The 72,089-nt window shown below is 40.4% G+C and overlaps 2 protein-coding genes and 2 pseudogenes across 5 annotated transcripts; 2 read left to right on the top strand and 2 right to left on the bottom strand.

Annotated features, from left to right (window-relative positions):
• Positions 1-1,315: 1,315 nt before the first annotated feature.
• Positions 1,316-2,747, bottom strand: LOC149018884 (uncharacterized). The gene is made up of 3 exons (XM_089154003.1): positions 2,732-2,747; positions 2,197-2,514; positions 1,316-1,968 (listed from the first exon to the last, which is right to left on the bottom strand). The coding sequence occupies exons 1-3, from the start codon at positions 2,745-2,747 to the stop codon at positions 1,316-1,318; spliced, it is 987 nt and encodes a 328-aa protein (XP_089010129.1).
• A 27,695-nt stretch (positions 2,748-30,442) lies between these two features.
• Positions 30,443-34,781, top strand: LOC149018883 (pentatricopeptide repeat-containing protein At3g14730 pseudogene; annotated as a pseudogene).
• Positions 34,782-34,813: 32 nt separating this feature from the next.
• On the top strand, positions 34,814-67,461 carry LOC149018881 (putative DNA helicase MCM9). 4 transcript variants are annotated; one of them, XM_089153010.1, is made up of 11 exons: positions 34,814-35,493; positions 35,582-35,849; positions 35,963-36,108; positions 38,914-38,970; positions 62,894-62,993; positions 63,083-63,221; positions 63,911-63,977; positions 65,007-65,163; positions 65,283-65,381; positions 65,782-65,889; positions 66,124-67,461. In XM_089153010.1, the coding sequence occupies exons 4-8, from the start codon at positions 38,950-38,952 to the stop codon at positions 65,037-65,039; spliced, it is 360 nt and encodes a 119-aa protein (XP_089009136.1). In that variant the 5' UTR covers positions 34,814-35,493; positions 35,582-35,849; positions 35,963-36,108; positions 38,914-38,949; the 3' UTR covers positions 65,040-65,163; positions 65,283-65,381; positions 65,782-65,889; positions 66,124-67,461. The 4 variants fall into 4 exon arrangements, with proteins under 4 accessions (XP_089009136.1, XP_089009135.1, XP_089009133.1 ...); XM_089153009.1 differs by lacking the exon at positions 63,911-63,977; XM_089153007.1 differs by lacking the exons at positions 34,814-35,493; positions 35,582-35,849; positions 65,007-65,163; ... (1 more) ...; positions 65,782-65,889; positions 66,124-67,461 and having other exon boundaries at positions 35,858-36,108; positions 63,911-64,974.
• Positions 49,512-51,430, bottom strand: LOC149018882 (pentatricopeptide repeat-containing protein At3g14730 pseudogene; annotated as a pseudogene).
• Positions 67,462-72,089: the final 4,628 nt, after the last annotated feature.

Raw genomic sequence — 72,089 nt, 5'->3', positions numbered from 1 at the left:
TTTTAAACTACAAAGTAAAACTACAGTCTCATTTGGTAGTAATATAATACTTCACATAATAGTTGTTGTATTCAAAATGTATTTAAAAAGTTATATAAAGTGACCCCTTAATGTAGTTGAGGTTTTGGCAAGAGAGAGAGAGTAGTATTAGTCGAGGTACAAATAAGTTGGCCTAAACGAATTTCAATTCCAAAAGAAAAAAAAATTGGCATGATAAACTTGACGAGTCATAAGCGATCCAAGTTATATTATAAGGATCATAATATCTAACAGAGATGACATATTGCAAAATTACATGATAAAGTTGATTACACATTAAAAACGTAATTCTCCAACTATGGGTTTCATAGTGTCAAATCACAAAGTTTATTTATTTTTTCTTAAACCAAGTAGATTGTTTTTTCATTAGGGGAAATTTTCTTGGGTGAATAGAGAATAACTATTGGGGAGAGATTAGGGGTAGGGTTAGGATTCAAACATTGGGAGGGCCAAGTATCATATTTGACAAAACACATTGAATTTTCTATCCATTATGCTTATGGTTAAAAAATTTATACAATTGGGACCCCAATTGTGAATATTTCACACATGGAAAAATGATCAAATGAAAATTTCAAAATTTCAAGAAGGGAATGGGGGTTTCCATTTTTTTTTTTTGGGTTGGGGGAGGGGGCGCATTGGCCTCTTGTCCCCAATGTAGCTCCGCCCATGGGAGATATGGAAATTTGCCTATTTCATTTCCATTTAAATAATAAACCTTGTTACACTCATGTACATACTAGAATTATTTAACACTACAATTAGGGGTGCAAGTTTGGCCTTGATGGTCAGAATCCACATTGACAAATTTATTTTATATTTATATGTTAAATGAATTATTTCTAGTAAAATATTATTTTTTGAGTACCTAGAGCTTGAAATTATTATTTTTAAAATGTAATACCAATAGCGTGAAAGAAATAATAATAAAGAAACAAAAAGTATTCACAAGGAAAAAGATAAAAAATAATAGGATTTCAAAAAATTAGGGGATATACCCACAAAAAAATAAAAGAGATAAACTTGGATTTTATGCAACCTTTTATTTTTTGTAGAATTCTGAAATCTACTTACGGTTTGTTGCGACTGAACTTTGTCTCGACCCATTCAAAGTTTGATCATGCAATCACAAAATTAATTGTGGCCGGCTAGTATGTTGGGAAGCCGCCTCCACAGGTCAAGTCAGCCTGGGAACAACTCCAAGAAATGCTCACTTAGAAAATATTGGGAAAAAGTAAGTGAAATCTTCTTTTTTATTTTTTGGTAATTCAGACCTTTATTGGATAGAGGAGCAGGGGTTACACAAGGCATCTTGATTACAAATATCAATAAGCCAAGATTCAGATAACTGCCAAATTGTCCTGCCTGCTAAGGACAGAGCATGCTGTGCTAGGGAGTGAGCTACTCTATTAGCATCCCTACTGGTGTGGCGAAAGTTGATAATTGTGAAATCCCTTGAGAGAAACTGTATCTCCTCAACTATCTGTTGAATTTCCAAGTGCGGGATACTCTGTGGGTCAGTGAGGAGATTGATCAGCTTAAGGCAATCTGACTCCACCTCACAATGCAGAAATCCCCGTTGAGCTGCAAAGGAAATTCCTTCCTTAATTGCCAAGGTCTCTCCCAACAAAGCAGATGTGAACGCCTCATTCTGGGAGAAAGCAAAGATTGGGATGCCACGATGATCACGTAGAATAACACCTAGACCTCCCATTTGAGACTTGACTGGCATGGCTGCATCCGTATTCAGTTTTGAGAATGGGGCTCGTGGTGGTATCCACATTTCAGAGACCTGAATCTGGTTAAGGGAATCGTGTCCTGGAAACAAACTTGGGTGAGCCGTAGCAAATTGATTATATGATCTCTGGGCTTGAGCAAGTATTTCCTCTGGGCTGGGCAGTCGGAAGCCAAAAGTAAGATCATTACGGGCTAACCAAATTGACCAACAAATGAATGAGAATAAGGACAACGTTGCTCTTTTGTCTGCTTATGAAGGGAATATATTCACATCCCATTTTGTGAGGAGCTAAGGCATTTTTGGGGAGGTAAGTGCTGCTGTTTCGGAGAGCCGATTGGAGCCAAACCAAATAGAGCGAGAGTATGGGCAATCAAACAGCAGATGGTCAATGGTTTCCACCGGAAATCCACACCGCATACAGCTAGGATCAATCCGTACATGCCTCTTCTTCAGATTTGCACTAGTAGCTATTCCCTGAGCACAACACTTCCATAAGAAAGTATTTATCTTAGGAAGAGATTTAATGTTCCATAACAGCTTCCAGTTTGCCGATGTGGTCAATTCCCATTCATGACTTCTTGAGGACAATGGCTGTTGTTTACGTTTGACATCTCTGCTGTTAGAAAGGAAATGGTAAGCACTCTTCACAGTAAACACACCATTCTTAGATCCACTCCATCTAAATGTATCTTCTCTGTCCCATGAACATAGCCGAATGTTAAGTATCTCTTTGGGTTCTGTGTCAGAGAATAACTGAGTAATAACATCCGTCTTCTAGCTGCGAGTAATAGGATCTATTAAGTCAGCGACTGTATTCAAACCACAGTTGCTTGGGCGCGGACTATATATTGAACAATTAGGAAGTGCTGGAAGCCACTTGGATTGCCAAATACTGATGGAGTGCCCATTCCCAATCTGCCAAATGAGTCCCTCCTTCAACACTTGTTGACCAACCAGAATGCTCTTCCATGCCCATGAAGCTTTGTTGACTTCAGTAGCCTCAAGGAAGGATGATCTAGGAAAGTAAATTGCCTTAATGAGATTGGCCCATAGAGAGGTGGGATCAGACCAAAGTCGCCATGCTACTTTAGCCAGTAGTGCTCTGCTTTGTAGAAAGGGGTTCCTAAAGCCCAAGCCGCCTTTCTCTTTTGAATGACACAACCGTGTCCAAAAGATCCATGGGATTTTTTCTTCTTCTGTGCATTACCACCCCAATAATAGTTGATCATCATAGATCGAATCCTATCATGGTGTGACACAGGAAGGGAGAAGTGTCTGCCTGCATATGAAGATTGGCTGTTGATCACGGATTTTAATAATGTTTCCCGTCCAGCTTGTGATAAATACTTGAACTTCCATCCCTCGATCCTCTTAGCCGCTTTGTCTCCTATTGCTCTGAATACCTCTTTCTTGGAAACCCCAAACTCCGTGGGGAGACCAAGATATTTGGAAGGTCCCTCTCCATATTTAATTTTCAGCACACGTGAGAACCACCTCTTAATCCGATGGTGAGTATTTGGACTAAAAGTGATACTGGATTTGGTATGATTAATTTCCTGTCCACTGGCCATGCAATAGAGGGAGAAGCAGTCCTTGAGACATGTAATATGAGTAAGGTTAGCTTCAGCAAAAAGAAGGCAATCATCCGCGAAAAATAGATGCGATATTGGAGGTGCGCGATTGCGAACCCGAATATCCTGTACCAGCTTTGCAGCTTCATCTATATCAATGATGGAAGAGAGAACCTGCGAGCATAGAATGAATATGAAGGGAGAAAGGGGATCTCCTTGCCGAATGCCCCGGCTTGGAGAAAAGGACCCACTCTCAACTCCATTAACCAACAAAGTATAGGAAACTGATTGAATCAGCTGCATGACCAAGAGGACCCATTTACTATAGAATCCCAATTTTAAGAGGGCTGCCTCTATGAAATGTCATTCAAGACGATCATACGCCTTTTTCATATTTAATTTCAGAGCTATCAGCTTCTTCTTCCCTTTCTTTTTTTGTTTGATATAGTGAAACAACTCATGTGCAATAAAGATATTATCGAAGATCAATCTATCAGGAATGAAAGCAGATTGAACAGGGGAGATAATACCTTGCAGATGAACCTTGAGTTGGTGAGCTAATATTGCCAATGCTACCTTGACCACCACATTACATAAACTGATCGGGCGAAATTGTTCCGGGAGTTCAGGGTTATCCACCTTTGGGATCAGAAAAATGTAGGTGTTGTTGAGCTCAGTCGGAAGAATTCCTGTGTGAAAGAAGTCAAGCACCATCTAACATCATCCTGTGTAATGTGCCAAGTTTTTTGAAAGAAAAGTGGGGGCAGTCCATCAGGGCCTGGAGCTTTCAAGGGGCCCATTGAGTTTAAAATCTGGGAGATCTCCTCTGAACTAGGAACAGCACATAGGAGGGAGTTTGTATCCTCAGTGACCACTGGATCGAGATCTGTTAATGCTTGCTGGATAGCTACAGTATTCGTTCCTTGGGTAGTCAGGGCCTCTGAGAAGTGATTTAACAAGACCTCTCATAGTTCTTTTTCTGACTTTGTCCATTGTCCATCACCTTGTTTCAGTTTCTCAATACGATTCCAATGTCGTTGGACTAAAGTTGAAGTATGAAAGAAGTGTGTGTTATGATCGCCACTTTGAAGCCAAGATACCCTTGATTTTTGTTGCCACAGGATTTCCTCTCTAAGTAATTCCTCCTCCAATTGGTGTTGTAAATCCCTTTCAGCTTCCACCGAGAACTTTGCTACTCCCTGTGATTGGATTGTCTCCAACTTGGCCTTCAGTTGTCAGATATTGTCTTGTATTTTGCCAAAAGATTCCTTATTCCATTTCAACAGAGCTTTCTTACATTGTAGACCTTTCTGGACCAAAACATGATCACCATTGCTAATTGGAGGAATGCACCACGAGTCCCTAATGACTAATAAACAGTCTGGATGCTTAAGCCATGCTGCCTCAAAGCGGAAAGGCCGACGACCTCTTGGAGTCTTTCCTGAAGTGTCAATAACCAGTGGATTATGGTCAGAGTACAGAGCTGGTTTGATCACAGCCATAGCAGTGTCAAATTTCGTCCGCCATTCCACATTAGCTAAGCCCCGGTCTAATTTGATGCGTATATTAGCTGAACCGGTTCTTCTGTTACTCCAAGTAAATGAGGGACCTTTAGCTTCAAGATCCAATAACTGACAATAAAATAGCATATCTTGAAATCCTTGAGTGTCACGATCCTACACCTCAGAACCCCCCACTTTTTCATACCAACCGAGATAAGAATTGAAATCTCTCATGCATAGCCATGGTGAATGACGACCATTGCTAATATGGAGTAGTTGATCCCAAATAGCTTGTCTCTTGTGCTTGACAGGATCCCCATAAACATAGGTTAAATAGAAGCTGGTGTTAAGATGTGATACTTCAACATCAATAAGGCGGTGGTTGGACAGAAGAATATTCACTTGGAGGTGCTTCTGCCATAAAATAGATAAGCCACCGGATGCGCCAGAAGAATTCACTGAAAAATTGTGATCAAAGCCTAGCTTCCTTTGTATTCGCTCCATTACATTCCCTTGTAGCTTTGTTTCAATGAGAAAAATGAAATCAAGATGTTTAGAGGTGGAAAAATGCTTGAGCGCACGAATTGCACGTGGATTCCCCAGGCCACGGCAATTCCAACTGAAGAGTTTCATTGCTCCCCGGGTCTGTACCCCAGATCCCACGGGTCCATACGCTAAAAAATGCGTCTTAGATGTAATCAGATCAACAAGTTCATTCACTGTTTCTGTATCCATATCTTTTTTGGAAATTCTTGCCTTCTTCCCTCTTGGTGATTTGCGCAATGGTTCAGCAATGCAGAGGGCAGACCTGCTCTTTGGAGTCTGACGAATACGCACAGGGCGAGAGACCTTTCCAGGAGTAGAGTTGGGATTGTAGTCTGCTTGTCCAGGCGAGAACATAAGAGGGAGGGGGTGTGTGGAGGGATCCGATGATTGGGAGTAATGAGATAGGAAGTTGCTGAAGCTTTGAGGGGTCGGATCCACTGGAGTAAGAGTGGGAGAAGGCGGGTCAGAATACAGGAGAGAGGGTGATGCCAAAAGTTGGGAAGGTGCAGGTATGAGGGCAGTTTGTTCGTGTGAAGAAGATGGAGTAGGATTAGGGTTATGGTGGGCCGGTGAGAGATGGCATTGTGCCAAGTGTTGAAGGAGAGCGTGGATGGCTGAGGAATGTTGGGGACTGTCTTTTAGAAATTCGTGAAGGACAGATGGAGAGGTAATAGTGTGAAGAGTCAGTTTAGGGATAACATTATGATGGTGGGGCCCTTGGGGATTTATGGGATTGATGCGTGAATGGGCTGGGGCAATAATGGGAGAAAGAGTTTGGAGATGATTCAAGAGTAGAGAGGGAATAACCGAATTGACAGAGATGTTGGGGGAAGCGTGACCCGACAGTTGGTTGGGAAGCAAATCATCAGTGACAGGGAAATCATCTGACATCGCTGTTGTCTCAGTCTGTTGCATAGTGTTGGTGCTGCTGCTCTGTCCCATGCCATGCTGTTGCGATGGGTCAGAAGATGCTGCCCTAGAGTCGTCTTCCCCTTCTCTGGTATGTTGCTCGGATTGAGGAGCCGGCATCATATTGATATCATATAGTACCACTGCCGTTGATAACAGTCAATCATCAGGGTGGGTACCACGAACTTCAGGTGGGCATTTGGGCGGAGGAACATCCTTACAACGCTTAGGATCAGGACACTGATGGGCCCGATGATGTTGAAGATGCATATCAAATCTAACGGTGCATTTTCTCCCCTCATGACCCAGCATACCACACAACAGAAGAGAGGAAGTCTTTCATATTTTACATCAACAATGGTGGGGATTCCCAACTGACTATGAACTTTAATCCGATCTCTTAAAGGCTTAGTAATATTTACCTGGATTCTGGCTCTGATATAGCAAAGACGCTTGCCGAATTGGTTGCCGTCGATGTATATGATCTTCAAAGGAGTTCCAACTTTCTTTACTACTTTCAAAATAATAGAGGAGTCCTATAGTTCCATAGGGAGATGGTGGAGTTGAATCCAGAACTCACATTTGGTGAAATCCCAGTTCTTCTCTAAGTTCCAGGGTTGAAGAATAAAAGATTTCCGGCAACCAACCAGGGGCCATCGTGAAGCACATTATCTCTATCCATCGGATGTTGAAAATGGAAACAGTATTTCCGATCTTCAAGAAAGGCAACCTCAACTCTGTGTGTAGGATTCCAGGCAGCTAAGAGACCATCTGTAACTGTTTGGCGGCGGAACGGTCTACCTTCCATGATCGAACCAACCAGAGTGTGTTGCCATAGTTGCTGAACACGTCCAATTTCTGCTTCATCCAGTTCAACCTCAGAATTCGAACTCTCTTCAGCATATTCTGCAGAGTTTGGAGCAGGAGGGGGGAGCGGTTCAGAATAGCCCTCAGAAGTGGAGGTGCTATGAACAGGAACGAGTTCCTTACTGGTAAGAGATGAATTAGACATAGGTGCTCTACAGTAGAGGGAAAAGAATGAAACACACAAAGGCAGGGAAGCAGAGAGGGAGAAAGAAGGAGGAGACACAGGTTAACGGTGCTGGAATGTATCGTGGGAAGGCCTGAGACCAAAAGGGAAAATAAGAAGAGCAACGATCATGACGACGAGAGGCAGAGAACACGCTCAAAGCGGAGGAAGAAACACGCTCAAAGCGGAGTATACGGGCTTTTTGACTATTGTTACTAAAGGAACTTAGGGCAAGGCAATCATGACAAAAGGCTGATGTGTTATTTTAAAAAACTTTTATAAATAGCTTTGGTATTAGAAATCAAGGCGCATGCAAAAACTCTCATTATTCTAGTGAATTCTTCTTGCTTGCGTTGGGAAGAGAACCCCCTATTTATGTTGCTTTACTTATCGTTTATATACCTGGGAAGATTTTGCGTGCCTCCCCATCCGATTCCTTTGATCAAGCCCCCCTATTGCGGTATTCTCCTTAGGATTATCTGGTTCCCTCGTTTGGGTTATAATAGATGTGCACTTCCATAAGTTCCTTTTGACTATTATGGAAACTTCCTAGCCAATTAGGTTAGTCTTGTTTGGTTTTCATCCCGGATGTAAACTCGTTCACTATCTCAAATAATTTTTTTACATAACACTAGCCCCCTAGACCGTGCTTTGGCACTTACAGTTACATGAGATGTTTTGCTACCCGACATCTAATTCGAGACCACCGTTGTCCAATCAATTGTCTGGACTCTTGGTATGCTAGCCACCTAACTACCCAAATTAAATGGAACTATGACTGTTGGGCTTCTCAAGCATAATCTCTAGTTATAACGCTACATGTCACCTGACAAGATGGCTCGTCATTATGGTTTCTCGAGCAACTCAATTGTCTCATGATCTCCATTGTTGATTTCTTTGAATTTGCTCTGTCCAGTCAAGATTGCTTATGCTTCTTCAGGAGGTATAAATATGGGTTAGTCAAGAAGTTAAAGACCTGCCCTCCCACGGGGAGGTCCTGGGTTCGCACCCACTTGGTGGCATATATTAGTAATTTAATTCCCACCCCATAGTAACAAGCTATCTTTCCCCCAAAAAAAAAATACACCCTATTTTCTTCTGTTACAAGTACATACACAATTCTTGTTTCATTGCTCGCGATCTTGCTCCCAGTCTATTATTGCATTATTTTCTTACGCATCTTCTTAACTACTAAGTTTCTTCTTTCATCATGGTTAAGAAATAGGGTCATGGTCCCAACCATAGGTTTATGTTTGAAGTTCCTAAGAACCTAAGGAAGAAAACAAAAACCCACCTGGGAGGGCTATGCTAGTGAAGGTGATAGTTGCCAAACCAGGGTTACTTGCCTGGAGGCAATCATCTGAAATATTTACATAAGAAATCTTCACTGGATTGACAGCAAGATTGACGATGACCTGGGCGAGTTTGTGGAGGTGGTTAGGTTAGCACACTCCAATGCCCAATTGGATCTTCATCTGTCCCGACTGAGGGGGATTGTGATCCTCAAGAAGAATTTGATTTTGGTTCCATCGATGAATCTGACCTCCCTTCCACTTCTCACACCCGCTCTATTGCACAATTTTTCAATGTCAACTTTTGCTCCACGTCCCCTGTTCCAACTCCAAAGGAGTTTCCACGATCCTTTCCCGCCCAAGCCTAATAGAAATAGGTTGAATGTTGCATCCCTAGCCTAAACCCAAGCAGAACCATGCACTCCTTAGCACATGGATTACGTGCAAGGTGTCTGGATTTTTATCCTTGTTCTCTCACCACTTTGGACCTGGATAGTTCCTAAGGTACTTAGACATTCCTAAGGGATATGAGAATACGACTTGCGACCAAGGAAGAGAGGTCCAACAATCCCGGCGAGAGATTTTTCACCATCTACTTCAACGCCTTTATCGGTGGCTTATGTCTCCCACTCCATTCTGTTTCTGTCAAATTCCTCAATCACTTCTTGATCTGCCTGACCAACCTTAGCCTAAATAGCTGGCTTAAAGTGATCAGTTTGTTAGCTTTTGTCACATTTGGGCATTTACCCAACCTTTTCCCTATTTCATCACTTTTTTATGCTTTGCCCTCATTCTTGACAAAGGTGGTATTACCTGGACAAATGGTTGTCTTGGAGGCTTGATTTCTTGGGCAACTTTTTTGAGCATGAAACCCTCTCGTTCACCACCAAGAAATGGAGGGAGTACCTTTTGTTTTGCCGCCCTCCTTCTGTTGTGCCTTTAATCACTGATTTTCAAGAAAGGATGAAAGAGGACCTTGATGAAATGAACAACCATTTCGAACTTAATCACAAGGAGATGGAAATCGTTTGAGAAAACAATCGGCTTGAGGGGGATTTTTCGTGTTGTCCATGGATACTCCATGGAATACCTTCCCATCTTGCAGCTATGGGGTTTTGCCCAAAGTATGCTCCTTGCTCTAGTTTTGTACTTACTTGTTTTTAACATATTTTCTCAATCTCCAACCCGAATGTTCATTTTTCTTGCAGTGACGAATGAGATTCCTATAGATGCCTTGACTGCGGCTAGAAATAGCATGATGCACCTGGATCGGGCTAGGAATCCCCCACCAAAGCCAAAGACAATTGGTCCCACTGTTGCTACTCCTACAGATCTAGTCAACCCCCCCCCCACCCTGGCCAAGGCTCCAAAGAAAAGGGTCGCGCCAGAGGTTCCCTCAAGAAGAACCATTGATCCTTCTTGGCAAGTTGCTTGGGTGGTTCCATAGAAGTGCCAAAAAGCTTTGTCGAATGATGCTCTCGTTCGGTACACCTTCCTAGAACACCCAAATGTTTTCATTCCCCAGTGGGGAATTTCACCCCGGGAATCAGTGTTCGAGAGTTTTGATATCTCTTGATCAAAGCTCTACCCTCCCATTCGACCAACAGTTTATGAAGAACTCTTCGGATGAGGAGCTCTTTCCCAATGCATACCAGTAAATACCTAACTGAGTCTTCTATTGCCTTGGATTTTTTGTTTGACATTTTGCACATTGGATCTTTTTGGTTTACAGGTACTTATTCATGGCAGCTCACTACTTTGCAGAGGTGGCCGATTGGACTATTCACCTATATGAGGAATTGAAGCTTTCGCAAAGGCTTTGCCAGCCGGGGAACCACAATTACCACTAGGCCAAGCATGATCTAGAAAATCATAAGGGGGTGGTGGAAACTTTAAAGGATGAGAAGGGAAAATTGAAGGCTAGTCGAGAGAAATACAAAGAGAAAGCCAAGTCTCTTGAGAAGAAACTCGGACTAAGCTGGACAAAGCTTCTACTGTCCTCACCAAATTGGAGGAGAAGAAGAAAGAAAAAGAAGAGTCGGTTGAGTCAATGAGAGGTGCTTCGGATTCTACAGCTTTGCCATCTGGGGAGTTGTCCACGGAGGTGAGAAGGAAGGTGTTGGAGGAATACTTCCAAGTCCCCCAGTTTGCAAACCTCAAGTTGGCCCTTTCGGTGTGTCAGGATCAAGCATTCACTTTTGCTCTGCAACAAACTTCTTTCCTAGACATTAATAAGTTGCACTGATTCCTTGATCCCAAGGTATTCAACACCCTTCAGATGCCACATTCAGAGGGTCTTCCTGAGCTTCCTCCCATTTCAACCCTCGATCCCTTAGACTTTATCAACCCTCCCCCAACTCCAGAAGAAGCAGCAAATGCAGCTGAGGACGACTCTACTCCAGAGCTCAAGATTGAAGGTGAAGGGACTGATGAAGCCCTTTCTCAAAAAGAAGTTATTGACTCCGCTAATGTTGCCCATCAATCACCAACTGTCACATCCTCCCAGCCAGTACCCTAACTGGCATACCCGAGAGTGTGATCCACAGCCCCGAAGATCAAGTATCAAGGAAATCATCCTCCCACATATACAATAACATAATCATAAATAGGAAATAATCAAGGTTTAATATTATAAACAAGGTTCAAAATTAGAAATGAATAAACAGTATAATCAGAGTGTGGAAAATGATACCAGATATCTGTAGATATCAAAAGAAGTAAAGTGAGGTGGAAACTCACTCCACAAAATACAACGGAACGCAATATGTAAGTCGTTAAAAGAAATAACAACTAAATCAAAGGAACTAAGAAAGATAACTAAACATCAGAGTTTTCTATTCTATAGATGACGTCTTCAAAATAGTGGACTTCATCAATCCATTTGAGACGTTCCACCTCCACGTTGTCTTTAATCGTAGTACGCAACTTGATCAACTGAGGGATCATCAGGGAAATCTTGATTGTTGCCAACACCTTGCGTGTAGTACGCTTCATCGGCTTGCGCTTCATCGTACTGTTCGCCATAGTAATCAATACCTGTAGAATAGTCTAACAAAACAATGTACAAAAGGAATGAGTTTCGAAGAAACTCAATAAGGTAGTTAATCCATAACAACATAAATAACATGGAAGCAAACCATAACAAGAATCAATGCAATATGAAACAGATAATGTATGTATGCATCTAAACTCTATGTATGCTGGTCTCTATGGCAGACATGCTTTAAGTCATAGCACCGTACTTCTTTGGGTAGGTCACGCATACGGCTCCTGTTGGTAGTGGGTCCGGCATCCCTCTCAGACATTCCATGGCAGGGGGTGAAGTCAACACTCTCTCTCACAACCATTTGGTATAAGTACCGGCGCATGTCAAGGTGAAGCCTAGCCCAATGCAAGTCATCTACTTAGTTACATCAAGTCAGGTCCAGATACTTTCATTCCTCCCCTCTCGGGATCCTTTCCAGTATCCTTTCCACTAGAGTTAGTGTATCCGACTCTCTCAAATACGGACTCATCAACCCTATTGATTATCCACATATGGTAAACGAGAAGCTCTCACGTCCTCTCACGGATATAACTCACCGGTCTTAAGCACCTATGAGCCCAAGTCTAACCATATGCAACCCTCCAATACATGGCCCCCACAATGTGATTCCCATCCTCTCACGGGTTGGTTACCGGTCTTGAGCGCCCGTGAATCCCCATTGCTGCCATGGGTCACTTGGTCTCAATACCCTTCCGAATCGGGTCTGATATAACGAGAACATCCTAGCCAAACACTGCTAGATAGCCCTAGGTATGACAATCAATAACTCGGGAAAGCATTGATGGACAACCCGGAAACATCCCATACTATTTTCGATAATGTCCAAGGACAGAAGTGTCAAAAGGACACCTCTCAATCCCAAATCATACCTAATCAGATACAATCTCAGATCAGTCATGACATACATAGTCAACACATCATCATATAAAAGAGAATATACAGTCATGATCTAATTATTAACAACATGATAATAACCAATTCATATAAGTATGAATAATGAAGAAGATTACATAAACAAGTGCTACTATTCTCACAATAGTAGATCAGAAGTAAAAGTATACAAACATTAATTAAACTCATAGTTTCATAAAGATAGAAACCAGAGAGTATGTGATCTATGTAGTTAAGGAGTTAACAGTCCTTACCTTCTAACTCGTAAAGGAACTTAGAGAATCAAGTAAGACCTTGACTAAACCTGAGAAAAGAGTCTTAAACAAGTGTATACAATGAGTTAGGAAAGATACATAGAAGGAAAGATCACAATTCAATCAAAACAGACCAAGAATGGGGTTGTTGTACCCATTGGTCAATTGATTGGTCTGCCCCATTCGACCAATGAGTCGACCAACGAGACAAGTAGCCATCAAGAATCAGAAATTTTAGAATATGAATCCGAATTTGGTGGTTCAAAAGGGTACAAAATAAGGGGGAAACTCTAATGGAAGCATCTAAGTCTATAGAGGACATCAAACCATTAGTCAATTCAAGTTTCCAAGTTACAACTTAGGAACCAGAAGGTTAACCTAATTAGGTTAAACATAGATCATGAAGGAAATATAGTATGATCAAGGGTAAGGAATTAAAGATTGATAGGTTACAATTCTAGTAAGGAAAACACATTGATTGGATGTTAACAAGATCAAACTAAGGGTTCTTGGTTTGATCCAAGAAGTTAGGGTTTCACACTTTTTGGCTCCCATGAAAAGGTTGAGAGCACCAGATGAAGGGAGGTAAATTGTTAGCCAAAAATAACAAGAAGAATCATTCAATGATCAAGTTTAGGTTCTCTTAAATTTTACCCAAGAGGTTTCCCTCACATGGGAGGTTACCAAAGGTTCTCCAGATGACCACACAAGGTTAGGGTTTCAAGGGTTAGGGTTTCCAGGATTCAACTGGCTAGGGTTGAGATCATGATGATGATCATAGATCTCAAAGAACATGATGAGATCATGGAATAGATGGTTGCAAGAATGCAGCATCATCTTCCTGATCTCAATCAAGATCAGATTAAAGAAAAGAAAATCAGAGATAGAGAGGAAAGAGATCATACACATACCTTTGATGCAGGAGGATGAAGATTACTTGAGTTCTTGCGAGATATCAACCAAGGATGCAAGGGAATTGATTAGAATGGAGTTCTAACTCGTTCTAGAGGCTTAGGAGGCAGACGAGGTGGAGTAATCCTAAGACTAAACTTAAATAGAGTAGCCACGACCTAAATTTCAAAAACAGACTCAATTGGTCGACTGGTCCAGTTGACCAATGAGTCGACCAATCAAAACAGCAGCTTCAAAACTGGGAATTGAAGGCTCAGATCAAGTCCAAACATCAAGGGGTTTTGCACACACCTAAAGTGACATACCTAGTAGGTAGAAATGCCTTCGAACCAATATAGAGAGCACTCCAAGTGCATCAACTAATCCAATCTTCATCAAGGTGCAATTTCCATAGAAGGAACACTGACATCAACACTCATGGATTCCAATCCAGCCATCAAGTCTTCTACAGAAATGGCCCAAAGATGACTTCTTGCCTTACTTCGGGTTGCTGGACCTACAAACAACAGGGTTTCTGGGTCAGGGTTAGGGCTGGGTTTCACACCAACTGCCAATGTTGTCGACCCATCACCAAAAAACTCTCCATAAGGCCTCTTTTCTTTTCTTTTCTTTTCTTTTTTCTCCAATCGTTTGGGTTATTTTGTTCCCCTCTAGCCACTTTTTGTACTTCCTGGGTTATAAGTTATAATTTTTAAAATGAAAAACAATTTACTTTTCACATGAGCATTGTCATACTAACTTCTAACTTCAAATGTTGTCAAGCTATATTTACTTTATTTAAGTTTCATATCAATACTCAGGTAAATACTCGGATCTTCCACTTTTCGACCCTCAGCATTAAACAAAGTTAACCTATACATCCATTCGGGACATTGCTTGTCATTTTCTGAAGTCATTTAGAAGACATCTACTACTATTAAGGAAGTGGATGCTTCCCTTTTAGCAATATCGTTTACCCTATAACTTGGTTCGGGTGTTGACTCGGGACCCCTAGGTTATGCTCTCCCCTTTTAAGTAGGTATGTTTCTCGCAAAGGTCCTCTAGGATCTTGAGCTTGTGAAGGCTTTCTATAATATCTCAGTCGGCAGGTCGATCGGGAGTTTATCTTTGCGTGATACTAAAGGTTCTAAGCTTGTTAAAGCTATGTAGTATCTCGATTGAGTTATTGTGTTCCTAACTTGGAATCACGAATGATTTAGTCCTCATTTAGAGGTTCCCACTTCCCGGTCGCCTTGCTAGGCTTTATATTTTTATTGAATGTTCGAGTTTATCACTGAGCCCTTGTTTGAGCAATTACTTGAACGTCCTCATATGAAGTGCTAAACCCACAATCTCTCGGGTCACAAATAATAGTTTTATTGTAGTGATAAGCTTACACCTTACTGGTAGAATTTTCTCAAGAATTCCAGGACCGATCAATAGGCTTCCTAGTCTCTGGATCCTTCAACCGGTACACTTCCGGCTTTGTTTCTTTGTCAACTATATAAGGCCCTTCCTATGTGGGACTTAATTTTGCAATGCAAGCTGAAAATAGATTGTTCCCATTGCTTTAAAATCCTCCAAAGAATGTACTTCCAACACATTCCAATCTCTAGTGTTATTCATAGAACTGCATTGAAGCCAGTTTCTTTCATTCTATGATTTCATTTGATAGCCAATTGTATTTTTTAGGAGGTTTACTCTTTGAAAAGGCATACAACCATAAAGGTTGAAGAGAATTCTCAATGTTCAGTCCTTCAAGCCTGCATATTTGAATAACTATGCAAGTCTTATTTGCATCTAAATTTTGGTCATCTTTAGTTGTTATGATGATCCTGTTTCCTTGACTAAACCAATTGAGTCCGTTGGGTACATCAAGTTGTTTGCAAGTTGAGATGTTTAATATCAACCACGATGGTGTTTTATGTAAAAATGATATCTAAATGAATCTGTGTAACTTAATTATGCTTGAGGAAAGGAACACGTGTCTTAAGCATACTATTACACGGTTGGAAGTATATGAGTTTGGATCCTCTGCTTGAAAGGATTATCCCAATGAACACACTAACGAGTTGAATTACATGTGACATTTTAATCCAAAGGTTTCAATTAATTTAATGGATGTCTTTAGATTAGAATGTTTCAGAAGGCTGAATCCTATAAGTCATTAGGCACTCATGAGGAGATTCTCTCCAAGGAGAGAAGCCAAATATAAAAATATGTATTCTTTTAATCTTTGCATGCCAAAAGTCAATTGTTTCAGATATCTTATGGGAATGAAGGAATTGAAGCTGAACGGCAATAGACAGGTTCACCGTTCATTGAACCTCAAGGTGTTGGTTCAATTGAGAAAGACTAATACCTCATAGTATGAAGTCAAGATTTAGAATCTCCTTCAGACCAGAGGATATAATTAAGGGCTGTATATATTACTACATGGTTATATGAGTATTGTAATTATGTGATTGTGAGTCCAAAAGTCAACTGTTTCAGATTTCTTATGGGAATGAAGGAATTGAAGCTGAACGGCAATAGACAGGTTCACCGTTCATTGAACCTCAAGGTGTAGGTTCAATTGAGAAAGACTAATACCTCATAATATGAAGTCAAGATTTAGAATCTCCTTCAGACCAGAGGTTGTAATTAAGGGCATTATATATTACTGCATGGTTATGTCAGTATTGTAATTCTGTGATTGTGAGTTATTCATTGATTTCTCAACGAATTTGGATTTACCCAAAAAAGTAAAAATTTAAGGTGCACATAAATTGGTTTGTACGAATCTCATTCCTAAAGAAATTAAAAGACAAGCCTATTTCTTTTTGAGTCATCATTAACAGTAATAGCAACTAAGGGCCCAGAAGTCCAAGGGGGAGGGGGAAGGTGTGGTAATGACGAAAGTTCAAATCCTTGACTTTCTTGAATTTACTACCTTTAGACAAGAATATGCCACTAGTGTGCTCAAAGTACATCAATGGCAGGTCTATTTCAACCTCTATCTCACATGCTGGTAAGGGTGTCAATTCGGTACGGTACCGTATCGAATTTCAAACCCTCATACCATAATCGTACTATACTGAATTTATACGGTATGGTATGAAAAAAAAAAATTTAAAACGGTTTCGGTATAAAATCGGTATGAGAAAAATGGTACGGTTCGGTATATGATACGGTATAATTTTGGTATAAACGAACCCATTCTTCTAAATTTCTTCACTTACACCCTAAGAATTTTTATAGTATTGGTTGTGTAATATGATGTTCTAGTTAATATTTTAACTGTTCAGATTCACAATATATGAATAAGAAGAAGAACAATAAACTAATATTCTTTATATAGAATACTTTAATCTAATCTTTCTAAACTTAAAGTCTATTTTTTCTCTTCTCTTAACAATTAGGCTCAATCCAGGAGTGATGTCAAGATGGACAAGGCTTTAAATTGGGTCCAACACATCCTAAATACAAGGTATTATAGCCGGTACATACCAACGGTATATGCTACCTAAAACCAAAACTATATCATATCAAATTTCAAAAAACAGTTTTGATATTGATGCGTCCAAAATCTGCTCAGCCCTTGGATCTCCACGTGATGTCCTGCAAAACGAAAGCGTCAGATGTGGCCCGACCGTTGGGGTCGGGAGTCCACCTCCGAAGGCTAAGTCAGTTGATGAACTTAATCACAAACGGCTCTGCTAGAAGCACAGAGCTAATGAATGAAGAACTGGGAAAGGTGATCTAGATAGCAGATCGCTGATAGTTTAGGTCTATCAGTGATAGGTCATTTAATTGCATTAATATTATATCAAATCCTTTTTTTTGATCGATTGATCCGTCAATGAGCCTAATTGGTTGTGTGGTTTGCATATGGATAGAGTGTAGCCTTCGGATATCAAATCTATAAAAAGAATGCAGTTAGAACCATATTGGGACATTTTTAGATCAAATCAAAGAGATCACACCCAAATTAAGGATGGAAGATTTGATTATGTCCAGAAGACTCAGAGGTTTAATCTTGCCCAAATGCGAAAGTGATCCCTTCGATAATGATTTATTCCGCAAGCAATACGTCGTTTGAGTCTGCCGTCATCGGGGTGATTACCCTAATCCATAAGTAAGATTAGGGCACGCTTGCAGCCGAATAAGCTTTCTTCTTCAGCAAGCCATCTTCCGGATCCGGTTCGCTCCGGAGCGATTCGGTTTTCTCTCGTCTCGACCGGGGTCGAGGGTCGGACCAGGTATGAACCCGGTCCGATCATAAACTCTCCATATCACGAGCCCCCGGACCAAGCGTTCGATCGATCCCGAGGGCTTGGTTTTTAACGTCGGGTTCGCCGGCGGGGATGATCTCTGCGTGCTTCATTAAATGTCATATCACATTTAATGCGGTGGTCACTTTTCTTCGAGCGTTGTGAGTGTAAGGCCACATGTCTCGTTGCAGTTGATCTGTCGTGGCTCACGTCATCCAAGCGACGGTTTTCGAACGCCTATTTCGGATTCGTGAGTTCAAACTTTCAAAACGTCTTTCAATCTTGATCGTTGATTTTGAATCAATCTCGATCGTTCAGATTCCCGAACACTCGTGCGGGAGTTTTAAAAAGCGGTTCGTTGTCTTCGTAGGTTTCATTCTTCCTGTCTGGAATTTGAACTTTTGTTGTCTCGTTCCGCGCCTTCCTGCTCTCAAGCTTCCGTCTCATTGAATCGGTAAGTTTCTTGGTCTTTTCTTTTTGTAGTTTACTGAAACGAGTAATGGCGGACGATAGGGCTTCTTTAGAACCCCATGTTGATAATAGCAGTGATGCTTTTGCTTCTCCTGCTCCCGAATAGTCGGATAGTGATAACAAAACCCTAACCGACCGTCCTCTGGCAGGAGTTCGCTGAAGTTTCTCAAAAAGGTTTTGAAAGAAAAACCGAAACTTCTCCTGTCCTTCTCGAGTCTGGATCTTCCAAGATTGTCGAGTCTTCTAGGCAGCCTCAAACCTCCAGGTCCAATGGTGGACCCGGCTCTGTTCCCTCCATTTACAATGAGGAAACCATCTTTCAGCTGTCCAAGATTTTGATCTTCCTTCCTCATATCAAGTTAGGGCTCCCCACCCTGATGAGAGGGTTGATTCATCCCTTTCGGGTGAATTTTCTCTGTATATAGATGCACTGGAAAGCGGGGTTCGCTTTCCCTTTTTTAATCCTTTGTTCTCCGCAATTTTGAATCACTGGAACATTTGTCCCGGAATGCTCCTCCCCAATAGCTGGCGACTCATCGTCGGCTTCTTGGGTTTGTGTTTAGAGCTTGGCATTACGCCATCTCTTTCTCTTTTTGTACATTTTCATGTTCTTTCTATCTCCCATCCTCCCGGATGGGTCTTTCTTTCCAAACGCAATAAGGCTGAACTTGATTGGAGGGGCAGCATCCTTGTCAAAGGAACTTGCCCTTCTAACCACAAAAGATGGCGCGAACGATACTTTTTACGTCGAGCGCCTCCATCAGATCTTAACTTCCCAACCACCTGGAGGAGGTTTACTTCTTCGTCCGAGAGTAACCGGGGCCTTCCCTTATCCGAGAGAAGACGAGGCGGCCATCGGGAAGATCAAATCCATTCCATGGTATCAAGAGATACATGGATATGAAGTGGAGTATAACTCCATCCTTCAAGATCTTGGGGCTTGGCTCATTGTGAGCTTCTAACCATCATCCTTTGATTTGACTGAAGTGATATGTTTTGAATTCCGATTCTTGTCCGTCTTCTTTGCGGTGCCTCCCCGGAACGAACCCCGAAAGCTGCGGGTGAAGGCCGCTAGGGCCGTTGTGACAGCCGAGCAACGATCGCCCGGGGTCTTGACCGTAGATCAAGAGGCTTCTCTTCCCTCTCCCGACCCCTCTTATAGGGGTATCGGGAATATCGGGCTGTAGTTGATGCTTCGGGTAAAGGGAAGAAACCAATGGTGGAGAGGGCTAATGTCTCTTCCTCCGCCCGAACCAAGAGGAGGCATGACACAATTGATGCTCCCTCCAATAAAAAATCCAAAGCTTCGACGGATGGTGAGGAGGTCTTCATCCCCCAATGGACCACGAAGATGACCGACAGGGTTACTCGGGATCCCGAGAAAGCTGCATAATGGAGCTCCCTCAGTCTTGCTCCTTCTGATCGCAAGGAGTTTGAAGCCCTGGATGACACTTCCCTTGTTAGTCAATCTACAAGGTACCGGTCTTCTTGCTTACTTATGTTTTCATAATTTCTTATGACTTCTTCGATATCTTCCGTCTTCCCGGGAATGCTTTGTGTTGAGCTTTTATCAACACATGGAAGCATTGAGCCGGGTTGGTCGCACCAGCTCCTTGCTTTGCAAACTTGTGAAAAGAAATTGGCCAAGGCCAATTCCGAAATAGACCAGCTGTTGCAGCTACCGTGGAGCTGCAGAAAAAGCATGAGGAAGAAGTGATCTCCCTCAAGGAAGCCCTTGAAGCTTCGAAAATTCGTGTCACTGCTGCCGAGCGCGAGGCCAGGAAGCAAAAGGCAGCTGCCACGTTGTTTGGTGACAGCCTTGAAATCAAAAGTAGGGAGCTCGAAGAACATCTGAAGTTGGCGATCCCTAGCAAGCCTGAGCATATAAAGCCAGAGCTTCGGAAGGAGTGCATTCGGAAATACCCGAACAGCGTACCTTTCTCCGAGTTGCTAGGTTTCTACAACATTCAAGCTTATCGCATGGGGGCGGAATGACGTTTGGGAGCAAATCCTTGGAACGATCCCTGACTTCGACACTGCTCCTTTTCTTGAGGTATGCCACCAAGAGGTCTTCGGGAAAGTTGGTATGGATCTCCCGAACTGGGCTCAGGGAGAAAATGATCCTTTTCCAGCTGACCCTCAATATGAGGCATACCTGAATGACGAGCCGGCACTTCCAGAGGAGAAATCACAAGTCGAGTCTCAAGTTGTTGCTGTAGAGGATTCAGCCGATGCCACTCTTGAGGAAGGCTCTTCTCATGGTCCTGAGAAAAGTCCTCCCGACCAGGGTCCCTCGGGCAACAATGAAGAAAAGGCTTAGGGAGTTGTTCTTTTGTAAAGATTTACCCTCAATTTAATGAATAGACATTTCTTTTTTCATGTTGGCCTCTAAATTTCCCCGTCTCCTGCCGAAATCTTGCCTTGAATATCAAAGTATTAATGATAAAACTTATCACTTAACTTTTCATTCCTTGCCGAATAATAATCTTGTAGAAATATTGTGAAGATGCGTTTCGGGAAGATGCATTAATCTTCCCCACTACTTCATTTATTGCAAAGTTCGCACGTTTCCCTTCTGCGAAGTTCAAACGTTTTCTGCTTTTGTATACCATTCATTGTTTCCAATGAATCGGAAATACATCCATTATTTTAATGGCACTGCGACGATTGGAGGTATCTCCTGCATCGGTGCTCGCTTCCACATGTTTCCATGTGGCATCCCTTCGACCGTTGATCTTGCTTTTTGCGGATTTCGAAGCGTCATTTCGATCTCGGGTCGTCGGTTGTCCTTAGCCTTCAACCGTCGTCTTATACCTTAGGCTATTTAAAGCCTTCGTGGGTACTCTCCATCTATCCTGTCTTCTGCAAGATAGATTTACTAAAGTGCCAAAGCGACCTTTCGTCCTTCGGCCTGCTTCCGTATTCCTCGTACTCCAACGACAGCTCTATCCGATTCCGAACAAGTGAGTTTTTTGATTACTCATCTCTTTCCCCACTTCCCCCCAGAGTAAACCGCACAGTAGTTATACTTGGGGTTTAGTTTGTTGGTTTGTCGAAGTTGTAGAAAACTAGGGTTTCCCCCTGTCTTTGTCGTTTATTTTCAGATCGATACGGCTGGTTTTTTTTGTTGTTTTGCATAGTGGCTCCCAAGATCAACTCTGAACTTTATCGAGCTAAATCTTGCAAGAAAAGCGTTCCGTCGGTGGTGGTTGGGGCCAGTGCGGTGGTTTCAGCTAGTGAATCCTCCAAGCGTAAGGCGATTCTTTGGCGGTGAATCTTCAAGTCGATTCCCCGCAGTTTCTATTGATGCCGTCCCTGCGCCTTCTTTGCCCGAAGTGATCGCTCGTCTTTCCCGGGAAGATCTTGATCACTCCGTTGCCGATGGTGCTGCTTGGCGCTCTGCTGGTGAGCCTGTTGGTGAGCTTTGTTGGTGCACTCCCGAAGGAGACTCTTCGGGCATCTGAGGCAACTATGTTGGCGTCTGATGAAGGTGTGATCCCAGCAGGTGCCGCTCCTATTTCTAACTCTAGTGCTTGTTTGGCATCCTCCTCCTCTCCTGAGTTGGAGGATTTTGCCACTAGGAAGCGCTGTCGGGTGACAAGTGATGAAGCTCATCCTTCTCTTGGTGTAGTTCATCCTTCTCATCCTTCGCTTGAATTAGTGTCAAACGAGTTTGATGAGAGCGTTGGAATGGTGTACTTGCTGCTCGAATGACTTCGAGAGCGCAGCTTCTTTCCAAACTTCCGGATGAAGTCTTTACGAAGTCACTGGTGATGTAAGTCTTTCTTCATTATCCTCTCGATTTTGAAAAATTACTTTTTCTGCTCCTCGCTAACTCGGAAGTTGTTTGCAGGAGTCTTCTTTGTAACTTCCACAACCAAGTGGAAGCAAGTTACTAGACTCGATAGGTTGAGCAATGAAGTTTCTAGGCTTCGGGAAATCTCTAAAGCTAAAGATGTTGAGATTGCTTGCCTTCGGAATCTAGCTTGGGAGGTGGCAGGAGAAAAAAATTCGATGATTGGTCGTCTTCGGTCGGACTTGGATGATGCCAGGGAGAAGATCCGGCGATTGGAGCGAACAGTTGGAAAGTCAAGAGCCAAAGGATCGAAACGTTACCGAAAGGCAAGCTGTCGTTCCTTTGCCCGAATCCCTTCCAACCGATGTTCGCAGAGCCTGTGTCTTCAAGTATTTACACAGTAAGCCCTTTGTTGATATGCTGAATGCTTATAACTTGCAGGCGTACCGGGATGGTGAGAACGAAGTATGGGAATCAATATTAAGGAAAGATCCTCATTTTGATACGACTCCCTACAGTGTTGTTTGCCATCCTGAAGTATTTACCGACCTGGGTATTCCTCCTCCCGACTGGACCAAGGATAAGATTGATCCTCCACCTTCCGATCCAGATATTATGCAATATCTGGAAGATTCTCCTGTTTATTCTCCGCTGGAAGAAGTCAATTATGACGAGCTTGTGCTGAATGCGAGTTTGGTCGAGGACCATTCTTCTCCTGGACAAGCTGGACAAAGAGTATGAAATTGCGGAGGATTTTATGCATACCGAAATATTTTTGTAATCCTCATTTCTTCTTTTCTTTTCCTTGTATCCCCACCAATGGTTGACTCATATTTTTGTTCTAGCAAAGTCGCGTCGATCTTGTATAACTTGTTAACAGTCACCTGTAATGACTTTCTTCTTTGATCGAAGATTGTATCCAGCTCTTGTAATTGTTTTGATATTGGCCTCTTTGGATCTTTTGAAGAAATAAGAAATTACTTTATCTTGAACTTTGCTAGCCACTTGAATCGCCATTGTATTAGGTCTTAGTTGTCTGAAACAATGCCTTTACTTAAGGATTTCCGGAGAAATACAATAAGTCTGAGAAGGAACTCACTCGGGTTTTAAACCGATGCCTTTACTTAAGGATTTCCGAAGAAATACAATAAGTCTGAGAAGGAACTCACTCGAGTTTTAAACCGATGCCTTTACTTAAGGATTTCTGGAGAAATACAATAAGTCTGAGAAGGAACTCACTCGGGTTTTAAACCGATGCCTTTACTTAAGGATTTCCGGAGAAATACAATAAGTCTGAGAAGGAACTCACTCGGGTTTTAAACCGATGCCTTTACTTAAGGATAATTCAAAAATTCAATAAGTCTCAAAGGAACTCACTCGGGTTTCAAACCGACGCCTTGCAAAAGGAACTCACTCGGATTTTCATCCGATGCCCCGACTTAAGAAAGTTCGAAAAATTTCCATAAGTGTTGAAGTGTTGAAGGACCCATACGAATTTTCATCCGATGCCTTATAGTTGGATCTTGTTCTTGAATGTGGTGTATGATGCCCCCCAATCAAAAGATAGTTTGTTGAAAGCCAAAAATTGCATTGATTGAGTTGAAAATGATTACATCGCGAACCAAATTGAAATCATCCTCAAGGATAAAACTTTTTGAGATGCCTAGCATTCCACGAACGATCCAACTCTTTCTGGGAATCGATGTTCTTCAGCCTGTAAGCTCCTGAACCGACCGGTTTCACAACCATATAAGGTCCTTCCCAGGAAGGGTCCAACTTTCTTTGGTGACGCGGGTCGGAAGCTAGGGTGTTTCTCAACACCAGATCTCCGGCTAAGTACCGACGATTCTTCACTCGAGTATTATAATGAGACGCTATCCTTCTTTGATAATTGATAATGTTGAGTTCGTGCTATTGCCTTTGCCCGAACTTCGTCCAACAAATCAAGACTATCAAGCAATCCTTGTTCATTTGCTTTTTCCTCGAACTCACGATCCCGTAATGTCCCCGCCATTATCTCCACTGGTGCCAATGCTTCGGATCCATATGCCAACCTGAATGGAGTTTCTCCCGTAGGTGTTCGAACCATAGTTCTATAAGCCCACAAGACATTATGTAGTTCTTCGACCCAAGAAGCTTTGTCGGCTTCGAGTCTTCTCTTTATTCCTTCCGAAGAGCGTTCGGTTAGTAACCTCTACCCGGCCATTGCTTTGGGGGTATGCCACCGAGGACATACGATGTTCGATCATATATGTTCCACGTAATTGCTCAAATTGTGGACAGTTGAACCGAGTACCATGGTCAGTGACAATAATCTTTGGAATCCCAAAGCGATATATGATTGATTCAAGCACAAATTTCTCCACTTTTTCTCAGTAATTGTCGCCAGGTAATCGGCTTCTACCCATTTTGTGAAGTAATCAATTGCTACTATCGAGATATTCCCGTCCGCTTTGATGCCTTGGTGAATTTGCCCATGATATCAATTCCCCACATTGCAAAGGGAATGGGATTTAGAATTGAAGTCATAGTTTCCACGGTCGCTTCGACATCTTGTTGCATGAATTTGACAGTTACTACATCGACGAACGTAGTCCATAGCAGCCTCTTGGACCTTAGGCCAGTATAACCCAAGTCTTAGAATTTTGTGGGCCAGGGCTCGGCCACCCATGTGAGCTCCACAAATTCCTTCATAAACTTCAGCCAAAGCTGATTTTGCTCCTTCGGGGCCTATACATCTCATAAGGGGTCCAGCATAAGATCTTTTGTATAGTCTCCCATTCTGAATGACAAATTTAGTTGATCGAATCTTGATCAACCTTGCCTCTACTGGATCCTCGGGTAATTTGTCATCCCTTAGATATTCGATTATTGGATCCATCCAAAGCAACGTTCGCTTCAATATAAGAAATTTCTTTCTCATGATAACTTGGAAAAGTTATCTCTTCAATGTAGACCGAAGGGTCTAGATTCTTTTCCTTGGCATTGGCTAGTCGGGATAGCTTATCTGCCACTGAATTTTCATTCATCGAAATCTGAGATATCTTCAAATTCCGGAATTAGTTCTGAAATGCCTGCACTATCTCCTGATATTTTTGCAAGCGTGGTTCCTTAATGCCATACTCCCCCCGGACTTGGTTGACTATAAGCTCGAGAGTCACTATAAATAGTAACATCTGCAATAGCTAATGCCTTTGACAACCAAAGTCCCGCTATCGGGGCCTCATATTCCGCTTCGTTATTACTTGCATCAAATGCGAATCTCAAAGCATATCGAATAATAAATCCTGCTGGACTTTTTAATAGAATTCCAGCGCCTGCTCCATCTTTATTACTCGAACCATCCACATATACCTCCCAAGTGGTTGGTATAATGGGATCCTCAATGGTGGGTTCCACTGGTGCAATAGTTTCTACTACAAAGTCGGCTAATGCCCGAGCCTTGATTGCGGTTCACGGGCTTAAAACTCACTTGGAACTCACTTAGCTCAACCGACCAGGACACCATCCTTCCGGACAAATCAAGTTTGTTAAGAACTTTACTAAGAGGAAAAGTTGTAAATACCTCAATTGGATGAGCCTGAAAATATGGCCTTAGCTTCCCGGCGGCCATCATGAGAGCCGAGAGCTCCTTCTCAATCTGCGAATATCTCGTCTCCGCATCTAGCAACACGTGGCTTACATAGTAAATCGGCCATTGTTTCTTATCTTTCTCCCGAACAAGTACCGCACCGACCGCCGAAAGGGATGTCGCTAGATATAGCTGTAATATTTCCCCCTTCTCTCGGCCTGGACGAGGATCGGTGGTTGTCCAAGTGCTTCTTTTAATTCCTCAAAAGCTTTCTCGACACTCTTCAGTCCACTTTGCTTCCTTATCGCCCTTCAAGTCTTTAAGTGCCTTAAAGAAAGGCAAATATTTTTCTCCAGACTTGGAGATAAATCGATTTAAGGCATCAACTCTCCCTGTCAAACATTGTACATCCCGAACGGTTTTGGGAGCCTCCATATCAATTAGAGCTAGTATTTTGGCAGGATTAGCCTCAATTCCCCTCTGTGATACCATGAAACCCAAAAATTTGCCCGAGGAGACTCCAAAGGCACATTTTTCTCGGGGTTTAACTTCATTTGATGCTTCCTCGATCATCGAGAAAACCTCGAGTCAAATCTGCAATGTGATTTGCTTTTGTAAAGCTTTTCACTAGCATATCGTCAACATACGCTTCAACATTCTTTCCTATCAACTCTTTGAAAATCTTGTTGACGGCCCTCTGATATGTTGCTCCTGCATTTTTCAGGCCAAAAGGCATGACCTTGTAATAATAGCTCTCACGATCAGTCATGAAAGCCGTATACTTCTCATCCTCCTTATTCATAAGGATCCGATTATACCCCGAGTAGGCATCCATGAAACTTAAAGTTTCATATCCTGCAATCGCATCTATCAAGAGGTCAATCCGAGGGCGGGTAGCAATCTTTCGAGCAAGCTTTGTTTAGATCTGTGTAGTCTGTACACATCCTCCACTTCCCATTCGCCTTTTTCACCATCACCACGTTGGCCAACCAAGTTGGGCACTTGATTGGTTCTATGAAACCAGAATTCTTAAGTTTTTCAACTTCGCTCCGAACGGCTTCATACTTTTCAATAGAGAAATTTCTTCTTTTTCGTATCACCGGTTTCGCCTTAGGGTCTATCCGAGTTTGTGCTCTGCAATGGTCCGATCGATCCAAGGCATGTCCTCAATGCAGACCATGCGAATACATCTTTATTCGTTGAAGAAATAACTTCAACTCATCTTTAAACTCTTCCAATTGCTCGAGACCCGATATAAGTAATCTTTTTCTCATCTTCGGTACACAGCTGGATTTGCTTCAGTTTCTCCACTGGTTCGGGCCTTTGCATCTCTGTCTCTTCCCGATCATCTCGAACTTCTATGGGGAGGGCAGTTACCTTCCTCGGACCCTCCTTGTCTTTTAAATAGGCAACATAACATTGCCGAGAGATCTTCTGGTCAGAGGAGACTTGACCAATTCCCATATCAGTCGGGAATTTTATCTTCGTGTGTTTTGTCGAAACAATAGCACCTATCTTGGATAAAGATGGTCGCCCGAGAATCATATTATAGGCTGGTAGTTCTCGAACCACCAAAAAATTGATTCGGACAGTTGTTTCTTTAGGAAAACTTCCAATGGATAAATCCAACTGAACCGATCCTTCCGCTACTGTAGATGACCCTGCAAAGCCATATAGGTGTGTAGATGAAGGTTTCATCAAGTCTTGATCCACCTTCAATTTTTGATACACTTCGTAGGAAATTAGGTCAGCTGCTGAGACCACCGTATCAATCAAAACTCTATGCACTTCCCGCCGTGCAATCTCTACCTTGATGATTATAGCATCATCATGAGGTAAACAAACGTCTCTTTCGTTTCTTCGCTAAAGGTGATAGAATCTTCACCATTCAGCTTCTTCCGCTTCTGCGCCTCTCCGGCTCCAACAAATTTGGATTTTGTTTTCAGACTCCGGAATGATTCGGGCTCTGGTCCCCCGAAGATGGTAAGGATCGGTGACCGAGTAGCAGCTTCAATCACCTCCTTGCCTTTTTTAGACTTCGAGGCCTCCCTCGATCGTTCTGAACTAACCGAACGATCCCTCTTTGGAGCAGCCGCACGTGGCCCACGTGGCTCCTCCCTTCTCCCCGCTAACAAACCGGACAGATGTCCCTGAGATATCAATCTCTCAATATACGCGCTTCGGATGACGGCAAGTCATTAGTATAATGACCATAGTCCTTGTGGAATCGGCAATACTTTTCCCGATCCCGTTGCTCTCCGGGTTTCAAAAGAATTTTAGGCGGCCACTTTAAAATATTTTTTCTTTTGAGGATATTCAAAATATCAGCCCGAGGAGCATTCAATGGAGTGTACTCACTTCTACCGGGGGATCTTTGGCGCCAAGGTTGGGATTTTCCAACCCGATCACGAACATTCTTCCTTGGCTTCTGCTTCTGCTCAGGAGTCTTTTGTTCCTTATTGGAGACTTTATTATCTCCTTGGCGCGCATCTAGAATCTCCATGACTTCAACCTCGCTTCGGCATCTCTCGTACCAACTCAAGCATAAGTCGTGGGTATATCCCGTAGTAATAACTCCAGGAGTTTCCAATTAGTGAGTCCTGTGAATAGAGCGGTTCTGGCTACTTGTTCATCCAAGTTTTCTATCTCCATCGTCACTTTGTTGAATCTTTTCAGAAACTCTCTAATCGATTCGTTCTTTCCTTGTTTGACAGTAAACAAGGTTTCTTCCGTTTTCTTGACTTGTATCCCACTCTGGAATCGCCCTATGAATTGGCACGCCAATTCGTCAAAGTTTACGATCCTTCCGAGAGGGAGGTTAGAAAACCACTTTTGTGCCGCTCCGATTAGAGATGAACCAAAAACCCCGCATAAAATTTCATCGAATTACCCGAAACCGCCATGGTCTCGTTGGTAATAGCCGATGTGAGCTGTTGGATCTCCGGAGCCATCGAATGTTGAGAAGGTAGGCAAACGGAAGTTATGGGGAAACCGATATCCCGCAATTGGCTCAACAAAAGGAGTCTTCCGAATGACTGAGTAAATATCCTCGATTATTCTTCCCTTAGCCAATCGCCCTAACTTCTCATTGATGTTGGCCAATTCTTGACCAATCTGGGTCGGGTGATCTTCAGCAATATGATCACGACCTCGATTAACACGATCATCCCATGCTACTCGATCATCACGAACAACCCGTCCTTCCCGAGCGTTCCTCTCGTCACGAACTGCTCGATCATCACGAACAATTCTTCTGACAGTGGGTGAGTGAGTTCTTACCCCTGTATCCAACCTTGTATTTGAATCAGTTGTACTTTCTTGCGGTCTGTCGAACCGATCGCCTCACCTCGGTTAATCATCGATCCTCCGAAGTCCTCGGTCTCCTTCACGGAAATTCTGATCAACATTCCGGTCTTCAGCCATTCTCTGGTCACGTGGCAATGCACGTCTCCCTGAATCGCGTTGATCGGGCTCTTGTGGTTAAAACCACTCGTCCGGTGAGCATGCGGAGTGCTTGGCTCACCTCCAAGAGTTGAATCTTTACCTGATCCAATTGATCTTGGATTGTATCAGGAGGAGGATTACGTCCTCCTTGGCCATCATCCACTTCGATAGGATTTTGGCTTTCCTGGGGAATATCTGGATTATTCACTCCAAGTATCTGAACACCGGAATTGCGTTGTGCAGCGGCTGCTGATCTAGTCACCATGGATTTTCAAGTCTTTCCCACAGACGGCGCCAAATGATGCGTCCAAAATCTGCTCAGCCCTTGGATCTCCACGTGATGTCCTGCAAAACGAAAGCGTTAGATGTGGCCCGACCGCCGGGGTCGGGAGTCCACCTCCGAAGGCTAAGTCGGTTGATGAACTTAATCACAAACGGCTCGCTAGAAGCACGAGCTAATGAATGAAGAAGCGGGAAAGGTGATCTAGATAGCGAGATCGCCAATAGTTTAGGTCTATCGGTATGTATCCGAACCTGAGTCTCAGATAGTATTCTTTTTGATCGATTGATCCGTCCCTCACCTTATATGGTAGTGAGGTTTATATAGAGTGTACCTTCGAATCTCCTTCGTTGGATGCACTTGAGCCTTCTTCGGGTAGTCGTTGGATCTCATCAGTGAGATCCGTTGAGCGATAGACTTCTACTAGTTTGGGCTAGTAGAGGACTCCTGAGATAACCTTTAGATTATGCGATGGTTATCCTTTCGATAATGATTATCCGTCAATTTGAGTCTGCCGTCATCAGGGTGATTACCCTAATCCATAAGTAAGATTAGGGCACGCTTGCAGCCGAATAAGCTTTCTTCTTCAGCAAGTCATCTTCCGGATCCGGTTCGCTCGGGAGCGATTCGGTTTTCTCCGTCTCGATCGGGGTCGAGGGTCGGACCAGGTATGAACCCGGTTTGATCATAAACTCTCCATATCAGATATATATGGTACCGAAATTGAAAACACTGCAGTTTACCTAATGCGTTTGAGTATGGTAAAACAGTACTTCAAACTTGATATTCATGATGTAATACTTTAAGCAATAAAAAAAAAAAAAAAAAAAAGACTTTGTGCTTAAAATGAGGAAGATGATATTATAACTTAAAGAGTGGAAACCGGCCATATTTTATTAATGAAATCCAATAGATTTTTTGGATGAATTGACTCAGCTTATCAGCGTCGGAAGACATTTGGGTATCGGGTTTCAAATTTTAAAACCCTAATTCTGTTTTTTTCGATATGAGTTTCATCCGGAGGCTTGTACATGTTAGAAGTTAGAAGTGGAGATGATAAAAATCTGATCGAACGTGGGATTCTTATGCACAGGTAGAAGCTTAACTCCGTTGGCCAGCTCTCTCCGGTTTTTCCCTCTTTCTGGGTAAAGCCGTAAAGGCCAATTCAATTCAATTCAGATGGATGTAAATTGAATACGAATTTGGTTCGAGCCGTAAAGGCCAATTCAATTCAATTCAGATGGATGTAAATTGAATACGAATTTGGGCCGAGAGACGGGTAAAATCTCAGCTTCTAATCCTCAATGCCGCTGGAATTCTACTGCTACAAAGCTGCAATTTTTCAATGCTTACCTGAGGAAGGATTTGATGTTCGTTGGAGTCGGAATTCATTGGAGGTTGAAAAGGCTTTTGGAAGATTCTTGCTGCAATCTCAGTCCCTATAACATGCCTAACGAAATCTGAGTTGGAAAATCTTCGGTTTTCAGGTGAGTTACACCTTGTAGGTACCTGGGCTTTGTGTTGATTAGCCTCTCCTGACTAGCTTGGAAATCTTAGGTCTGACATTTGTGTCTTCTGTGTTCCTTTTCCGTTTAGATTTCACCTTCATTTCATTTGGCATTCCATGAGTTTTTCATTTCGTTATCGGTCTAAATATTCTATAGCTAGAGCTTCTATAGTTAGAGCTTCTTTGCTCGATTGTTGTCCCACGATTCCAAGAAGATTCTGTTATTCAAACTTGAGCGAAAAATATCTTGATTCGAATGGGTTTATTCGATCCAGGATTTCTGAACTTGTGAGGAAACAACATTGGTGTGACTTAAGAAGCCTAGTTAGAGAGACAAATCCCAACAGATTTCTGCTTCTCTTGTTTGAATCAGAAGCAGAACCAGTGATCGTTCTTAGGTACATCATCAGGTGGTCAGAGAAAGAATTTGGACTTTCTTCAAGGGCCTATTTGAATTGGAGATCTGAAAAGGCACCCGTTTTCTTCCCCTGAAAGTGATTCAGTTTGGCATTATGCCAATAATGATCTTCATCCTCCTTCCCAGTAGGTTAGCTAAGAAAGCTCCTCGCCTACGTAACTTTTCTTTTTCAACAGCCATGTTAGCAGCAAAGGAATCTCTCTCAAATCTAAGCCGTTACGTTACCTACCTTCAATCCTGTGCCCTCAACAATAACCTTACTAAAGGAAAAGAAATCCATTCATGTTTAGTTGTAACCGGTTTGCTAAGCTCCCCCTTCTCTGTCACTAGCTTGATTAATATGTATTCCAAATGCAATCAACTGGATGATGCACTTTCCATCTTTAATGGGGCCCATGATCAGAATATCTTTGCTTGGAATGCCATCATTTCTGGGTTCGTTACTAATGGGCATTCTCGAAGTGCATTTGAATTTTACGAGAGAATGAGGCTGGAAGGTGTAGTCCCTGACAATTACACGTTCCCTTGTCTCATCAAGGCTTGTTCTGACCTCTCGGAGGTTGTGGAAGTAAAGAAGATTCATTGTGGCTTATTCAAGGTTGGACTAGAAAGCAATGATTTTGTTTGCAGTGCCCTGATCAATGTCTATTTGAAATTTAATTTCGTTCAGGAAGCCCAACAACTGTTCGAAGAATTGACTGAAAGAGATATTGTGTTATGGAATTCAATGTTAATTGGGTATTCTCAGATTGGGGAGGTCAACTTGGCTTTGCAAGTTTTTGAGAGGATGGGGAAAGAGGGGTTTATGCACAGTAATTTCACACTCACTGGGATATTATCAGTATTTGCCATGATTGGTGATCTTGCCAATGGGAGAGCTGTTCATGGATATGCAGTGAAAATTGGCTGTGAATCAGAGATTGTAGTGGAAAACTCATTGATTGACATGTATGGAAAATGTAAATGCATTTCAGAAGCACTTCTAGTTTTTGAGACGATGGTTGAGAGGGATGTATTCTCCTGGAACTCGATCATTTCAGTTCATGAGCTGTGTGGTGATCATGATAAGACCCTCTGGCTTTTTGATAAAATGCAAAAAGTTGGGGTTCGGCCCGATACCATCACAATCACTTCTGTCCTTCCTGCTTGCTCCAATTTGGCTGCATTGATGCGTGGTCGGGAGATTCATGGGTACATGATTGTAAATGGGCTGACAAAAGATAACTATGGGGAGGACATTTTTGATGTGTACATTGACAATGCAGTCCTAGACATGTACACGAAATGTGGGAGCTTGAGGGATGCCTGTGTTTTTTTTGACAAGATGAATAAGAAGGATGTTGCATCATGGAACATCATGATCATGGGTTATGGCTTGCATGGGTTTGGTGATGAAGCTTTAAATGTATTCTTGCACATGGGTGAGTCCAGTGTGAAGCCAGACGAAGTCTCCTTCGTTTCTGTCCTATCTGCATGCAGTCATGTAGGCCTAGTAGACGAAGGATGCAATATCCTATCTCACATGGAGGAGCATCATGGCGTAGTTCCTACCGTTGAACATTATGCCTGTGTGGTTGACATGCTGGGTCGAGCTGGGCGGCTCAATGAAGCTTATGAGTTGGCCTTGGGGATGCCAATTGAACCCAACCCAGTAGTCTGGAGGGCATTTCTAGCTTCATGTCGGCTCCATGGCAACAAAAAACTGGCTGAGTTTGCGTTGCAAAAGTTGTTAGAGCTGGAGCCAGAGCACTGCGGGAGCTATGTGCTGATGTCCAATATCTATGGAACCATAGGCTGGTATGAGGATGTATCAGACATTAGAGACAAGATGAGAGAAAGAAATGTCAGGAAGACACCAGGGTGCAGCTGGGTTGAGCTGAAGAGTGGTGTGCATGTGTTTGTGACAGCAGATCGAAACCATGCTGAATGTGATTGTATTTATGAGGAATTGGGAAGATTGTATGGGCATTTATATGAGTCTGGATATGTACCAGATGCTATGCATGCATAAATATTCCTCTAAACTATTTCATTCTTCAATATGAATATAGGTTCTAAATTAGTTGTTTTTAACTTCTCATCTTATGTGATCAACCAAAATTTCCTTGGAATTGATTTGACCAGTGAAATTAATGGTCAATGAGGCATGCATCTCATGCATAGGGCAGTTCAAAGTTCATGGTGTGCACCTCTGAACTTCAGGACTGGCTCAGCCCATCACTCAAGCACACTCCTCAATGTGTCTGGGGATTTAATCTTTTATTCATTCTTTTGATATTTGATGTTTCAAATTCTGAAGAATGTATCTTGAAATGCATCTCATATCGTGGGTGCAAAAGTGCACTCTTGAAGTCATCTAAAGTTCAATATTGTAGTTATGGTGCTAAATTTTATTGGTTCAAAAGTGCACTCTTGGAAGCCTTACTTATGGTGCTAAATTTTATTGGTTCTGAACTATTGTAGCTTTGGCATTAGAATTTAATTCCTCAGGACTGCTCTCTTTGTGACCGCTTATCATTCAGAAAGGTGAAAATTTTCACTTGATTCCTACTTGTGGTTCTAGCCAACCTAAACAATAATGTCCTATTTGAAATTTCTTGTCAATTTTTGGAAATAATAGATTAGATATTGTGTGTTATGCCTGAACTGCTTGCATATTCCTCGTTTTACGTTGTTAAGCTTAGGGTAATTGATGCCAACATCTAGTTTCTTTCTTGGATTGAGGGGTATTTAATATTACTTAACACTTATATGGTAATACTATTTTCTAGATTCTTCCCTCGTTGAGATTCCAACCATACCTTCTTCTGCAACTTCTGTCAATCACCTTGCAGTTCTTACCTCCTCCCACCCTGCAATGGTGGCCCAGTACCTCTCCAGCCTCCACCTCCTTGTGCTACTCACCAATGCACCCTGTTCTTTGCTGTGCCATACTGTGCACCATAGCCCCCATCTTCTTCTCAAACTCCTTCACTGCCCCTGCCCTCTGCTACTCGCTCCAAACTCAACCTCCCAAACCTTACCCCTCCATTCTCCCCCCCCCCCAGTATTTGTCACCCCCAATTGTACCCTTTTATGCGCGTGTGTGTTTGTTTTTATTCCTGTTGCTACCCACCCTCTTCCATCTGGATAATCTAAATATGGCTTCTTGTCCTCTGAACATCTTTCACTGCAACTCCACTTATCTACCCTCTACAAATTGCATAAAGATACATGCAGGTCCTCCAATCACCCAAATCATTCATTTTTATGATTTTATTGGTGTTTTACATAACTAAAGATTGTGGTGGGTCTGGGAAACTACCGAGTTGTCTTCCCTTTTCTTTTCTTTTTGTTTTTTTTGGGGGGGGGGGGGGGGGGAAGAGGTTGGAATGGTGGAGCTGGTTTGGGAAATTCTCAGGTTTTGGATTGGGGATGAGAAACTGCCAGAAGGTGGAATGGTGCTACTGCTGTACACACTGAAGAGAAGGAATGATATATTTCAGTGATTTTCTGATGCTCTTCCAAGTGCAAAAATAACTTGTAGTATCAGTTTCTCGTCCTTGAGAAAATCATGAGGAGAAAATAGATCTCTGGGTCAAAGTAAGTGATCGTTGTTAGAAAATTAAGAATAGAGGTTCAGTAGGACTGGCTTGTACTGAACCTTGCATTCGGGTCAAGCAGACTGTGAGAGTCAATGGGAATGCCACTTTGGTAGGCATTGAAGCTTGCTATGCTTTGGAGGGTTTCAGTTGGTGTGGAATTCAAAGAAGAGTGTAAGATGGTTCGAGGGAGTGGGCTAAATTACCCTCCTAAGAAATGATTTCACTTTTCTATTCATGTGTAAATGGTAGTCCATCCCATTTTGTTTGTCATAAATCCCCACTGTCTTCACTTTGTGATGGAAAAAAGACCATAATGTGGGCATCTAATGGAATTTTAACTGCAAGAATTCAGTCTTACATGTCTGGACAAGCATTAGCATATTTTTATGCAGAATGGCGAATCCTACAATGCTGGGAAATGAGAAGACCATGCTAGGAGCCAATGACAACTATCATTCTGGTAAAATGTCATTGAGTACTCTTTTCTTTTTGCTGTTAGTTATTTTTCAGTTGCAAACTGATCATTTATGTGTTGTTATATATTCCAGTGAATCAGGATATTCAGATGATGGACAGAGTAACGAGACTGTGTTTGTGTTATTCAGTGATTCTGCTTATACCTCATGCCACAGTCCTGTATTAGCTACAGAATGGGCAGGAGTACAGGAACTTGCATTTCCTTAGCTCCACGTTCGGGTCTTGAATGGTTTCTGTTGGGGTTTAATCCCTATAAGCACAGCTCAATGTTTATGTCAACCATTTAGCTGCAGGGTCAATCTTTCCAGCAAGTTCTACTTGTATGTGTCTCCCAACAAGGTTAAGCTTCCAATTCTGAACAAAACAACTAATTTAATTCCTTGTTTTGTTTATTACAGTTTCACTTTCTCAGCTTTTGTTTTTCTTTGTTTAATTTCTATCTTGTTTTTCAGATTCCTCTAAGTTACTCTTCTTACTATGGCATCACATTTTACGGGAATGATGTAGAGGGCTGCATGCATGGTTTATGGTGAAAGAAATAGTATTGCATCTAGTCAGATGTGAGTGAGGATGGATTTGGAAAGATGAAACTCCTGAGGTACTTATTTAATTTGGATTCCTTTTGGGAGTTGGTTACTTATTTCTGCAAGTAACCTTAGATTAGGAGATCTCTAGGAAACTCCTCCTAGTTTGTTTTAAGTTGTTGAGCTGTAAAGGAAACCCAATCCAAAGTGGATTCCCTAGTTTGAGTCCGGTTAAGTTTCCTAGGTCGATTCTTAGTTTGTTTGCCTCAGGTGTAAGGCTAAATAAAGCCCCCACCTCATTGTATGCAAATCTTGGAGAATTAATAAGAAATTAGAGACTTGAAGTTGTGGGAAGCTAGCCCATGACTTGTGTTTCAGAGATTGAGAAACTTTGATGTAATTCTAAAACAGCGTTGAAGCTTCATGAAGACCAGCAACAACACATCCAGCCCCTCCCACTCCAAGTTAGTTAAAACCTTACCCCATCCCTTTCCCTTCCCTACCCCCATTGCAACCTTAACTCCCTCTTCTTCCCTACGCACCAGTCCCTCCCTCCCCCTAGAAAACCCGTATCCTTGCTTCCTATCTCCTACCTCTAGGATCGCATCCCTCTTCCTTACCTTCTCTTACTTTAAACCCAATTACAGACCATCCTTTGAAGTTGCAGAATTTTCCTGCACTTCTTTATAAAAACCTAAAACCATATCTTTAAAAGCCATATATCTCCTCAATCCTTAGCCCAAAGCCTAAACTAGGCACATAACATAAACCCTTCTAGGAGACTAGGACTAGCAGCCTTCACACCCCCTCTAGCTTTGGCCGCCATCCCTACCCTAATCCTAACCCCTAGGATTTCAGAAACCCTAAAAGTACAAAAACCTAGTTTACAAAAATTCTACAATGACTGTCCTCTTGAAAACAGAAACTTTCATTTAGAATTCAGATCAATTCCTGAGCTGGCTGAAGCCTAATTCTTAACCCAATTAACTCTAGACCTACCCTATACTTAGGAGTTGAGATTCCATTCAGCTTTCCCGCAGGTGGTTTCCTACTGGTGTTTTGAATAAAGATTTTGCTGCTGTTCAATATTTACTAGGGCTGGACAGCAAATATTCAAACCCTAATTGACTTATAGTGAGGATACTTGAAGAGATTAATTGCGATCCACTAATTCCAGACCTAGACAGCTGGGTTACAAGCCTAGAATTGCTGATGTCCTTCGAGATTTGACCCCAAACAACAAGGAATTGAACCTACTTTGCCTTCTGCTTTCTTAGAAAAGATCCTGCTACTGGACCTGTAATCCAGGGTTATGTCACCCCCCCCTCCGAAAATAATAATAATAATAATAATAATAATAATAGAGAGGAACACACACAAGGGTGCCTGGTGGGGTGGTTGTGGGTGATTGGGGGCGGTTCCTAATCAGTTAAAATCCCAAGAGGGTCGCTCCATTTTGTAAAAGGTCCTTTAACTAGGATCCATTCCCTTTTAGTAATTGGACAGTCTGGTTTCTTTGTAGTTTCAAGTGCTCATGTTCTAAACAGCCAAATCTGTGTAGATTCCTATTATACAATTACTTACATATATGTTTCAAGCACAAAATAATCAAACTTCAGGTTTAAAATTTACAATTACCAATCAAGCCCAATTTGACATTTACAATTCATCTTATACCAAATCAGAATGCTTTTTAAGTATCAACCAACCCTTGAACCATCCAGTCCCATCCCATTTACCAAGCGATCTTGAAACCAGCGCTTGGAACCTTCTCATTTAATAATAGGATGGTTCTATTCCGGAGCCAAATTGACGCCTTTATACAATTTATGAAATTGGAGCTGGGCCAGGGATCACGACCTGAATTTCAGGTCACCAGGAACGAATTTTTACCCCACCTAAGTGACCACAGGTTCAAAATGAAAAGAGGGGGGGGGGGGTGGGGGAGATGGACTTCAAACAATAGATCCCTGGTCAGGTGCTTCAGGTCCACAGCTGAAGGTTCATCTGGTTATCTTTCTAGATGAAGCAAAGGATCTCCTTGCATCATTGTTTTCAAGGTGATCCTAGGTGATGGAGGGCAACGAAAACCAATGCGACACCAAGCAAGGCAACAAGGCAACACCAAATTGCCTTGACCCAAAAATGGGCCAAGGCGACAAGGAAACTTTGACAACCTTGCCTTGCATAACATACACTTCCATTTGCATTTCATCATCTTAATAGCCCCTTTTAAAAACCTCTGTTGTCTGGCTTTGAAAGCCATTTGGCTGTCCCGCAAATCAATCAAAATAATCTAAATCAAACGTATTAGAGGGGGAGTTGGGGGTTGCCCCGATCAATAATAGGCTTTGAAAGAGTTGTTTAAGGTTGCATGGATGTATTCTATGTCTCCTAGGGATGTCCCAATTCGGGGTGGTATATTTCTATTGAAGGACCTGAGAGAGCTAAGAGCAGGCCTAGAATGATTGTTGAAGAATGGTGAAGCAGGACATTCATACTCTAGATATTGTACCAAGTTACAACTTCGGATAGAGCCTATTGAAGGGCGAGGATCCATGTAGCAGAACCCATTTAGCTGAGATTATCTTCAGTTGCTGGGCTACGTTTCTTTCCTTTTACTATCTATCGTCTTCAATTTACTTCCATCTTTCATTTGTGATATTCTTTTATCATTTGTTAGAACTTAGTTTTCCCTAACTTGATTTATCTGATCCCATTAAGTTGGGGGAAAGGCTGAGTTTGTTGTTTTGTTCATGTTTGTGATAACATGTTGATGGTTAACTGTTCATATCTAATTGTTGAATACTCCATGCAAGGATATCGCATTTATGCATTTACTGTTTCTGTCATACTGATTAATAATTCATGATTTTCAGGTGTTTTTTAAGATAGTGGGAGCAACACTTTCAGGAATGTCGATTGATCCAAAATCGGTTAGTCATTGTCTATTAATGGTTTCATGCTTTTGCTGGTATAGTGCATTTGCATGGTCACCACACATTCTCAGCACTGTCTAATCATATACAGTAGGAATGACCTTTAACAAACTGTCCAATGCTGTTTCTTTTAATATTAAAAAGAGAAGACAGAAGAGGTAAACTTACCATTATTAAAACTTATGGTTCTCAAAGACATATACATTTTTCTTGGTCTCTGACTAATAACATTTCAGCTCCTACCCCATCTTCTATGTATCTGTTTCCAAAACCCAGTGATGCAGCCTCAAGTGAATGAGGGCCAAAAAACTAAGGTCAAATAGATGATCTGCATGATTACTAGGGTTGACACAACCTTTGGCCGAGGCTGTTAGGATTTGTAAGGCTTCTTGGATGGGAGTACCAGTTGTGGCTTAGGGTGTAGGTCTACGGTTTAAGAACTCTGAACTGAATTGTTCTTAATTTCAAATTTCAGGTTAGGATTAGGGTTTGGATGGTTTTGGGATCAAGGTTTTTGGGGTTTGGAGGGGGAAAACAGGGCTGGGGTTCGAGTGGTGAGGGGAATGGAGGGAATATGGATCTAGAAGGGGAAATTCTGATGGTGGGTCTGTGATATATAGAAATTAGGGTTTGGGGATACGGAAAATGGGGTTTGGGGGAAGAAAAGGAAGGCAGAAGGGATTAGAAAGTAAAAACAGGAGTGTAAGATGGTAGAAGATGATTGGGATGAAGTGAATGGTTACTTACCAAATATGGAGGGGATTACATGGAGATGGATGGATGGAGTGAAGGCAAACCAGCAGTCTGCCGAAGGATAATTCCTTCAGTGTGAAACCATTGATGCTCGACACCATGGAACAACATATCGCCGAAACGCCAGAAATCGGCGCTATTGAGAAACCAGGGGGCAAAACGACATATGCGAGATATCTCTGAGAAATCGGTGCTATCTCACCTGTTTATTGCCGAACTGGCAATATTTAATGATTTATCGCCGGAATATCGCTGGCAATCCTCAAAAAATGGTCGAACTTACGAATAATTGGCTATAATCACCGTCGAACAGAAAAATACTTCTCTTTTGATCTTGCCGTCGCACGTGTTGAGCTTGTTGTTGATCTGAAACTAAACTTTCTGCCTTTCCGGTGATGGCAAAGAACAACCTTCTGAAATTAAAAGTGACGAACAGAAGAAGATGGAGAAGAAGATGAATTATTAAATTTATTTTGATATTTTTTGAGTTACGTTTTTGGAATTTGAACCACATGTCCACACACGTGGCTCTTATATAACCATGGAATTGTTTTAAAAAAAAACAAAAAACAAAAAACCTAAACGTGAACATGAGTATAAATTTTGACTAATTGAGTTATCGAATATTATTTTATATATATATTTTAAACCTGATGCTTGACGTTTTGCAGAAACTGTCAGTTATTAAAACTTTACTTTAACCTGTCGGTTATTAAAACTCACATATATTTGTTTTGATAGCGAACTTGGGGCGAAATATCGCCAAAATCTCAGCAATATTTTGCCCTTTCGCCCGGTTCACTGGGTAGCGAACCGGGCAAACCGGGCGAAATTTCGTTCCTTGCTCAACACCTTGATCTGTCCTTGCAACAAAACTCTCAATAATTTTATTCATCAAATATGCTTTTGTTATAAGCACAGGCTGTGTATTTATAACATTTAATGACGACTCCAAATAGAATTCAAATAGGAGTTCTAACCTAAATAGGACTTGTACTTTAATTAGCACATCTACTTCTAACCTTAGAACACTTTTATCACAACCTAGATATACTTGAATAATAAGTTTAAAACATAATTGAACTCCTTACAGTACTTAACAGCAAAACAGACTATAAATAGGACTCTTACTTATCTCAACCTTGACTGATTCAAATAATAATTTAAGAACAGATTTGCACTCCTAATAAACTCCTAATTATAGTTATGCCCAGCTGGGCTTGAATAGGACTGCCAAAACTACTAAAGTACCCCTGATTTTGAGCTATGCTTCTTATGCTACTGGGCAGCAAGCCAGGACCTTCTTCCGGCCTTAGAACTCTTCTTGGGTTTGTTTTCTTGACCTGCATCAACTTTTCCCATCAAAAAATCGGTCAAACTTGGTAGTATTTTCTCTTTTTTGGTTGGGGGTGGGGGGGGGGGGGGGCATGTGTGTAGAGTGGCTTGGACTAGTCCTAGACAAAACTCAGGCAATGTACGAACAATAGGAATGAAGTCTTCAACTGTAGGAGCTTTCTCTTCAAAGAACCATGGTGGCATGACAAATTCAGTATGCTCATGCTCAAGATCAGCAGCCATGCTTCTGGGGCATTCTCCATAGCTTTTGTTGGTATGGTTATCTTGATCATGTTTCCATGGACAGCTGTTTACCATCTCTTGCCTTTTTTCCCTTTTGTTTCACTGGGTTAACCTGCCTTGGTTTGATCTTGCCTACTTTGATTCCTCCAAGAAGCTCTTCGAGATCAAGGGCATGGTGGGTGTCATACAGAGTAGGGTTGGGTGGTGGGTTCCTCCTGTGGTTTGGAACTTGGTTATTGTATCTCCTCTGGTCATATCCACCAACAAAGTAGGCCGTAATGTGCTCTTCTAAGGTGTGTGGTGTATGATGATGGGGGTTCTCTCTGTGGCCTTTCTTCCCCTTCATACCTGTCATATATTGGGTTCTCATGCCTGGATTCTCTAGTGTGATCATTTCTCTCTCTTTTTTCCTTGTAACTACCCATAGAAATTCCAGTGTAGGCATCTTAGCATCTTCCCTATGCCTGGGGTTTCCACTAGTCTCTCCACGAGGGGGAATGACTATTTGGGAATTCTTCTTTCGAGTGGCGTTGCTCTATCTAAAGATTCTGAAAAATCCTAGCTGTCAGACCTTGTACTTGTGTTGAAACATCTACTAGGGTCTTCTGCATGTTCTTTCAAGCTCTGGTTACTACTGACTCATCTATGGCTCTGATACCAGTATACCACTCTGATGACCCTCAAGTTATCGGCGCCAAGAAACCAAGATCAAATAAATGATTAGCGAGGTTACTAGGGTTCACAGAGCCTTCGGCCAAGACTGTTAGGATTTTTATGCTTTTTCGGATGGGAGTACCAGGTTTGGCTTAGGGTGTAGGACTAGGTTCTAAGAAATCTGAATTAAATTGTTCTTAATTCCATATTCCAGGTTAAGGTTAGGGTTAGGGTTTGGAGGGTTATGCGGATCAAGATTTATAGGGTTTGGAGGGAGAAAATAGGGCTTGGGTTGGGATCGAGTCGTGATGGGAGTGGACACAATGGAGGGAATGTCGATCTAGGAGGAGGGGAGAATTGAAAAATCGGAGCAAGTTTGGAGAGCCAGATGTCTTCATGCTTCTCTAGTCCTCTCCAGCTGTTCCTTCTTTGGCTGAATAGTCCCCCTCACTATGTTTCTCTACTTTTGTGTATTTTTTTCTTCTTAGTGCTGTCACTTTTCTTCATCTTTCATTTCTTTCCTTTTAATATACCAGGGTAAAAGCAAGATGAGGGATTTGACACTTGTCTTTGAAATTAATGGCAGAGTCCTTCGGGTAGTTAGCAAAAAGGGGTTGTACAATCAGCTGATCACTTTCAATGATATCATTTAATATGTGCCATGTCTGCCTGAATCAGCCAATTCTCCAGAAATTACACTGGACCAATGTTTGTAGCTTTGCTGCAGCAAACTTGATTTTTCTGACCTCTGCCTACTTCTCACATCTCTTGCCATTTCTTCTTCCAGCATATTGCTTCACTTCCTAAAAGGCCAAGGAAATCAAGATTGAACAATTCCATCAGTCAATTAAAGAAAACTTCCTAAAGAAACAAAGTAAAAGAACTGCGAAACTAAACTGAAGATACTAGCACCCACTATACCGCAATAAAGTAATAGCAGACACTAAAAAAATTTAGATAAATCACTAATAAATCAAGCTATGTAAAGGAGAAAAGCATTAAAAATAACTATATTTCCTAAAGTTATCAACTGGTTACATTCTAATGGTGGGAAGTGTGTTTCTTTGTCTTTGGGGGTTGGGCGAAAGTTAGGGTTTTTGCAAGAATCAAGGTTAATGGGGTTGGCTGAGGCTGAAAGGGGGATCAAGTGAAGGGACAATATAAGCTTTGATGTGGGATCTTGTTGAAAGGGAATTGTGGAGGTCAGTAGGGGCCTTTGATGTGGTTAAAATATTGTGGGAAACTGATGGTTGCTTGCACAGTTTTGTGGTGATTGTTCTCAAGGAATAAATTTCGGTCAAAACCAAAGTTTCAACCTGGGGAAAGTGCAAAATTTTCTGGCTTCAACCGAAATTTTGGTTGAAATATTTGCTTTATTTCCTGTAGTTTTGAACTTCAGTTTCAAGCCTCATATAGACTCAAAATGATTTGGATTCGTGCATACTACCTATTTCAAGCATAGCAAACACAATGGAACTACTAATTTTCCTACTAGTTAACCAAGAAAACCATTGGAAAGGTAACATTCAAGTATATAGTATATATGAGAAGAACCGAGAATAATACTGAGTACGAGTCTGCTTTATTCTGTCTCCCTCTTCCCCATGCACCTCATACAAATGACAATACACATCCCATGATGTTTGCTCCATATAGTTATTGACGTAGTTGGCAACTGCAGCTTTATATGTGGCCTCATCTACATGCCTATGATGTCTTGATGGTGAGAAATGGGAATATCCAGATAAAGAACTGGCGCAACTGCATATGGAAGGGTTGGTGGTGGTTGTGGTATAGAGTGGATGATCTGCTTAACAAATGAAGAAACAATCTGGTTGTCAGTAGGGGCAGGGATGCCATAAGCTCCATAATAACAGTAAGATTCCAGTGGCTAACTCTGATAGGTGATAGTGGGAGGAACTCCATAAGCTCCATAACCATAAGGCTCCACTGGTGGCTAACTCTGAGTCTGATAACCATGTGAGACACCATAAGGTCTATAACCATAAGCTTCATATCATATGAGGACTCTGCGAGCCTATGCCATCCGGATCCTCTAGAGGTGGAGTCTCTGTTATCATCTATGCTAGTCAATCTCATAAAGCCCATCAAGGTCTCCGCATCAGCCGAATGGTAAGATCCATATGATGGCATGTCCTTTGTGCCATATTCATGTTGTCTGACCTTCCCCTTCCTTGAATATGTCAACGGATTTTTTTTGCCTTGAGATGCAGCTCCGCTATGGTTGGAATCCTATTTCTCGCGTGGGTAAATTGACTCTCGCCTGTGAATCTCGATGGTCGTCCTCCCCCTCCATGACTCTCACGTACTGCTAATGTTGTTGGTGGTGGTGGTCTGTCCTTAGGATCAGTTGAATCCTGATCATAAGGTCCAACACGTACATTTGCAAACAGAGTATACTTTCCCAAAAATTTGTATGAAAAATTTCTATCAAAGACGAACAAAAAAGAGGGGAGCAAGTACATTTGCAAGTGCATATGGTATAAAAAAAAAGTATCTATCATGCCTCAATAATCTTGTGAATTATACCAACCAATGGATTTCTTACTCGTTAAAGGTCAAGACGGTGAGAACCACCAATTTGTTTAAATCTTAGAGCAAATTGCATTGGCACCCAAAAATGGTGGTCTTAAAGCATTGAAACCCCATTTTATGTCTAAAAAACATAGAGACCCTAAAAGTGAATTTTTATTAGATATATTTATTCAATTTGTCACTGAAAATTTTTCAGACATTGTTTATTATACGGATATTTTTGAAAATAAACAGTGATTTAACTGTTTTCACTGACAAATTGGACAAATATATCCAATGAAAATCCAATTTTAAGGTCTCTATGCTTTTTAAGCATAAAGTGGGGTGTCAGTGCTTTTAAGGCATCTATTTTGGGATGTTAGTGCAATTTGCTCTAAATCTTATCTTAAAAGACAAAATGGTCATTTTATGGACAACAACTTTGGCTTGGAACTCCTTGAGATCCTCTGTTACAAGCAAAAGTTGCTTAATGATGCAAATGTAGTTCTTCCTTGTTCGTCCCACTCTCGGCTTCTCCTCAGATCTGAATTGCATAACAGAATCCCATTGGCCTGTCCACTCATTGCCCACCACCTGTCCCACTTATTCCACATATTTGCATATATGTAATTACCTCTTTATTTCCTTTATTTAGATTATTGTAACTGCTGGGCTAACCAACCTGCAGCATGCCTAGCACCACAATTGTAGACTCATGAAACCAGTGGCCTATCAAGTATCAACTCCACCCCCTCCCCTTGAGTTTCACCTCATCCTTAAGGTGGAAATCAGGAAACTAGTGATTCATCTCGGGTAGTCCTGATGTAACACCCAAATTGAGGGATAGTCTTGAGGATAATTTAGGTTTAATCCAGTAGTAAATTAGGGCTCAAAAACACCCTGCAATTAGGTTTTCTAAAGCACTTCAGGGGTGAACAAAAACTGATTAGGGCTACTTACACCCTGCGGTTAGGGGATTTTAACTTCTATACTCTGTTGTTAGGGACTTCTAGGCGCGTTACAATGTCACTTTCCTTAAGACGTAATTCGCCCTCACATCAAGGTGCTATAAGGTACTGCGAACCGTCTCCCAGGATACAAAGAAGCCCAACTTGATGTTGTATCTCCCAAGTTTTGCTAAGCCCAAACAAAACTCAAGAACAGAGAAGACTTCGGAATTTTTCGTATCTTCTGCTATTAAGAAACTAGAGGCTATTTATAGGCATTGAGGTGCCTCTACTGAACAGTTCATGACTTTGTTCGTAAGGGTGCACCTCTCTGTAGGGATGCAAATGCCTGCGTTCAGATATGAGCCGTCGGATCGTTCGGCCGCACGATCTAACGGTCCAGATTGAACCATTGAATAGGCATTTATGGATCTACTTCCATCGCCCTAAGTGCGTGCGCCAGAAAGCAAAAAATGCCCACTGCCCATGCCGCGCGTGAGCGCTTGGACGGTACACCGTCCTCGCTCTTACACTGCACACCCATTGGCGTGTCTTATTATTATAAGTCAAAGTTAATAGGCAGTTCCTATTAATTAACTTGGATTCCAACATCTCGGTTTCCAATGTGGGACTATATAAAAAACACTTTCCTAAAATAAATAAAGGAAAGTCTTCCGCACTTATAAATCCGAAAAAATGAAACATATATTATTTTATTACATTAAAAATAATACAACAAAATTTTGGTGAAATTCGCCAATTCCCTAGGTTCGCCAATGAACCTACGAATTTTGGCGAAACTTCGCACCCTGAGTATGTGGACATTTCACAACCCAAACTTGCCCGTATATTCGGAGCTAGTGAGACCTGAACATTCATCGACCAAAATCGACCAAGCAATGGACCACCTGAACAGTACGCAGCAACATTAAGAATTTTGTTCCGAAACTCATCTTCCAGCATTAAAAACACTCCAAAATTTCAAAGGAATGATAGGAACAGTAAACTAAGACTACCTAGCATAGATTAGGCACCAACAATGGACAAAAATCAATACTTTCTAATTTAGTAAAAATCATAGTTTTTGAAGAAAAATCATAGTTTTTGAAGGAACAAGCTATGAATTCAAGAGGAAAACTAGAGATGATAAGATCTCATTCTAGTAGATCATAAACAATAGATTTGGCATGATTCTAACATGAAAACAGATCTAACATGCTAGAGAAAATAACTCAAAGGAGTGATCATGGCTTCATGAAGAATTAAAGAGAAACATAGCTATGATCTAGTATGAAGGTTATTGGAATGAATGGAGATTCATTCCCAACCTCGAATATTGTAAAAGAGGTGTTTGCAAGTATGCAATACCTTCTTCATGATCATAGAACAGAGATTAGATAATACAAGAGTGAATCAATAGTATGAATGAGAGATTACTAACCTTAGATTGAAAAACAATTGATGAAAACCTTGAAAACTTGCAAGTAGATCTCCTTCAATCACAAGAGAGGTTTTGAGAGGGGTTTTCCATGTCCACTAGGGATTTTAGAACAAAAGGTGACTCAGTAACACGAACTTCTATTAAATAGAGCACCAAAAGACCTAAACAACAGATTCTCTAAGATTTGTCCCTGTTGGTCGATTGGGCCATCGACCAAGCATGTCAGCAAGGCCTAAACAGGGAAATAAAGGCCTAAACATAATCCAAATCCAATGGGCTTCTCCCAACTCAACATATGACTTACCTAGTATAGAGGAATGCCTTCAAATCATGTCCAACTATGCTTTAAGTCCATCAACTAATCTCATCTTCATCAAGGTGCAGTTTCATTTCGAAATCTGACAAATCTTCCAAGTATGGAACCCCAACATCAACTTCCACTGAGATGGCCCATAGTTGACTTCTTCCTTTACTTCGGGTCTTCGGACCTGCAACAACAGGATTTTCGGGTCAAGGTTAGGGTTAGGTTAGGGCTGGATTTCACACATGCTTCTCGCCATCTCGGTTCAATATCCTTTCCTATCTAGAGTCAAGGTCTCCTTCTGGGACTATGCTAACTCTTAACCCTATTAGTCATCCACATATAATGGGTGGGAAGCTCTCGTGTCCCCATATGCTTTTCGCATTCTTGGGCGCCCACCAACCAAATATTGCTGCCATGGGTCACTCAGCATCAATACCCGCTGATAGGGTGATGATATGACAATGTTTCTAACTAAACACTTTTAGACATCCTAGGCATGATATCCAGTAATCTTGAAAAGTGCCAAGGGGCGTCATAGGACTGTGTCCCATACCACCTCCATTGATGTCCCAAGACAGAAACACCTAAATGGCATTCCCAATTCATAATCACAACTTAAGCATTCACATTACAATATAATTCCAAACACATCATCATATCCTAATACATTCTCATTCCAAACATTCACATATCTCACAAATATGCATAAAATCATTACTAACAATATTTTGAAATTACTGAGGCTTAGCAATCATGTTTAAGTTCTAAAAACAACAATATATAACATCCATTCAAGTCCTATTATAAATATGAATATAACTAAGGTTATATGTAAGTGAATGTCCTCACCTTGTTGTTGACTTGAAACGTTTGAAGAGTAGACCAAAAGATGGATCTCTTCCCACCAAAGGTCATTTTAGGCCCTCACCATGATCTTTTAGAGCCACCGATTGAGTCAAATCACCCCTCTGAATTGGAGTATCTAAAAGCCTCTTGTATACTTGGCCATGCCAACTCAAGTGATTTTATCAAACCTTATCTTGAAACAAGGCTATTTCCAAACCAGCTCTATTATGGGCATTTCTTAATTATCTTTTCTGGTTTTACGACTTTTTTACCCCTACCTCTAGCATACTTAGCTTACTGATGATGCCTAACTGCGTAACTTAACACTATGTCATACATCATTGCTGCCTGCAAAATTTCCCTTCATGAAGAGGAAGCATATATGCTTTGGATGTTCTTGAATCTGTTTTGACTTTCGGCATCAGCACAATTACACGGTAGAGCTGAAAATGAACTCTTTTCAATTCAAATGTCCCTAACAAATGCAGGTTACAGTGATTGCTAGAAAGATAATCTATTGTATGCGTTAACATGGTAGAGATATAGTCGATTGTAGATAATCTATTGTATGCGTTAACATGGTAGAGATATAGTCGATTGTACGCATAGGGATTGCTCGAAGCACCTAATATTAGAACAATGGTAATCTAAATAACTATTTCTGGTGAATGATTGAATTGAATTTTCTTTATAAGTAGATGACTATTATCACCTTTCTTCAAGTAAGTTAATCGAATCCATGTCTAATTCAATGGTCAACTGACAAGCTTTTCTGTAAATTACATCTCGGCCATATTATTGTCATCATCCAGAAGATGTTCAAGTTCATCTCTAGCCTAAAAACACAAAGATGCTAGATGAATGGAGAAAAAAAAATAAAGGAAATGTATTTCCTTAGAAAGCTCCTCAATAAAATAAAAGATTAAAATACATCCAAAAAGAAGACCTTATAGCCCACATCTCTAACGAATATTTACTTATTCAGTAGAGGATCAAATTAGAGGATGCAATAACAGTTTTAGTTAATTTGTATGGGCATATTGGAAAACTAACAGCTCCAATACTCTGCTGATCTCTCTACTTGATTAATGAGATATTGTTAGCTTCCTTGTAACTACAATATTGAACTTTAGATGACTTCAAGAGTGCACTTTTGCACCCACGATATGAGATGCATTTCAAGATACATTCTTCAGAATTTGCAACATCAAATATCAAAAGAATAAACAAAAGATTAAATCCCCAGGCACACTGAGGAGTGTGCTTGAGTGATGGGCTGAGCCAGTCCTGAAGTTCAGAGGTGCACACCATGAACTTTGAATTGCCCTGTGCCTGAGTTGCATGCCTCATTGACCATTAATTTCACTGGTCAAATCAATTCCAAGGAAAATTTGGTTGATCACATAAGATGAGAAGTTAAAAAAAAAACTAATTTAGAACCTATATTCATATTGAAGAATGAAATAGTTTAGAGTAATATTTATGCATGCATAGCATTTGGTACATATCCAGACTCATGTAGATGCTCATACAATCTTCCCAATTCCTCATAAATACAATCACATTCAGCATGGGTTCGATCTGCTGTCACAAACACATGCACACCACTCCTTAGCTCAACCCAGCTGCATCCCGGTGTCTTCCTGACATTTCTTTCTCTCATCCTGTCTCTAATGTCTGATACCTCCTCATACCAGCCTATGGTTCCATAGATATTGGACATCAACACATAGCTCCCGTAGTGCTCTGGCTCCAGCTCTAACAACTGTTGCAACACGAACTCAGCCAGTTTTTTGTTGCCATGGAGCCTACACGAAGCTAGAAATGCCCTCCAGACTACTGGGTTGGGTTCAATTGGCATCCCCAAGTCCAACTCATAAGCTTCATTGAGCCGCCCAGCTCGACCCAACATGTCAACCACACTGGCATAATGTTCAACGGTAGGAACTACGCCATGATGCTCCTCCATGTGAGCTAGGATATTGCATCCTTCATCTACTAGGCCTGCATGACTGCATGCAGACAAGACAGAAATGAAGGAGACTTCGTCTGGCTTCACACGGGACTCATCCATGTGAAGGAATACATTTAAAGCTTCATCACCAAACCCATGCAGGCCATAACCCATGATCATGATGTTCCATGATGCAACATCCCTCTTCTTCATCTTGTTAAAAGACACACAGGCATCCCTCAAGCTCCCACATTTCGTGTACATGTCTAGGACTGTATTGTCAATGTACACATAAAAAATGTCCTCACCATAGTTATCTTTTGTCAGCCCATTAACGATCATGTACCCATGAATCTCCCGACCACGCATTAGTGCAGCCAAATTGGAGCAAGCAGGAAGGACAAAAGTGATTGTGATGGTATCTGGCCGAACCCCAGCTTTTTGCATCTTGTCAAAAAGCCAGAGGGTCTTATCATGATCATCACACTGCTCATGAACTGAAATGATCGAGTTCCAGGAGAATACATCCCTCTCAACCATTGTCTCAAAAACTAGAAGTGCTTTTGAAATGCATTCACATTGTCCATACATGTCAATCAATGAGTTTTCCACTACAATCTCTAATTCACCACCAATTTTCACTGCATATCCTTGACCAACTCTCCCATTGTCAAGATCACCAATCATGGCAAATACTGATAATATCCCAGTGAGTGTGAAATTACTGTGCATAAACCCCTCTTTCCCCATCCTCTCAAAAACTTGCAAAGCCAAGTTGACCTCCCCAATCTGAGAATACCCAATTAACATTGAATTCCATAACACAACATCTCTTTCAGTCAATTCTTCGAACAGTTGTTGTGCTTCTTGAACGAAATTAAAGACATTGATCAGGGCACTGGAAACAAAATCATTGCTTTCTAGTCCAACCTTGAATAAGTTACAATGAATCTTCTTTACTTCCACAACCTCCGAGAGGTTAGAACAAGCCTTGATGAGACAAGGGAATGTTTACTTGTGAGGGACTACACCTTCCAGCCTCATTCTCTCATAAAATTCAAATGCACTTCGAGAATGCCCATTAGTAACGAACCCAGAAATGATGGCATTCCAAGCAAAGATATTCTAATCATGGGCCCCATTAAAGATGGAAAGTGCATCATCCAGTTGATTGCATTTGGAATACATATTAATCAAGCTAGTGACAGAGAAGGGGGAGCTTAGCAAACCGGTTACAACTAAACATGAATGGATTTCTTTTCCTTTAGTAAGGTTATTGTTGAGGGCACAGGATTGAAGGTAGGTAACGTAACGGCTTAGATTTGAGGGAGATTCCTTTCCCGCTAACATGGCTGTTGAAAAAGAAAAGTTACGTAGGCGAGGAGCTTTCTTAGCTAACCTACTGGGAAGGAGGATGAAGATCATTATTGGCATAATGCCAAACTGAATCACTTTCAGGAGAAGAAAATGGGTGCCTTTTCAGATCTCTAATTCAAATAGGCCCTTGAATAAAGTCCAAATTCTTTCTCTAACCACCTGATGTACCTGAGAACGATCTCTGGTTCTGCTTCTGATTCAAACAAGAGAAGCAGAAATCTGTTGGGATTTGTCTCTCTAACTCGGCTTCCCAAGTCACACCAATGTTGTTTCCTCACAAGTTCAGAAACCCTGGATCGATTAAACCCATTCGAGTCAAGACTTTTTTCGCTCGAGTTTGAATAACAGAATCTTCTTGGAATAGTGGGAAGACAATCGAGCAAAGAAGCTCTAACTATAAAAGCTTTAGCTATAGAATATTTAGAATGATAACGAAATGAGAAACTCATGGAATGCCAAATGAAGGTGAAATCTAAATGGAAAAGGAACACAGAAGACACAAACGTCAGACCTAAGATTTCCAAGCTAGTCAGGAGAGGCTCTATTTAACAAATCAACACAAAGCCCAAGTACCTACAAGGTGTAACTCACCTGAAAACCGAAGATTTTCCAACTCAGATTTCGTTAGGCATGTTATAGGGACTGAGATTGCAGCAAGAATCTTCCAAAAGCCTTTTCAACCTCCAATGAATTCCAACTCCAACAAACATCAAATCCTTCCTCAGGTAAGCATTGAAAAATTGATGCAGCTTTGTAGCAGTAGAATTCCAGCGGCATTGAGTATTAGAAGCTGAGATTTTACCCGTGTCTCGGCCCTAATCGAACCAAATTCGTATTCAATTTACATCAATCTGAATTGGCCTTTACGGCTTTACCCAAAAAGTGGGAAAAACCGGAGCGAGCTTTTTGGGTAAAGCCGGAGCGAGCCGGCGAACGGAGTTAAGCTTTTCTCTTTTTCTACCTGTGCATAAGAATCTCACGTTCGATCAGATTTTTATCATCTCCAGTTCTAACTTCTAACATGTACAAGCTTTCGGATGAAACTCAGATCCAAAAAAACATGTACAAGCCCTATACAGAATTAGGGTTTTAAAATTTGAAACCCGATACTCAAATAAGCTGAGTCAATTCATCTAAAAATCTATTGGATTTCATTAATAAAAAATGGCCGGTTTCCACTCTTTAAGCTATTCTATCCTCTTCCTCATTTTAAGCACAAAGTTGCTCAAAGCATTACATCATGAATATCTAGTTTGAAATACTGTATTACCATACCTAAACGCAACGTTTAAACTGCACTGTTTTCGAATTTCGTAAGGTATATATCGAAATTATTTTTTGAAATTGGATATGGTATAGTTTTGGTTTTAGGTATCATATACCGTTAGTATGTACCGACTATCATACCTTGTATTTAGGATGTGTTGGACCCAATTTAAAGCCCTGTCCATCTTGACATCACTCCTGGATTGAGCCTAATTGTTAAGAGAAGAGAAAAAATAGACTTTAAATTTAGAAAGATTAGATTAAAGTATTCTATGTGAAGAATATTAGTTTATTGTTCTTCTTCTTCATATATTGTGAATTTGAATAGTTAAAATATTAACTAGAACACCATATTACACAACCAATACTATAAACATTCTTAGGTTGTAAGTGAAGAAGATTAGAAGAATGGGTTCGTTTATACCGAAATTATACCGTATCATATACTGAACCGTACCATTTTTCTCATACCGATTTTATACCGAAACCGTTTTTAAAAATATTTTTTTCATACCGTACCGTATAAATTCAGTATGGTACGATTATGGTATGAGGGTTTGAAATTCGATACGGTACCGTACTGTACCGTACCGAATTGACACCCTTACCAGCATGTGAGAGAGAGGTTGAAATAGACTTGCCATGGATGTACTTTGAGCACACTAGTGGCATATTCTTGTCTAAAGGTAGTAAATTCAAGAAAGTCAAGGATTCAAACTTTCGTCATTACCACACCTTCCCCCTCCCCCTTGGACTTGTGGGCCCTTAGTCGCTATTACTGTTAATGATGACTCAAAAAGAAATAGGCCTGTCTTTTAATTTCTTTAGGAATGAGATTCGTGCAAACTAATTTATGTGCACCTTAAATTTTTTTTTTTGGGTTAATCCAAATTTGTGGAGAAATCAATGAATAACTCACAATCGCAGAATTACAGTACTCATATAACCATGTAGTAATATATACAGCCCTTAATTATATCCTCTGGTCTAAAGGAGATTCTAAATCTTGATTTCATACTATGAGGTATTAGTCTTTTTCAATTGAACCAACACCTTGAGGTTCAATGAACGGTGAACCTGTCTATTGCCGTTCAGCTTCAATTCCTTCATTCCCATAAGAAATCTGAAACAGTTGACTTTTGGACATGCAAAGATTAAAAGAATACATATTTTTATATTTGGCTTCTCTCCTTGGAGAGAATCTCCTCGTGAGTGCCTAATGACTTATAGGATTCAGCCTTCTGAAACATTCTAATCTAAAGACATCCATTAAATTAATTGAAACCTTTGGATTAAAATGTCACATGTAATTCAACTCGTTAGTGTGTTCATTGGGATAATCCTTCCAAGCAGAGGATCCAAACTCATATACTTCCAACCGTGTAATAGTATGCTTAAGACACGTGTTCCTTTCCTCAAGCATAATTAAGTTACACAGATTCATTTAGATATCATTTTTACATAAAACACCATCGTGGTTGATATTAAACATCTCAACTTGCAAACAACTTGATGTACCCAACGGACTCAATTGGTTTAGTCAAGGAAACAGGATCATCATAACAACTAAAGATGACCAAAATTTAGATGCAAATAAGACTTGCATAGTTATTCAAATATGCAGGCTTGAAGGACTGAACATTGAGAATTCTCTTCAACCCTTATGGTTGTATGCCTTTTCAAAGAGTAAACCTCCTAAAAAATACAATTGGCTATCAAATGAAATCATAGAATGAAAGAAACTGGCTTCAATGCAGTTCTATGAATAACACTAGAGATTGGAATGTGTTGGAAGTACATTCTTTGGAGGATTTTAAAGCAATGGCAGCAATCTATTTTCAGCTTGCATTGCAAAAAACAGTTGCATTTACTGCCACTAATTGTGCTTGAAGCCACCACCATTTAAATGACGGCAATGTACTGTAGCCATTTAGTGGAGGTGGTTTTTGGTACCAGTGTGTTACATGTAAATAGTGGGAGTTTTCTGAAAACCTCCACTAATAATATGTATATATAGTGGCAAATAAAATTGTCATTAACATGTCCTACTCGACGGTGGTTTTGAATAGACCGCCACAAATTGGGTCCTAATTAGTGGTAGTTTTCCAATTAGGTTGTCTTTTTTCTTAAATTTGATTTCCTATATTGCTTCTTTTTACCTTTTTTATTATTTTATTATTTTTTTATGTATCAATGAAAGCTCTTTCACTATGCATTGTAATCTCAGAGAGGTCTGCCAAGAAGCCCTGAACTTCAGCCATTCCACTAACTCCCTAAGTGTGAACCTATGTCCTTTCATCATCCTTCTAAAATATTAAATTTGATTTTGCTGCATAATCCCTCATGAGTAATTACTTCACTGCATTTCTATAAATAAATAAAAAATAAAAAACTTCACTGCATAATTTGGTAGCGTACGGTTTCGATTTTCGATATTCAAAGCCGGTACCATAATGAAACCATACCGATTGACACATTTACCCGAAATCAATTAACTAGAAAATTTTATCAACTACACCATAGTAGGAAGGTAAAGAATATGATTACCTCTAAGCAAACTCTAAATGGACTTGCATCATATGCCGATGTATAATTTTATTTGTACTTTTCATATGAAAATGATAGAAAGAATATAAAAAATCATACCTTAAATTCCTTATTAACCTTTTTAATTGTTTGAACAAATTGCACTATCACTACAAAATAGAAGCCTTAAAGCACTGACACTCCACTTTATGTTTAAAAAGTACAGAGACCCGAAAATAGAATTTTTATGAGCAAATTATACTGGCACCCCAAAATGGAAGCTTTAAGCACTGACACCCCACTTTACGTTTAAAAAGCACAAAGACTCCAAAATTGAATTTTTGCTAGATATATTTATCAAATTTATCACTGAAAACAGTTAAATTACTGTTTATTTAAAAAAAAATGAGAAGACCATGCTAGGAGTCAATGACAACTATCATTCTGGTAAAATGTCATTGAGTACTTTTTTTCTTTTTAGCTTTTAGTTATTTTTCAGTTGCAAGCTGATCATTTATGTGTTGGTATATATTCCAGTGAATCGGGATATTCAGATGATAGACACAGTAATCATGACTATGAGTTTTATTCCAAATACAAAACCTTGTTTGTGTTTCCTAATAGAAATCCTTCATTCTAGAGGCTATAAATAAAGCCATTTTTTTTTTGGTAGAAAAAATAAAGCCATTAACTTGTAAAGAAGGTAGTTGATCATCAATAGAATTTTTTTTTTTTGGGTACTGGTACTTTTTTAATACTGGAAATGTAATGCCGTCTACAAGGGTCGAACCCAAGACCTCTATACTGAGGAATATGGATCTTTACCACTCAACCACCCCTGCATTGGCAATCATCAATAGAATTTGTGATTGAAGGATTTTGGGAGTTGTAGGAGGATTTCCAGTGAGGAGAGCTTGCGGCACCTTGGTGTTTTCATATTTTTCTGCAAATTGCCATTACCTCTCCTCTGCCAGCAAGTATTAAACCCCCACCCCAGCCCTAGCTTCCCTTTCTTCTTTCTTCCACTTGCAGCCTTCCCCCATTTCCAAACCCTAAATTCATCAAATTCCAGCCCCCATCCCTATTGCAAATCCCCTCCCACTTCCCCTAAACCCTACAGCAGCACTCCCGTCCCCTCCTTACTCCATTCCCCCCATTCACCAGCCCCTCTATTTCGTATTTCTTCTTTTTTTCTCCTTGTGGAAGTCTAAGAATTTCCAGATTTTCTAGACCCTAAGTTCTTTGATCTCCCAAATCCTTGGCTCATTACCTACCCCCTTCACCTTCCCTGCCTTTAGTCCCCCATCTCAGCCCTTTCCCTCCCCCTTAAATCCTAGTAAAACCTAATTTCCTTTTTTTCTCTTAAACCGTAGCAACCCTAACCTTACTTTGAAGCACACCTTTCAAACCCTTTATCCCAACTCCATTCCACTTTAGGATCATCTTCCCCTCCCCCCTACCTACCCTCAATCCAACCCTAACCCTGGCTTCTCTTTGAAAACCCTGAAATTGAGAAAACCAAAGTTGTCTAGACCCTAGGATTCTCAAATTAAGTTTGAACACTAACACAGCAGAATTCATATTTAATATTGTCAAAATGCTTACTTAAACCTTCTTGCCAGACTCTATTCTGCTTCCTCATCAATCCTAGATCCCCTTAGACATTTGAAAACCCTAACAAAAGAGTATAGAAGTCAAAATCCCCTTACCGTAGTGTGTAATTAGCCCTAATCAGTTGCTGTTCACCCCTAAAGTGCTTTAGAAAACCTAATTGCAGGTGTTTTTGAGCCCTAATTTATTGCCAGATTCAATCTAAGTGATCCTCAAGATTGGACCTCAATTTGGGTGTTACAACAGGACTACCTGTGATGAATCATCAGTTTCCTGATTTCAACCTTGAGGATGAGGTGAAACTCAAGGGGAGGGGGTGCAGTTGATACTTGATAGGCCACTGGTTTCATGAGTCTACACTTGTGGTGTCAGGACTGCTGCTGGTTGGTTAGACCAGCAGTTACAATAAGCTAAATAAAGGAAATAAAGAGGTAGTTAAATATATGCAAATATGTAGAATAAGTGGGACAGGTGGCGGGCAATGAGTGGACAGGCCAATGGGGTTCTGTTATGCAATTCAGATCTGAGGAGAAGCACGAGAGTGGGACGAACAAGGAAGAACCACGTTTGCATCATTAAGCAACTTTTTGCCTGTAGTAAATTTTAATCACAATTCAGAAGATCTCAAGGAGTTCCAAGCCAAAGTTGTTGTCCATAAAATGACCATTTTGTCTTTTAACATAAGATTCAAACAAATTGGTGGATCCCACCGTCTTGACTTTTTTTTTTTTTTGTTGTAATCCCACCGTCTTGACCTTTAACGAGTAAGAAATCCACTGGTTGGTATAATTCATACTATTATTGAGGCTTTATAGATGCTTTTTTTATATCAAATGTAATTGCTCCCCTATTTTTCACATTTGTCTTTGATAGAAATTTTTGGGAAAGTATACCCTGTTTGAAAACTGTTTTTTTTTCCCCCTCTTCTTCCCTCATACTACATATCTAATGGTATTAAAGCAACCTATGAGTTAATCAGAAGGTGATACTTAAATTGGCAATATATTAGCGGAGCCAAAACAGATCTTATAGCCTTTGGTCCACCCCCCCCCCCCCCCCCCCACAAAAAAAAAAAAAAACTCATGGAATTATACTCTATATTTGACCATATATTTCATTCCTTCTGAAAAGTGATCCATAAATAGCTTTCATCTAGCAGCTGTTGTTAGAAATCTGGGTCCATATGGTATGATATAAACGAAAAAGCAATCAATCTATTGTCACAAATAGTATCTTCTTCCTCTACCTTGAGGAAGTAAGGATGGATGGTGGTGAGCAAAAGCGGAAAAGCAAGAGATGGCTTTGATCTAGTGTTCCACCTACAAAAAGCCTGAGAAATTATTCAGGTGTTGGTTTGAGTTTTGTTGTCTCTATAAGATGACATTTAACCCTGCTTAGAATAAAAAATTGTTGTATGCTGTAAACAATTTTAAACAAATTCGCACCCACCTCAACAGGATGGTCCCCATCTAAGGGAAATGATGTAAAAAGAGAGGGTAGGATAAAGAGAGAACCCCGCATGAAGGACCAAAAGATTGACTCTGGCACCAAGAGAAATTGAGTAAGCAAGAAAGATTCCAAATTAAATGAAACAGAGCCATGTCTTCTCTCAAGCATGCCCTTGCTGCTTAATACCAACCAATCACACAAAATTGTATACCAAAAGTCTTTGAATTACCCATTGATACTGAAGAACACACATTGTGATGGCCTTCTCTAATTCTATTATTTCAAGATTCAACTGAGTCTGGCCATTTATGATAGGAAAAGAACTACATGAGATCTCCTCGTCCGCATGGTTTTTGAACCTGCTGCAACACATGCTTCAAGCTGTAGATATAGTCTCTTGTTAGAAACTACACTTTTGTTTCTGAAGCGAGGACATTTCATCAATCAACACAAATCCTTCCAAGTAGCACTGGAGTCTCTGTTGCTTTCTAATCTCCATTCAACCCTATGTTTTTGGAAGTGCAGCAACTGGGCATCTTCCCAAAGTATTCCACAAAATGTAATTTTGTTATGACTAAAACTTCTTTTTCTTAAATGTTAAATCTTCATGGGAACCATAGTTCAATGAATAGTTTATCACCTTCATTGAACTAGGGTTCCGTTCTTCAAACTGGAAACCTAAATCACTCTCAAACTGGAAACTGAAAAGGAGCAACCCAAGAATCAGCTTAATGCTCTTATAACATGTACCAGAATCCTCTATTGAGGTGCAGCCACAGGAAAGAAGAAGAATAAGAGAACAAGAAGAAAGAAGAAAGAGATGAAGAAGCAGCAACAATGGGTTGTGATTCTAGCTAACTCTTCTAGAATCACAGCCTCCGTATTTATAGATTTCATAGTCCAAAAATACAACTTGAGAAGCAAGCCATCTTGCCCTCTAAGAAAGGAAATAATAAGTACATGAAATTAGAAAGAACTTGAAAATAGAAACATACTTTCCAATTCTCCTAAACCTTGATCACTAAGGAACCTTTTCCAAGAAAGGAAAGTATGTAACTCAAACTCTCCAAAACCTCAAACCAAGTCACCATCTCTAAAATTAGAAACTCAGTAACTTGAGCACCAAGGCAGCAACCACTCTCAACAGGCCTTTAACCCTTATCTAATGGCTAAGGCTGAATGCATAAACTCATTCAACAAGAATAACAAACTCCACCATAAATCTATTCTCTACATGAAGATGTTGAGCCATCTCATGGTGTCATTTTACATTTTCTTCTTGATAATTTTGTCAACAACAGTTCTTCAGCTTGTCAAGAAGCTTTGAATACAAATCCAAACTAAAAATAGCTCGTCAGATCCCCTTGGAGTGTTGAATGGAAGGTTCACAGAAGCAGAGGAAAATGGTGCAGCTGGCATATTCAACATTGCCATAGGCGTGTATCACTGCCCCACATGCACTAATTGGAGAGTGATTGCGCCTAGCAGAAGTCTGCTTTCACTACATACCATATCTCCCTGGTTGAGAACAATGGCTCCAAACTGGCAAAGCTAGGCTTTGTGCTGATGTTAGCCATGCCAAAAGAAAGAGATGTCATGAGCAAGGTTCTGCTTACAGTTTGCAAAATATTAGCATGTGCAGAGAGGTAGGTACAGTTCAGTAAAGATGAATAAAATTAGCCTCTGCAACTTTTCTTAGTAAATGCACCAAAATTTTACAATTTTAGTAGGACTTTAAAATCAATGGGTGGAGTAGACAGGAGTCTGATAGGAAAACCTCAAGGCCCAACAAATCCACATCTACTTCCCAACTTAATTCTCCATTCATTTCTAGAATTTACAGTTCTCGGGTAAAGTTGTACCACTTCCCATTCCCTATATCTCATAACCTAAGCACCACCCCAGAAAAAGAAGAATTCTGATATTCAAATTAGAAAAGCTTCTGCTTTGGTTTCTGGGATACCACAGCCCCAACTTCAAAAGAAGGAGAAAAAGGTCGATCCAAACAAAATACTCGGCTTGGAATCTTCACTACCCAGATACCTAAAGGTTGAGAAGTTTAATTGATGAAGTACAACAAAGAACCGAAAAAACTGACTCGGGTATCTAAATGAAGATGAATCAGCTCCAATCAAAACTTTGGTTTCATAAATAGTTAATTCTTTTAGGTTCATTCATTGAGTTTATCTTGTAATTTTTATTTTAGAACCCATGTAGGTCTCAATTAAACATTAGGATTACTAGGTTTAAGAGTCTTGTAATTTATCTTTAAATACTCATGTAATCATCATTTATTTTGATGGAATAGAAAAGAATGATTTGAAGCTAAAGCTTGTTTGTGCATCTGCATGCTCCTCATCTTCCCCCTGCTAATTCTACATATGAAATTTCTTCTTCCTCCTCCACCTTATATCACTCCCATTGAGTGGTACCAAAGCCAGATTGAGAGAAGATTACTCCCTTCTTCTCCTTTTTGAACTTTGGGTTGTAGCAACCATGTCAGAAGATCACATTGACATACATAAGCTATTCCAGAAACTGGCTGAAAGTCAATACCCCCCCCCCCCCCCAACCAAAAAAATGAAAGAAAAATGAAGGAGCAATACATTTTTGAGAGACTTCAGGTCATGATTGAGAAGACTGGAGCAAAATTTGACAAGTGACTTCTAACTTCAATGAAATTTTTGCAATTTTGAAGAGAATTGAAGCACAAACTGCAGCTAATGTTCTAAACATGATACCACTTAATGGAGGCATAGAGGAGGCGAAGAAGAAAGGTAGAAGAGAGAAAACCAGAGAAGAGCTAGTGTTGCAGAAAGATGGAGAAGAAATTCCACAAGAAGGGAGGGACGGGGAGAGGGGTGCACACACATGCACAAACAAGCTTTAGCTTCAATTAGTTCTTTTCTATTCCATCAGAATAAATGAAGATTATAACTAATTAAAGTGCCTAAAGATACATTAAGATATTCCTAAACCAATAATGCTAATCCTTAATTAACAAAGACCAAGGTTGTCAAATCAATGTCAAAGGGTTTGGCTGGGTGTTTTTCTGGTGCCAGCTGCCAACCTAACACACCAACCCTCCTCCTTTACCTGGGCTGGCAACTGGCAGCAAACACTGCAGGAATTAATTAAAACAAAGTCTCAGATTCTAAAATAAAAACTACAAGATGACTACATGTCTAAACCTAAAATAACTAAATATCCTATTAAACCCAAATTTAATTGTAACTGATTTATCTCTATCTGGATACCTAAGTGGGTTTGGATCAGTCCAAGGCTGAGCAGCATCACCATCCCACCACCTGTCTGTGTTAGTGCTATGAGTGGTGCTGCATAGGGACTAGGGTTACTCCACCAACCCCTACAGCCCCTAAGTTGATCCATGGATATTGGACATTTTACAAATCTCGTGGTGTCCTAGGTCCAGGTCCAATTTATTCCAGCTAAATGTTAGGACCCTAAATCTACTTTTATTTCTCATTCGATTAGTATTTTGTGATTTATTGCAAAGTCCTTGTCTAGATGTAATTCCTAGTATGTGTTGGAATCCCCTAGTTTGAGTCTACTTTTTATTAGGACTCCATGTCTACTCTCAGAATCCAAAATAGATCTCGCTGTGGTAAGTTATGATAGAGTCCTTGTTTATCTGAGAAGTCTTTAGTCAAGTTAGAGTCACACTTAGAGTTCTAATTTGAAGTCCAGTAGGTTCGTAGTCTGAGTCTTATTTTGTTCGTTTTTTCGGCTAAAGATAAAGCCTCTGTTCTCTATAACATGAGTTGATGAAAGTTTGGAGACAAGAGAGTTGTGGGTTTCCTTTGGGAAGCTCTTCAGCCTCTGTTCTTCCATTTCAGCAGCAATTCAACAACTCCAGCAGCTTCATTCATTCTCCAAGTAAAGAACACAGCCCCTTCCTAGCCCTCTCCCCCTTCTCGTAACCTACCCACAAGCCCCTCAGTCCTTCTTCTTCCTGTGGCAGCAGCAAATCCCTTCCCCCTCCAACCCTAGATTCCCTAAACCTCTTACCCCCTCCCTTACCCTATAGTATTGCACCTTTACCCTCCCCTTATCCCTACTTTTAGTTTCATTGAAGGACTTCATCCATTAGGCTTTCAAATTTTCAGCAATTTGTCATCAAACAAGAGAAACCGTAAACCCTAACTTACTAGAAACCCTATATCTCTCAAATTGCTCAACCAAACTTCAAAGTTCAAATCCTTTTAGGATTATCATCTCCCACTTCTATTCTACCACTCCCTCACTCTAGTTGACTTTCCTAAGAGTCCTAACCCAAGTAGGATACTTCCAACCAAACCAAAATCCATTAGGAAAATTATGAAGTATCATGCACAGCCCCTCCACCATCCCAACTGAAACCCTAGAACCTTATTTAGAACCCTAGCTTGAGCATTCACTTTTGAAAAGACATGACAGCAGCACCCAAACCTTATCCTGCATTCAACCTATATATATATATATATATTAACATTGTCACCGGGAAAGTTGGGCATGTCTTTTTTTTAGCTTTATGTCATGATAATTGATTTTTTTCCCGCGCTTCTTGCTTCTTTTCGACAAAGCGGCTTATCTGTTTCAGGTATTTAAGTTTTTTGTACATATATAGTTGCCTTCCAATCTGATAAACTGACTGCAAACTTTGAATGTGTTAACGGCAGAAAGATGTTTCTGTTGCCCTTAAGGGTTGGGATGATGCAAGTATTAAGGGATTCGTGCATGTTCGCATCAATATCAGTGGTTCACCTTTGGAATTCCCTGGTTCGTTTCTTACATGTTGCGTGATTTATTAGTTAATTGCTTCATATGTTTGTTGTTTGTTTGATTTGTGGTTGTTTGGTTGTATGCAGAAACCTTTCCGAGCATTGGGCGGGTGAGAGTGAAGCACCTGGGAGTTCTTCTCACTCTCAAAGGGACAGTGATCAGGTCAGGTTCGGTAAAAATGATAGAAGGAGATCGGAAATACATGTGTCGAAGATGCAAGTTCAGGTGATTCTTCTTTTATTTATTTCCTGTCTTAGTCGTTTTTGTTTATGATCCTGTTCTACATTCATCGTTTTATTTCTCATCAGTAGACAGTTCGATTTTCATTTTCCCCTTTAATGTCTTTTGTTAATAGTCCTGTTAACATTCATCATTTTATTTCTTATCAATAGGCAGTTCGACTTTCATTTCCGCTTTAATGTTGCAAATTTTGAACGTTGGTATGTTTTCAAGCATAGAAGACTTACTCGTCAAACAATAGCTTGGCTATTTGTTTACCCGTTAATCTGTCAGATTTTCATGAAATTTTTGTTTTATGCTGAGTTTCTAAATATTCTCTAGCAACAGAGTCACTTTTCAACTTGTCATGGTTCCCAGAGCATGGGTAAGGGCTTATTATTTTACTGATTTGCTGTCTTTGCTTTTGAAGTTTGTAAATTGTTACATTTTCTTATGGACCTGGATGGTATATCCTTGTTATTGGTATGGAGTGAGGATCTACCTTGCGCAGTCCATTCTGAAGGTGCAAAATAGTTTCCCAGTTGAAACAAGTCTGAATGTTCATTCAAACAAAATAATTTTCAAACTGAAGTGTAGTTCCACAAACTGAAGAGGTTATGCCTTATCTAATTTGATTGGACGGGATGCGTATTGGATCATAAGACATGACTGGTCTTTGGATTGACTTTGTTTAGGTTCGATGTTCATCCTGAACTGGAGTGTGGAAATGCCATAAAGCTTCCATCATCTTGCCCCTCCAAGGTCTATTCTCTTCCTACCACCATGCTATGCCATGGATCAGTTGCTTATCAATACTCTTTCGTTTAAACATTGATGGTATAAAAAACGATGATGACAAACGAAAGCAACTATTGTATTGCTACTGGTTATGTTGTTATCAAACCACATGCTTTTATTTCCCCTCTTTCTTTTTGCAAACTGCATATTTTGTGGATTATAGATGGAATCTCAATGAAACAATCAAACCATCAACTGTGATGTGTCATGTGTGAGATCAAAACAAATCAAACCTATTCATCTTATTTGTTGTGCTTTACTTTCCATCTTAAATTTAGTGCTTTTCCTTTACATTTTGAAATACTTCCTCTAGGCATCTTCATTTTACACAGGAATAGTTGTTAAATGCCTTGCAAATTTTACCCTTTTTCATTGGGTGCTAATTGGAACCTGCATGGAGGTAATTTGCTGTTTTACTTCCCTTCTTGTGTTACTATGTGCTTTAGTGCCTCCCATTGATGCTTTTGTATTCTCTACCAGGGGACTAGATCATGTGAAGGCACTAATTTTGAATTTATAGAAGGCAGTATTGTTTGCCACGACTATCAGGAAGTCAAAATCCAAGAGAGCACACAGGTTCTGGGTGTTGGATCCATAACCAGCAGCCTTTGACAATTGGGCTTTGTAGAAGTCTTCCTGATTTAACCATCTTTTAGGTCGATTGGTGACTTTTGTCCAAAATATTTTAATGATTCAACACTTCCATTTCATGCAGCTATAACTCTTCACCAAGAGAAGCTCTCTTTTGGCAAGTTAATCAGTCTCTGAACTGATTTCGCAGTTTCGACTGAAATGACACCCAGTGTTGAAACATCAAAATGAGATTCCCCAATCTCAATTTCCAGCTATCTGAAAGTGGCCTTGAAACTGAGATTTAGAACTGTATTAATCTTTGTTTAGAGTTGCCAATGTTGATATTAATTTATGCATAAGCTCAATATAATTATTTTAGTTTATTTCTCATTTAATGTTTCCTCTGTTCTGCTGTCACAGGGAGCGCGCTCCATCGATCATTTTTATGGATGAAATCGACAGCATTGGATCTGCTCAAATGGAATCTAGGACTGGGAATGGTGATAGTGAAGTTCAATGAACAATGCTGGAACTTCTCAATCAACTTCATGGGTTTGAGGCTTCGAACAAGATTAAAGTACTTATTGTTTCTTAACATTTGACTTTTGAAAATTGCTGAGTATATATCAACACCATTTTGTTAAGGATCAAAGTTCATGTGATCGCCTTGTCATAACTTATCTTTTCATCCCGCAGGTTTTAATGGCCACAAATCGGATTGATATTCTGGACCAAGCACTCCTTAGGCCAAGAAGGATTGACAGGAAGATTGAGTTCCCAAATCCCAATGAGGATGTATGTTCCATGCCTCAATGATCATCATTAAATCCTAATAATTCGTCCTTTATTTTTTCTTTAAAATAAAAAATCAGAGATACTTGTCCCTAGCACTAGGTTCCAGAACAAGTCTATGCTTGAAACTGACAGCCCAGCACTGGTCCTGCAGATAAGTATAATTTAGAGCACCATTATCTTAACCTTCCATAAATCTAGATGCTGGTATCCACAGATTTCAACATGTTATTACTACATTGCTTTGCTTAAAAGAAGTTGTGAAAATAAAACATGAAATGTTTTAGCTTAGTGGGTCATGAAATGCTTCTATTTACAATTTAATTTGTACATCATGATTTCTATAGAAATTTGAGTTTTTTTGTCGAGTTTTTGGCTGACCATTTTATTTGATAATTTCCAGTCCTGATTTGATATCCTAAAAATACACCCGAGAAAAATGAACTTGATGCAAAGCATTGATCTAAAGATCACAGAGAAAATGAATGGTGCTTCTGGTGCAAAACTTAAGGTGTGTTTTCACCAGTTGTGCTTAATCTTATCAATTGCTTTTCCCTCACTGTTATCTCTGTGTTGATTTTACTTTGTTTTCCCTCGAGTCTCAAACAGAAGGATGTTTGTTTAACATTGTGTTGTATATGTATATTTCTTAACACATTGGAACCAAATCTATCCTTGTTATCCCCATTTATATGAAGTTATTTTATCCTTACACCAGAGCTATTCTTCTCCTGTCTGTTGGCAGTGTGTACGGAAGCTGGGGGATGTTTGCTTTGAGGGAGAGGAGAGTCCATGTGACACAGGAGGATTTTGAGATGGCAGTGGCCAAAGTCATAAAGAAGGAGACAGAGAAGAGAAGAACATGTCTTTGAGAAAACTATGGAAGTAGTTCCTTTTTCCAACCCACCCACTTTGGTTGGGAGAGGATTAATCAATGTTTTCAGAAGAAGGGTTATAAGATGTGCCGTGCCGTGCCGTGCACTAATCATGCTTCACTTTATCAAGATGAACAGGAGATGGCAATGATATTTGGTTTCGACATTGCTTACAAAGTTCTATTGCATATGAAAGTTCAGTCTGTATGTGCTTTAGCTTTTCTACATTAGCTTTTATTCATATTTGTGGTCTGTTATGTTCTAATTCACATGGGGAAGGGGTTTGCTACTAGGCTTTGTGGCCCCGTGTAAGTGGAAGTGCATGCGCGCATCCAAGGGAATGGATGGTGCAGTTACGTCACCGTCCCATGTCAGGTGTAGGGGGCACTGCCAGGATGGTTTGTTTTCCCTTGATAACTTGGGTATGGGCATGGGGATCATTAAATGCGCTGAACAAATTCTGTTTTTCCATTTTTTAAAGTAAATCATGGATTGGAGAAAGACAACATTGAAGATGTGAAATGCATAGCGCTGATTTTGTTTTTATAGTTTTCAAATACCTCAAAACTCATGTTTTGATAGTTCTAAGATATTACTTCTTTACCAGGAAAAAAAAGAGCATTTGGCGTCATCGTGCTTCTTTATCTTCCCACCCTAAAATGAATGCAAGCCAATAAATCAATTTCAAAACTTTTCTCTATCCCATGGATCCTCATCCAATATGTTTATATGCACACATGGTCTTGCGTAGTCGAAATACATCACACCACACGTGAATGTGCACGTGCGTCATTACTAGTATATGTATTACTAGTACTACAATATAAATGCATACTGTGTAATATGACAAATATAGCCATAAAAACGCTTTTTTTCAAACACATTCTCTTGAATACACACTTTCAAAACAAATTCCTACAATGGCTGACTAAATATTCACTTAACAAAAACACTTGATTTTGGATAGAGTATAAGTAAAGTCTATTAAAGAAGAAACCCACTATAAGAGAGAGCCCAAAAAGGAGAGGCTACACATAAGCTTATTACGGGAGATGAAAGCCTACTACTATACGAGACAGCTCACAAAGGAGAGAGACTACACAAAAACCATCACATAAGGAAACTAAGAAACTATAAGACAACCATCACACAAAGGAATTAGAACTAGAAGGACAACACATAAGAAAAGTGGGGAAGAAACACACATAAGGAAATTAAGAACCCAAATATTCTCTGCAGCTAACTCCAAAAATAACAAAATAAACAGAGACACCAAAATTCCATTGGACTCATGACTCAAAACTAGACCTGGTTCATCTGAATCTGGAAACCTAGTTGGTTTTAAGTCAGTCAGTCGAAGGCAGTGTACCTACATCAACTCCCCAGTGTTCAGAAGAACCGCTCATTAAGTTTCATGAAGTGAGAGTATCAATGCCATTTGATAGGAATCCACAAATATTGACTTTGATGGGGAGATTGAATGCATCTTAAGGTCAACTGTCATGTCATGATCTGCTGTTGATGGTCTCTAGCAAATAACATATCCTGATGGGAAACTGGGAATCTGATCGTGTTATTCCACAACCAAAATTGGACAATGATCAGTTCTTCCACTGCCACTTTGATGAGACCATATACTATAATTTGACAGTCCCTTTCATTGTTTACAGTTTCTTCTACATCTGATTCTCCTGACAATCGTATCATGATTGACTTCGTATTGTAGAAGAAGTCATCAATATTTGCAAGCTCCCAGAGACCTGCTGTCAAATTAGAAAGTTCTGTTTGCATTTTGGAATAACTATCAATAACCGAATGAAGTAAAATCAAATCGGTCAATCTCCATAATGTAGTGGCTGTATGATAACAATGGCAGAATTGTAAACCAAACAAACTCTATAAGGAATGGCAGAATCATAATTTTGGGATTAAAAGAAACAGAAAAAGAGAGTATTTAGCAGCACATATGGAAGGGGACAAACTACAAAAACAGCATTAAAATAAAATGGACATCAGCCAGAAGGTAGTAGTAAAATTGGATGTGAACAAGAAGAAGAGGCAACGACAACTCCGTTAGTATGGAATGCAGGTTGATTGTAGATCACTGTAGCGCATACCATAGCAAAGGCTGAAAGATCTGCATAGCGTTATGATTCTTAACGAGCCTTTAGTAGTCGACTGTAGAAGTAGAATAAGCAGTTCTTCTCTGCTTCAGTGTAGAGTGGTGGCTTGTGCAGCAGTCTGACTGGAGCTCTCTTTCAATAGAAAGAGGTAAGAGAGAATAAGGTTTAGATTAAAATGGGAAACTGAATTAGTGACACAAAAATGGGTTCCTAAAGATGAGACTATCTTATGGATCCTTGGAAGAAGTATGACTTCGGCTACAAACAGAACTATGAAATTCATATGGGAATTGGATTCCTTCAGCAAGAAGAATGCAATCTTTAAGCAAGTGGAGTCTACTGCAACTATAGAACCAGGTATGCTTTCTTGTTGTTCTTCTTACTCCACACCCCCACTCCCCGGCGCACGCACGCCCCAGCAGGCAGATGACCAAGTTCCCAGAGACTTAGTCTGGCACATTTTAGAGAAAAACAGAGTCTTGAGTGGTTATGTAGATCTCATCAAAATATGCATAAAGGCCTGGTGACTAGTATGAGATCTATGAAATGGTCAAGGTAAGGATACTTCACTTACAAGCTGACAAAGTCCGTTGATGTATGCTCTTCGACGATATCATGGCGGATGAAAGAAAAGCAGAGATTGATTCTAAGCCAAGATTATCATGATTAGCCTTGGAATCAGAACGTCTAAAAATCTAATAGAACAGAGAAGCAATACATCATGTCTAATGTTAGTCACTTTATAATGCATACTAAGATGGTTCAAATTGAAGAAAGAGGAATACCACAGAGTGACTATTTTGGATATCTGGGGTCAATCATAAATAAAGAAGGTGATATAGAGGGAATGTTTCATAGGGAATTAAAGTCTAATAGTAGAAGTGGAGATGTGCAACTGGAGTGCTGTGTGACAGACATATTCCTTTAAAGCTCAAAGAAAGTTCAATAAAACTCTTGTAAGGCTGCCTATCATGTATGGGCTGAATCCTGGACAGCTAAGAAGAGTCATGTACGAAAGATGTGTGTAGGATTGATAAGGATGCTAACATGGATGTTGGTAAGACTAGGAAAGATAAAATGAAAAAAATTCAACATATTAGATATGACTTGGGAGTCTCCTTGATAGATTCAAGCTTTGGGGGAGTTGTTTGAGGTGGTATGGACTGCATGGTCACATTCAATAGAGGCCTAAGATCTCCTTATCAAGGAAGAGTGATACGGTTCAAATTGAAGTAGCTACAAGAAAAAGGGTACACCTAAATTGAGCATAGGAGAAACTGTGAAGAACTATGATCTCAGATAGAGCATATTGGGGGTAAGGAACCATGTAGCCAACCCCATTTACATGGGATAAGGCTTCTTGTTTTTGGTGGTGATGTTGTAATTTCAATGGTAACTTTGTAATTTTGCTCAACTTTAGGAAATGCAAGTTGCTGTACTCCTGCACATTCTGTAGCTAATACAGGACTGTGGCATAAGCAGAATCACTGAATGACACAAACACAGTCTCGTTACTCTGTCCATCATCTGAATATCCTGATTCACTGGAATATATACCAACACATAAATGATCAGCTTGCAACTGAAAAAAACAAACAGCTAAAAACAAAAGAGTACTCAATGACATTTTACCAGAATGATAGTTGTCACTGACTCCTAGCATGGTCTTCTCATTTCCCAGCATTGTAAGATTTGCCATTCTGCATAAAAATATGCTAATGCTTGTCCAGACATGTAAGGATGAATTCTTGCAGTTAAAATTCCATTAGATGCCCACATTATGGTCTTTTTTTCCATCACAGAGTGAAGACAGTGGGATTTATGACAAACAAAATGGGATGGACTACCATTTACACATGAATAGAAAAGTGAAATCATTTCTTAGGAGGGTAATTTAGCCCTCTCCCTCTAATCATCTTAAACTCTTCTTTGAATTCCACACCAACTGAAACCCTCCAAAGTCCAAAGCATAGCAAGCTTCAATGCCTACCAAAGTCACATTCCCCTTGACTCTCACAGTCTGCTTGACCTGAATGCAAGGTTCACTACAATCCAGTCCTACTGAACCTCTATTCTTAATTTTCTAACTACGATCACTTACTTTGCCCCTGAGACCTATTTTCTCCTCATAATTTTCTCAAGGACGACAAACTGATACTACAAGTTAATTTTTGCACTTGGAAGAGCATCAGAAAATAGCTGAAATCTATCATTCCTTCTCTTCAGCGTGTACAACAGTAGCACCATTCCACCTTCTGGCAGTTTCTCATCCCCAATCGAAACCCCTAGAATTTCCCAAACCTGTTCCACCCTAACCCTTGTAAGTTTCCAACCTCTTCTTCCCCCCCCCCCCCCCAACAAAAGTCATAAAAATGAATGATTTGGGTGATTGGAGCACCTTCATGCTATCTTTATGCAATTTGTAGAGGGTAGATAAGTGGAGTTGCAGTGAAAGACGTTCAGAGGAGGAGATGCCATATTTAGATTATCCAGATGGAAGAGGGTGGGTAGCAACAGGAATAAAAACAAACACACGCACATAAAAGGGTACAATTGGGGTGGCAAATACTTCACAGAGGGGGGAAAGAGTGGAGGGGTAAGGTTAGGGAGGGTGGGTTTGGAGTGAGTAGCAGAGAGCAGGGGCGGTGAAGGAGTTTGAGAAGAAGATGGGGGTTATGGTGCCCAGTATGGCACAGCAAAGAACAGGGTGCATAGGTGAGTAGCACGAGGAGGTGGAGGCTGGAGAGTTACTGGGCCACCATTGCAGGGTGGGAGGAGGTAAGAACTGCAAGGAGATTAACAGAAGTTGCAGAAGAAGGTATGGTTGGAATCTCAACGAGGGAAGAATCTAGAAAATAGTGTTACCATATAAGTGTTCAAGTAATATTACATACCCCTCAATCCAAGAAAGAACACTAGATGTTGGCATCAATTACCCTAAGCTGAAGAACAAAAAACGATGAATATTCAAGCAGCTCAGGCATAACACATAATATCTAATCTATTATTTCCTAAAATTCACAAATAAGAAATTTCAAATAGGACATCATTGTTTAGGTTAGTTAGAACCACAAGTAGGAATCAAGTGAAAATTTGCACCTTTCTGAATGATAAGCGGTCACAAAGAGAGCAGTACTGAGGAATTAAATTCTAATCCCAGAGCTACACTAGTTCAGAACCAATAAAATTCAGCACCATAAGTAAGGCTTCAAATAAATGAGTTCTTTAAATTTTATCTTGGCTTGACAACAAACTCCATTAATGAAAAAGTGCTTTGTATATGCACTACAACCAAAAGAGCAGTGGGCTTAAAGCACCATCAACAAACAACAACAGGAAAATTGAAACATACTGGAGAAACAAGACTTTAAATAACTCAGTTATTAAACATCTATTTCTAGAAAAACAATCTTGGTCTCATTACATACTGCTTGACGAGGAAATCCATTTGCAGATCATGGAAATGGCGTCCAACAGAATGACAAATTCACTTGAGAAGGAAGAAACTTTATGACTTAGGATATGGGTCAATCTTGAGGAACAATATTCACAAGAAGTGATGTATGCAATGAGCATTGCACAATGATATTCAACCTTAATGTATGTGCACTCCTTAGTCCTTTTTCAAAAACTCCAAGCCTACGAAGAGAAAGTGAGACGACTTGCATAGGTCATTCACCTTTACAGCGCCTAAGTAAAACCTCCGGACAAAG

The sequence above is a fragment of the Hakea prostrata genome, chromosome 4 (assembly GCF_041222555.1).
Source record: "Hakea prostrata isolate BN-2017 chromosome 4, UWA_Hpros_2, whole genome shotgun sequence".
NCBI classification, from domain to species: Eukaryota; Viridiplantae; Streptophyta; class Magnoliopsida; order Proteales; family Proteaceae; genus Hakea; species Hakea prostrata.
This window is presented reverse-complemented; position numbering and strand designations above follow the sequence as displayed.

Bases quoted from the DNA above. Each gene is read 5' to 3' on its own strand.
- LOC149018884 (XM_089154003.1), bottom strand. The intron at 1,969-2,196 runs GTATGCGGTGTG...CAATTTGGTTAG, and splicing joins TGTACGGATTGATCCTAGCT to CCCGTAATGATCTTACTTTT.
- LOC149018881 (XM_089153007.1), top strand. From the start codon at position 38,950: ATGTCGATTGATCCAAAATCG. The intron at 38,971-62,893 runs GTTAGTCATTGT...TGTTAACGGCAG, and splicing joins TGTCGATTGATCCAAAATCG to AAAGATGTTTCTGTTGCCCT. The intron at 62,994-63,082 runs GTTCGTTTCTTA...GGTTGTATGCAG, and splicing joins TTCACCTTTGGAATTCCCTG to AAACCTTTCCGAGCATTGGG.